We start from the raw sequence: 72,089 nt of genomic DNA on the forward strand, positions 1-72,089 counted from the left end.
ATGAAGATGACTGGTAATAATTAAATTTTTATTTTTATTTTTTGCCAAAATTATAAATCATATAATTCTGGATTCATATTTAGGGGGTGTTTGGATGAGGCAAAATCATGGTTTGCAGAATAGCTTCTAGAGAATAGATTTTAAAAGAATAGATTTTCTGGAAAAGTGATTCTGATAAAGTGAGAGTGTTTGGATAATTATTGTCAGAAGTGCTTTTTGATATGTAGAAATTACTAAAAAGGACATAAGTTTAAATGATAATTGCATATAATATATATTTCATAATATATGTTTATTTGAAGTAATAAATTTATTAATAATATATATTTTGGCAACATAATAAATATGGCATAAATAATATAAATAATAAGAAATTAGTGTGTGTATATTAATAAAATAAATAAATATGTTTTTAGAAAAATGATTTATTTTGCCAAATAATTGTACCCCTTGAGCTGAATGAGTACCCCCCGTGCTTTCCCTCCATGAGCTGACCGTTGAGTCCCTCCTCAGAAGCTACGCCCCGCCTGCTTATCTGGAACCAAGGTTTTGTTGGGCAAAACCTTGGTTTTAAAAAAAATGGGGGTGTTTGGCAAATTTTTTGCCAAACCAACCCTTAATTTAGCATCGTATTAATATACAAGATTTTTTTGCCCATGACTCACCCATCCATTATGTCATTTATCAGGGATTCGACCGCAAATACAGGGTGTTCGGTATAATTAACTTTGATATACAAAAAGATGTTGGGATATTATTTTTTTAAAAAATGTAAAATGCTCTTTAATATTTTTTTTAAAATTTTTAAAAAAAGGGGTTGCTGGTACGAAGATGCAATGATGCATAGAAAGCTGCAAGAAATAGTCAGAATCTGACCAGAAGCCAATTTGCAGGAATGCAAAGCTGGAGGCCACGTATCTGCATGAGTGACCCTTCTTATTGCCCGGTTATTCATTTTCACGGTTATTGTTTATTTTATTTAAACAAAATAAAGGGATAAAAAAAGCCAGGCCTTTTTTATAATGCCGTTTTGTCGGGTGTTTTAATACCTCTGAGCAGAATTCCAAATCTTGATTTTTCCCACAGTGAAGAACTAACATTCAACCCCTTGGCTTATAAGAAGGCTTTTTTTTTTTTAAGTATAAATATTCTCTTATTAAAAATAATCTTATCTAAAACTTCGTCACATACAAAATGTGATAACCTCTTCCAGAAAGCTTCGAGACCGATATGATATCAGACTGTTAAATTGGGCCCTGACCTCCTCAAGAAATATATCAGACTTGAGAGGCAATCCTCCTTCTTGGGCCCTGGCCATCTTAAGGACATTTTTCGGCAGGATATTTAGGCCCATGAAATCAAGATATCCTTAATCCTAGTTGAAGGCCCAAAAGGCCGAGAAATACTCTGTTTTTAGGTGAAATATTCTTTATAACTATTCCATCAGTAAAAAGTTACGATGAAAATAACTGTGTGTTTTGAACAATATAAGAAATGGTCGTGAGAATAGATATAGAGCTTAAATTTTTTCAAAAACATAGTAGTATGATCTATTGAAAAATATTTTTATTGAACATTTAATATAAATATATATAGTAAATCAACATTTTTCTTCTCGTGAAAATTAATTTGAGTAATTTTTAAAAAATAAATTTTTTTATTTGAGTTTCAAAAATTTAACCTATTTTTAAAATATATTTTTGTTGAAGTTTCACTAATGAGCACGGTGTGCTTATTGTTGTAATGAAATTTGAACAATTCAAAATTTAATCTGAACTATGGAGACTTAAAAGTTTTGATCCGCAATTTTTTGGTGATATATTTATTTTTTTAAAAAAATATTAGTTATAAAATTATCTATATTTCCAATATCTGTATCTATTAAATTAAAAAATTATTTAAAGCAAAAAAATTCAAATTAAATCTAGACAATCTAAAATCAGTCTAAATGGTCAAAACTAAGATAAAGACTTCATACTTACGTTTTTGATAAGCATGGAATGTGCTCGCATGGAAAAGATCAATATAACTTTTGATTAACAAGATTCAAATCTTAAAGAAAAGTGCTCGTACGTATAATAACCGGAATCCGGTTTGCAGAGAAGCAAACAAACTGGAGGCCATACACAAATGAGACCCTTTTATTTCAAGATCACTCGTTTATTTCCACACCGCTACTCATAAACACAAAGCCAGGCTAGCTAGGGTGGCTTTGTCTCCGACATTATCATAGATACTTGTAGTTAAAAAACCTGGTTCATCATCAAGTCCTAGATCATTAGTCTGCTGTATTATTAATTATCAGCATCATGTATAGGAGCTGCATGACTCGTAGCAGAAGCCAGTTATGTCAGAACAGCGACACTGTGGAGGAAAGGACCTCGTACAAAGGCACTTGTCACAAGCCGAGTGGCAGTCTTCCCCTACGTCAAGGCACTGACATTGAGGAGGAATCGATCTTGTGCAGATACAGGAATCGCAGCACCCAGACGATGATGAAGATTTCGACCTAGACAACGACGACATCATCATTGGACTGGTGAGGAAGGAGGTTGCGTCGTTTAAACGATAAGGATGAGCGAAATTTGAAGTGAAAGTAATTATTAGGAAAGCCAACACAGTCACCTTCTTCACCATCACCGTCTTGTTCAGCTCCATTATCTTTATCTTTCTCTTTCCCTTTGTTTAATTTCTCTGTGTAAGTTGAGAAGTTGAGCCAGTAGCTAGCTTGGCTAATTAAGTTCCAGAGAGAGTCATTTATATGACAAGGTTTGATCTTTGAAGGGTGTAATCTAGCTAGCAAGGTGTCTTGCATGCAAAATATGAAGGCCGAAGCAGCTTCCACGATTACTTTCTCCAGGTTTCGAGGTTTCCACTTTTCATGTTTAAAATTGTGTACAACCCTATGACTTCTAACATGAAATTAAAATCCACATCTATTAATACTAATTTATGTTCTTTTTGGTACCAAGTATTGAAAATAAAGGGTAGGGACTGAGAATGTCATTGAGAAAAATTATTAAAAAAGTATTTAATATAAATAATTGTTTATTATATAAAAGTAGGCAAATCTATGGAGGTGAGATTATGGAATACTATCTCCCCTATGGTACTCCCCAATCCCATATACACGAGTTTTTCCAATCTCATATAACAAGTAATATAATTTCTTGTGCAAAACATTATTTGAATAGATTTTCCTAATTCTTATCACAATTTCTACCCCTACTTTTCAATATTTCGTACCGAATGACACCCAAATCTCTTTTCTAGAGGACAAGATTATTGTTACATGCTTGTTTAACAAACCCTCATAATCACTTGAAATAAGCTAATAACCTGCATATGCGAATAAAACAATTTTAACTAATTTGTGTCTTAAAAATTTCCCCGTCTTCTTACTTTTTAAGCATATAGCAGTGATGGAGGAATAAAATAATAAGCGCATGTGAAGGGCGATAATATGAGCGTTACGTTACATTAACGAGGTTGAAGCAAGGAATAAAGAAGAACTTTTGGGAAGACGAGATCCCCTCGTGAGTCTATTTTAATTTTGTGGACTGTGTTTCTCAATAAAACACACGGATCAACTCTGTTATTTTTATTTATATAGGACTGAAATATATCCATGCCATAATCTGATTTTACAAATTCTTAAAAAATGGAGAATATTAATTCTTTTGGAACACGACACATACCCACTAAATATACACTACACCTTAAAACTAATTAAAAGTTGTCAACAAAAATTATGATCTAGTTAATAAGAATTGGACATGCAACTCATAAAGTTGTGATTTAAATCCCGTTGTTAATGTAAATATTTTGTTAGTGGGCAATTTATAAACACATAGACAAATGCTCTTTGAGTTAGAGACATATACAGATCCTTGAGTCTCAAATCCCAGCTCCTTCAAAAAAATTTCTTATGAAAAAGGGAACTAATTAAACGCTAACTTTTATTCTTTAAAATATAAAAGTATCCATATTTAATAATTTAATATATGTCAAAATAACATATATGAAAAATTATTGAGTGCCGACACTAGCTGGTCCCTCCTCTTCCACGATAGAACTTCAGTTATCTTATTTGTGTACTACGTTGAAGCCAAAGATTCAATAATCCAAAGTTCCTTTTTGGGCATGTTGAAAGTAAAGTTAGTTATTAGTCTTCAGAAAAAAGCAATATCAAAGTTACTTTTTTTTTTAACTGATTATTAACAGTAAAACATATAAATACAACAATAACGAACACACAAAATGAATATAATGAATAACTATAGCCAATATAATTTGGATGAAAAAAAAAAAACTATAGCCAATATCATATGACCTCTTCCATAGCTTTTTCACTCAGGGACAAAGATTTGCGAGGTGCATCAGCTTTATATCTTTTCTTATCAATCCCGAACTTTTCCTTTCTTTTTTCTTCTTTGCTATATGGACCTTTCCTTTTCTGTTACGTCAGCAAAGAATATTACATAAAAGTTTGAATGAATTATTATCAAAACTTGGCAATAAAATAAGAGAAGAATTTTACTTACTTAGTGTTCTCTCAATTATATTTGAGTACCTGAGGGACAGACAAATTCAAAATTCCGACTTACCAAGTGAGAGCTTGAAATTTTAAATCTCACACTAAGTGTCATGCAGAATTCTTTTGTTTTTTCCAAGACCAACTATGTCCTCATTTAGAAGTGGAGACTAATCTTTCCCAGAGCATATATGGAGGGCAAATAGTAAATTCCTCCTGATTCAATTAGGTTCGACCCATATACAAAGTATTGAGATGCTGCAATCTGATATAGATTGTTATCCCAGTGGTGGGAGACAGACATATGCGTCATGGAAGGCAAACGACATTGAATAGTCATCCAAGGGCTAAGGTCTAATGTCTGATGAAGTAACTGTGAGAGGTTTTAGATTAATGGACCAATGTTAGTGTAAAGAAGATGATCTGCTATAAGATTATGTGTCTCAGAGTTTCATCACTCCTTTTTACTAGCTTTTTCCTCTCTGAAGAAGCACCAATATTATTGTGAGGCTTATATCCAAAAAACACACGCACTTGCATATGGGGGGGGGAGAGAGAGAGAATAGAAAAGAAAAAGAATCGCAATGGTGGGTGCTCTATTTTCATGGTGGAACTTAATTAGAGTACGTATACGCAAAGAAAAAGAGTGTTTATTGATTTTCTAGGCAAAGCACAAAAAAGTTAATAAACCCCACAAAAAAAAGCAAGTTCAGGTCCACCATTGAGTAGAACTCTCGCCATGTGCATATTATTGATGAGGCGATGAAAATTACAGAGATTCCACAATCACATAATATAATATTATATAAAGTGAAGATTCCAGGAAACCTATATAATTGATGAGGGCGTCGGAGATTGCAGGAGTATTCTAGATCATCAGTGGTAGCCCTCGTGTTGCTGGTGAGCACTTTAGTTCGTATAAACTATTATACAATTGGAAGAAGGAGCTAAACCGAGAAATGTCCAATTAATTATGCATCTTTTGAAATATTGAAATATTGTGCTAGTGTGGCAAACAAACAAACAAACAAACAAATGGAAGTTTTGTGTTAATTAAGCACGAGACCTTTACTCTGTCAATGTTTAAAGTAATTTCATTATAGTGACACAGGGAATATACAAATCAATGTATAAAAAATCATCCCATAACATATAATCCTCCAACCATTCATATGGTTGCTTTCAAAAGAATAACAAAAAATAGAGTCAAATATCTTTTTGACCTTTGTCTTTTATAGCAAAAAGGTTATTACTGTTCTCGTTATGCTTCTAATATATTACTCAGCTTAGCCTTCGATCCTAAGATCCCAGAACACTTCACATAAATTAATGAATTTAATTCAAAGTAGTTAATATTTTTAAAATTTGAAATTACTCTCAATTTTATTTGAAAGGATTGGGGCAGATATGGATTCTGCTGAAGTGCTCAGATTATCTAAAGTGAATGCGAATCACAAATAGGACTCAAATTATGATTCACAGCAAGTCACACTAAAGAGGAATCCACCAGAATTTTAAAAAAAAAAAGGTATAACCCAAATTATTCATTAGTTAGAAGATGTTGTTTAATTAGTTTAAAAAATTGTTTAGTAGGCCAAGAAATATCAAAATAAATTATATTTAAAAAAATGAAATCAATGGTATTTTAGATGTCTTATATATATACTAGAGATAGTGAAAAAGATACTTGTAATGATGACATTGAGAAGTATCGTAGAAAAATAAAAAACGTTAGGCGTGATTCGTGAACATAGTTTATTGCCCATTAGTGATCTGTGGGATATAAAGTTAACGAGCATTAGGAACATTATGATATTAATTAATACAGTATTTGTTTACATTGTTTTTGAAGTGTGCATCACGTCTGCTAGTTGCAAACTAAACAAAATGGTTCATCGAGATCAATTATAGAAAAACACACGTGTGTGGCATTAAACAGAGAGTAATTTGATAATATTAAATGTATATATGAAGCCTCTTCTTAGTTAGTGCAATTATAACGGTCGAAGTGAAGGAGCACTTATTCCATACGAATACCTTTGCAGATGCTCAATTATACAAAAATAACTGATTACGCATATTAATCATCTTTTTTTTTTTATCTTAGTGACTTCATTCACTAGATATCAATGAACCTCGCTCAATTAATTAATTATCAATAACAGGAAAATATTCTTCTAAAAGATATATTATTTAATTTATCATTAATGATTAAGACACACACACACACACACACACACACACACACAAAACTCTAAGTCATCACTTTTTTCATTAATCTAGGGGTGTCTCATGATAAATGCCAATTAGTATGCGTCTGATGCGTGTGTGGATAATTTAATCTCATTGCCATATTAAGACACACACACACACACACACACCCTTCTTAATATAGCACAATGATGTTTAAGAGTAAATTAAATCTTCTATAATATTCTTTCCTAATTAATTGTCAGAGTTGATGTGAGGAAAAATGAAAAAAAGTCTTACGTCAAATAAACTTCAGTTAAAAAGATATACAAGTGAAATGACACCTAAATTTACGACTTCTTTTAAATAAGCTAATAGCTACCATCTCTAAAAGAGAAGCCGAACTAAAAGTGAAGGCATAAAGATGAATAGACGAAATTAAAAAGGAGAGTCTATATCTATACATATGCTGGGTAAGTCCTTAATATCAAATTATTGAAGTTTACAATCACATATGTAAACTTAGGATAAGTTTTTTTGCTTTAATTAATGATCTCATGGGTTAAATAAATTTTGCTTATAAATAAATATGCTGAGCCTCCGATCCATTTAAAAAAAATCAAAGTATATAACTCTTACAAAGTGAAAGGATCACTTGTATACTTACAAATAACTTTTTCCCTTCCAACTAATAATGACCTTGTGGTTTGAATTTTACTTACAAATAAATATACCAAGCCTCTGCTAATAAGCCTTCATAAAATATCAAAATTATATTCTTATTCAATTGAGGAAGATTCATAAACTCATGATTTTAAGGTTTAGGGTATATATAATCCGATGCAAGTGAAATGACCGTAAACTTTCCAACTTTCATGGTTAGATGCTCAACATCCTATCTTCCTCTCTCCTAGACAGAACCCGAATTTAAAAGTGAAGGCATAAAGATGAATGAAGGGAACTAGTTTCAATACTCATTACTTTGATGAGTACTCTAAGCTCATTAGATCTAGACCATCTATATCTGATTTGAACGGTCCGAATTTAAAATCTTTAATTAATTATTTTTTAAATAAAAAACTATTTTTGAAGGAATGATAATTAAGAAATTATCTCTATTTTAGATTCTATACATATTAAAATAATTTTTTTGAATAAATAAAAAAAATCAAATGCAGAGCATCCAAATGAGATATGAATATTTTATATTTAATGAGCTTAAAGTGCTCATCAAAGTGATGAGTACTGAAACTAGTTCCGTGAATGAAGGGAGAAAAAAGGAGCGTGCTGGTGAAAGTTAAAGAAAAAAGAAAAAAAGAAGAAAAAGAAAATAGAGATGTGATACCGGATCTAACCACTAATACATGAGCCCACCAATAGAGATGGGCACGAACTTTGTTTATAAATAGATATGCTAAGCCTCCATAAACACAACATCAAAGCTTACATTCATATTCAAGTGGTCCAAATTAGAATCTCTAAGGAAATCAACACAGAAGCAGCACAGCACAGTACAGACATAGCTAGCTAGCCCTTGAACAATAGCGTACAAGGGAACGAGAAAAGGAGCAAGAAATCTAAATCAAAGCCGTCGTCATGGAATGGAAGAAATATTATTTGGATTTGATGTTGGTGCCTTTAGGAATTGTGATAACCATTGGTTATCATGTTTGGTTATGGCACAAGGTTCGTACCAGTCCCTTCACCACCACCATCGGCATCAACGCTCATGGCCAACGCTTCTGGGTTCCAGCCATGATGAAGGTACATAAAGATATACATATATAATCCATCTTATTCATTCAAATCTGTTAAATATTAGATCTTGATCGGTCTCAATTATTCCTAGTTAATTTGTTCTCTTATTAAGCTTCCGCAATCCCAGACTAGCAGCAGGTGTTTCTGTTTATAATAAAAATATGATGGCCAGCGTATACTTCTACTTTAAACTGCACTATCTTCTATGTATGCTTGTTGACTCCTGATTCTAGCTCACCAAATATTTTGATCTTAAATAGTTGTGTTGTTTAGGTGTTTGTTATGAAGATTTTCATTATATATGTTACTGAGATAAAAAGCTCATAACAACAAATAACTAAGATTCCTTGTCCTTGATCTGGTTTGTGAACTCTAACATAGATTGGTATATATCAGACGGCATATAAAATCGACTTAGGGTGTTCCTTATTCACAATTTCACACTTCAATTTTTCGGTTCCGTTTCCCTGCACTTCACTAGGTATATGCGTTTTATCTCGGCAGTGTTTAGTTACAGTGAGAATGATTGATTTGTATCCACTTTGATTTCTTTATATGCAGTAATCTATTTGTTACGCGGAATCTAAAATCAATTTCTTGTTGTGTTTTGAGAATTTATACCTCAAGAGTAGTTTATGCTTCAAAATATTAACATCAGCATATGAGGGAAAAAGTTAAAGCAAGCACAGTCAGGAGGGTTCTCAAACGCGCACACACATGTATATAGGGAATGGTTCAGATTTTGCTTTACGGTGTTGGTATACTTAGTATAGAATCCATATCGAAATGATTCAAATGAAAATCATACAGAAATGAATATCCAAAAAAAGAATTTACTGTGGAGTTGAGTAGTTAATAATTAGATTCATCAGTCCTGAAAAAGGAAAGTTACAGCAAGGAATATCCGACATAGCAGAATCTCAATATACAATTGGCTGGCCTAAAGGTTTTGGGTTTTTTATTTTTTCGAACACTGAGAAAAGATTAAAAGAAGTGCCTTTTAATGAGTTGATATGTGATGTTATATCATCATTTTTCGAGTCAAAAGTGGGTTATCATGCATGATTCCACTTCCTCTTGTTTTTGTTGTCTTTTGTTCATTATTATATCTCTTAAAAAATCTCTTCCTGATCACCTTGTCCATAAAATTTAGAATAGAATAAAATAAAATAAAAGTCTCTATGTTCGTGAACGTCACGATTCTTCTTTCTTCACTCTTTTGAAGATTCCATGTTCATCTCCATCTTTAATTTAGAGCCATCTATCTATTCTATTAGCTTCTGGCTGGTGCTTTAGACAACAACTAATTAATCCATAATAAGTTAATTATTTTATCCATTCACGTGGGCTAAATTTATAAACCATATTAGAAAAAGAAAAACATATAGGAACAAGGATAAGGAAAAAAACATAATCAGTAATGGGAGATTTAGAATCTTTAGTTCTTATTATTTGTGTTTACATTTATATTTTAAATGAAGAAAAATTATGAACTGATGAAAAGTACGAAAATAAAATAATACTGAATTTTTTAACGCAAAAATGTATTTTAATTTCACAAAAATGGTTTCCTTTTTGTTTGATAAAGGACATGGACAAGAAGAACATCATAGTAGTGCAAACCCTACGTAACCTGATAATGGCATCAACTCTCATGGCCACCACATCGATCCTCCTCTCCGCCGGCCTGGGCGCCGTCATAAGCAGCACCTACGGCGTAAAGAAGCCTCTCAACGACGTCGTTTACGGGGCACACGGCGAGTTCATGTTGTCGCTAAAGTACGTGACAATACTCACCATCTTCCTCTTCTCATTCTTCTGTCACACTCTGTCCATTAGGTTTCTGAACCAGATCTGCGTCCTGGTGGCCATCCCACAAGATCTAAATTCCATGATGACTCCACAGTACTTAACAGAGCTTCTGGAGAGAGGAGTGATATTAAACACTGCGGGGAATAGGCTTTTTTACTCAGCACTTCCACTTCTTCTTTGGATTTTTGGGCCTGTTCTGGTTTTCTTGTGCTCCATGGCCATGATTCCTGTGCTTTATAACCTTGACTTTGTTTGTACTGAGGGTAACGGCGGGAAAGTGAAAGCGGACTTGAATGGAACAAGGGACGATGGCGACTATGTTTGACTGATGCCAAAGATATATGCGTTTGTACGTAAACGAGAAATTCTTAATTAGACACCTTCGATTTAAATCCATTAATATGAATGGATCAATGTATAAGCACACATGTTTAGATAAGTTTGCCTATGCTATGTTTACAAGCGTGTTTGGTTTCATGTTGAATTAAATGGGATATTTTAGACTTAGTTTGGTCTGTCAAATTTTGTTAAGATTGGATTATTGATGGCTTTAAGATATTCTCCATGTTAAATATGTTAAAAGGAAAAAAAAGTTGTAGGGTTGATTAAACCAGAATAGGAAAAAAGCGGGGCTGTAGCGAAAATGGCGTCAGAATACATATTATTGATAAAGAAGTGGATGGTGTCTTGTCATAATTCCACTTTGACTCTACTTTATTTGTGGTCTGGTCTCCTTCAAAATCACTTTCTTTGTTTCATGTTTGAAAGGAACGTGTCATATATGTTTCTTCTTAGGTGGAAAATGATCTAGGCATTCCTCCCTCTTGAAGACTCCATTGTGATAATCTCCAGCCATTAAATTCCAATGAATATATGATATATCGATCGATTTATTATTTAGACTATTTATTTCCTCAAATTCTTAATATAAGAACTACTTAATTAAGCATTTCCATTCGAAGACATGATTTTTAAATAGCTTATTATTATCAGCTCAAAAAAAAAAGCTTATTTATTAATAATGCTATCGAAACCATTTACCTCAAATTAAAGAAATCAAGGCCATTGATGAGAGAGCTAATTGGCGAGATACGCACACTACTGAGAAAGGAACTGCCCGTGTCGGCGGTGGTCGACTTGGTGATCAAGTTCTGTTCGCCGCCGTTCATCAGCGCCACCGCCATCATGGTGCTCGGATTGACCACAGCATAAATTATAGATAACAGCATTATTTTTTTTTGACCAGGATAAATAACAGCATTATTAATTATCATTGTTCACATCATTCACATGGTGCGTGCATGCCAAGTATTATAATACTTAAAATATAAAATATAAAATTTATGTAACAAGGGACATAAATACATAAATTTAATAATAGTTGGTTAAATTACTTTATTTAGAAAATGGTGATCATTTGTTCGGTAGGAAGTGAATACACACACATATATATTGATAAGTGATAGATATAATACTCCTCCTGTCCTTAATATAAAACTCATTTAATTAATTTGATTAGATTAAGGAAATTAAGTAAGTTAGTTATAAGAAAAGTGATACATTTTTCCTAAAATACCATAATCATATTTCTTAATGCTTCCTCTCCCTCTTCTACTTGATTATGGGTGAGAGAGTATATATAAGGGTAATTTGAGAAAATTGATAAATATAAGAAATGAGTCTTATATTTAAGACCAAAACCAATTCAAGAATTGAGTCCTATATTAAAGATAGGAAGAGTATTATTAAGGATTCTGGCCGGAAGGTTTAGCATAAGAAGAGGAACATTTGTGAAAGCAGAAGGGGGTGGTATCATAGCAACGAGTCAACGACAGCGAGGAGGATATATAAGAAGGCAGAAGCAACGCTCACAAGCAGAGTGGCAAGTTTCTCCCCAGTCGTTGCGCTCACATTGAGGTGGGTCGGACTCAGTGCAGGCACAGTCGTTGCAGCAGGCTGCGGCGGCGGAGTTGATTGAGTAGTTCTGCTTCACCATTTGAGCCTCCGCAGCTGCAGTGAAGGCCGCCACCATCAGGAACAGAATCGCCACTCCTACGGCTTTTACCATTGTTGTCGTCTACTCTCTCTCTCTCTCTCTCTCTCTCTGTGTTTTTCTGTGCTCGAGCGGTGAGGAGACTGAGGACCCTGTGAGGGCCAGCTTTTTATAAACTGTGAGAAATTAAAAAAAAATTTTTTGAGTGAATGTTAGAAATTAAATTTTAGTTGGAATCATGAAGAAGCCTCTCAACGACGCCGTTTACGGAGCCCACGGCGAGTTAATGGTGTGGCTGAAGTACGTGACGGTTGCCCCCATCTTTATAAGTAAAACCCATAATAGTGTCATTAAACAATGCTAGTATTGCGTATTAAATATTGCGATAGATTGATAATTACTCCTCCGGTCCTTAATATAGGACCCAATTCTTGAGTTGGTTTTGGTCCTAAATATAAGACCCATTTATCATATTTATCAATTTTCTCTAAATTACCCCTATGGATGCTCCCTCAACCATAATTAAGTAGAAGAGGGAGTGGGGGTATTAAGAAAGATGATCATGGTGTTTTAGGAAAAATGTATCATTTTTCTTATAATTAACTAACTTACCTAACTTCCTTAATCTAATCAAATTGATTAAATGGGTCTTATATTAAGGACCGGAGGAGTATTAATTTGGTACCAGCGGCTGTTTCGATTCGCCATGGGTCACACTAACCCAAACCCAGGTCCAGCCGTTGGTTGGAAGTGTTAGTTTGATGGCCCGTCGGGTCCGTTTAAATTCACTGATAATTATGTCTGAATATTCTCTGATAAAATATTAAAACAAGAAACTAATTTTTGAATAAATAACAATCAACGACAACCAGATAGCTAGCTAAATAATAGATCCAAAAGACTTTTTAAAGATGTCCACTGTATGCATGGGTAGTTTTCTGATAAATTGTACAACTTTAATCTAACGCCATTTATATTTTATTGGAAATTTATTATTAATATTTCTTATTTTATTGGGTATAATTTTTTTATTTAACAGAAACCATAATAATAAATAATAATTCCAAAAATATCTATATATATTTTTAAACAAAAAAATAATATAAACTATTTTAATTAAATGTAGAAGAATCAAATTAAATTATAAAAATAAGCGCTACGCTAGCTTAAATAAGACTAGCTTTTTATAATTACATTTTTTTGGCAACCTTTTCATAATTATATTTTAGTGCATACCTCTTCAAATTTAGGAAGGAGTGTGGTTCATTTTATAAGTTTCAATTTGATTTTAATTTGTTCTAATATTTAACACATTTTTTTATTTTACTCTTAATAATTTATTCTCTCTTATTCCCAACACATTTTCTTTCATTTTTTTTCATTTATTACAAAACCATATTTAAAATAAGAGTATATTTCTAACCTACTTATTATTTTTAATTAATTTTAACTAATAGTTTATTATTCGTAAATTATTAGTTATTTGAATAGTAATTTGTAATAAGCACACGGGGAGTACAGAATATAAATATAATGTGTGACGCCACCTGTTTGAACTTTGTTCCTTCGTCATAAACTATGCGCAACTATATATACAATACCACTGGACCTCCGGCGATCTCAAAACTTCAAACACGCGAACATAGTCTACCTAGAGAGAAGATGGGTTTGAAGAAGAAGGCGACGGTAAAGGTAAGTTTGGTTCTGTTCCTGATGGCGGCCTTGTCTGCAACCGTACTGGGGGCTCGCCGGGTGGATCCAGACACTTTGCCGGCTGAGACGGTGACCGTTAATGGCGGACCCAACAACCACATAAAGTTCAACACCACTGCTTGCTGCAACCACTGTGCCTGCTGGAGGTCGATCCCACCTCGATGCCATTGCAGAGACTCCGCAGAAACTTGCCACTCTGTTTGTAAGAACTGTGCCTGCACTGCCTCCATTCCTCCACGCTGTCGTTGCCTTGATACTACCGGATTCTGCTATACCCCTTGCTAGATGCGTTATAAATTAATAAAATCAAGGTGTTGAATATACATTTACCCTATTTATACAATTTATCACTTATGATGAAGAACCGTATGCATAACTATCATCTTATAAAATACATAATACAGTCTAACGTGAAAATATAAGAATAACTGCCATTAAAAAAAAAAAAAACTAGTTCACATGGGTGAGATCGATATGAAGAGTTCAAAATCTTTTAATGTATAAAAAATTTATCAAAATAAAATAATAATTTTTAGACTCTCTAAATCATACTTCCTCTGGTCTTTATTATAAGTTTCAAATAAATAATTTATACACAATGAAAACTCAGTTAAAATTAGTTAAAAGTAATAAATAGATTAGAAATATATATTTTTATTTTAAAATATGTTTTTTGTAATAAATAAAAAATGACGAAAGAAAGTGTACGGAAAAATATGATTAGAAAGAGTATGGCAAATGAGAGAGTAAATAAAAATGTAGTTTAAAAAAGTATTAAATGTTAAAAAAAACCGTATTAAATGTCAAAAGAAACCCTTATTGAGACTTATGAAATAGACTATATACGCTTCCTAAATTAAAAATTTATAAATATGACGGGATGAAGTATTTATTAAACAGTATAAATAGAACATATGCACGTGAGATGAGGCAAGAGTGGAGAATAATACATGAGATAAGTTTAAGTAAGTTGCATTTTGGGAGCTTATAAGGGTTAGAATATATCTTAAGATTAAAAAATAATGCTTAGAAAAGATACTTACAAATGGTTCACCAAGACAATACTCCCATTGGAAGTTTTGAACTCGTAATTTTATAAGGTGAGTTCAATTCTCATTCACGGAATCAATATTAGAGGTATTGGGAAGCACCCAAAAGTACTTCTCAGAAATATTTTTCTACAAAACAAGGTAAACTCCTCTATATATTTACTTTGTATACCATAAAAACACTTTTAAAACCATGGTTTGATTTCCATCCAAACACCCCCTTAATGTATGAAGTAATACGTTTTATGATTAAGAGTAAAATATATTGTTACCCTTATGGTTACTTAAAACGCGCAAATATGTAAAGTGAGATACAGATAATAATAGTGGTGGAATAAATACGTGCGTCTCCCAGTAACCCATGCGCAAATATAATAAAGTGAGATACTGATAATGGGGTGGGTTTATTGTATGAATTGAGATTGGGATTTGAGAGAGTGGTTTAATCCGGATAAGGGCCAACAAGTATACAAAAAGCCGTATCCCCACTAAAATTAAATCTACTCATTACATATAATGAGTATTTGAGCATTATCATTGAAGATTTTCTTAACTCCTACTCGAACTGCAATATATATATGGGGTAAATCATAATTAAGATAATATAATTTAATTAAAATATATAAAAATATTTATGTAATTTAAAAATAATAGTTAAATCTTAATTAATTAATTCACAAGTAAATAAACTATTTATAAATAACTCTGTACATGATCCAACAAAATATATTTACTGGATTATAAAAATAATGGATTGTTATTTTTTTAACTCAAAAAATTGTCATCTTAAATTCATGAGTGAAGACAAAATACATATATATATAGATATATATATATTTATAAAAATCCAACTCCATTAACCCATCGAAGACTCTTAGTAGTATTAAATTAATCAGAAAACTGGTTATCAGTTGACAAACCGGCACAATGAGATTGAATTTTAATACTACTATAATATTCCTCGATGGGGCTTATAAATAGCCCCCATTACCTCCTCACCACCTCACAATTGCAAAACTCAAACACACAGAGAGAGAAGATGGGTTTGAACAAGAAAGCGATGATGGTAAAGGTAGGTGTGGTTCTGTCCCTGATGGCCGTCATCATTGAGACCGTGGAGGCTCGCCGTGAGTTCAGTCCAAAGGCGTTGCTGCCCCAGGCGGCGGACGATAATGGCGGAGCCAACTACTACATCAAGTCGACCGCCGCCACTGCTTGCTGCAACAGTTGTCCCTGTACAAAGTCAATCCCACCTCAATGCCATTGCAGAGACGTCGGACAATCTTGCCACTCTGCCTGTAACCTCTGCCCCTGCACTCGCTCTATTCCTCCTAAGTGTCACTGCCTTGATACTACCAATTTCTGCTATCCCCCTTGCTCGTAGAGAGATCCATCCCCTGCTCTGTCAAATGAAGCCCCGACGATCCATGGCGCGTAATTTTATGTGAATCTGAACCCTGTCTGATGAAATAACAAAAACAATAAGATTTATTGTGCCTACTAGCTTGCTTCCAGATTGCTGTTTCAATTTGCAGATTGGTTTGCGTGTAGTGTTCAAGGTGTTGCTAAAGTACGTGACAATACTCACCATCTTCCTCTTTTCATTCTTATGTCACACAGTGTCCATTAGGTTTCTGAACCAGGTCTGCGTCCTGTTGGCCACCCCACAAGATCTAAAGCCCATGATCACTCCACAGTACGTACTTCGCTGAGCTTCTGGAGAAAGGAACCATGCATATCAAACACAGTGGGGAATAGAATTTTGTACTCAGCATCGCTTCCTCTTCTTCTTTGGATTTTTGGGCCTGTTCTGGTTTTCTTGTGCTCTATATGGCTATGATGATTCCTGTGCTTTATAACCTTGATTTTGTTTGTTCTGGGAGTAACGGGAGAGTACTGAAAGTGGACTTGAATAATGGAACAAGGGACGATGGCAACTACGTTTGACTAATGTCAAACAAGTTAAAATTTGTTTGGTCTGTCAAATTTTGTTAGATTGGATTGATGGCTCAATATTTTAATTTCTATATGTTACAGATGTTAAAAGGAACAAAATAGGAGGTTGATTAAACTAGAATAATAGAAGAAAATGGGGACTTTTAACAAAAACAGCGTTAGCATACATATTATGATAAAGAAGTGGATAGTCTATCTTATCAGATATAATTCCACTTTGATTCTGCTTTATTTGTGATCTGGTCTCCTTCGAGATCAATCACTTTCGTTACCCTTTCACTAAAGAATAGAAGAAAAGATAATTTCTTTCATGTTTGAAATGAACGTGTCACCATCTAACGTAAAGTAAATCAAATTAATGTTTTATCGTAAGTGGGATGATGATGATTTAATTTATACTTTTCTCCCCCTTGAAGATTCTATTGTTCATCTCCAGCCATTATGTCCTGATCAGCATAGGCGATATAGCTACTTCTTTAGACTATTATATCCTTTTCTAATCTATAAAACTAATTACGTAATCTTTTTCTGTATATAGCGCCAAGTTACAAAACCACTTGTTTATATTAGAGAAACCGAGAGACTAATAAACATATAAGAAATTAATTAGCTATTTTCTATACTTGGTTTTTTTCTTGGGTCAAATTAACTTGGTTAAATCTATGTAATTGAATTTCATTGATAATCCTAGTAATACAATCCCTGCGCATCTTGTGATGAGATCATGATGAAGAGTCTCAACGACGCCGTTTGGGGAGCCCACAGCTAAGCCCCACCCAAGTCCAGCAGCGCGTTGGAGGTGTTCGCTGATAAACTCCTACCTCCTATTTTTAATATAAAATCCTGTTTGACTTTTAGTTTGGTCCTAAATATAAAATCTCAATTTATTTTGTCTCTCATATTTACTCAATTTTTTTCAAGATAGTCCTTCTAATAATTATAGTTCTAGTTAATACACTTGATTAATAAGGATATTTTAGGAAAGACAACACCTATTTAAGACAAATAACTAACTCAACTTATTTTCTTAATCTCCTCAAATTAGTCAACTGGCTCTTATAATTAGGATCGGAGGTAGTACTGTATTTATTAAAAAAAACTATATATTTTAATTAACAAACAGATGATAATAAACTGCTGCTTATTTATTTTATTTAGAATAATTATACTACAAATTAGATTTTATATTTAAAATTGAAGATAATATTTTAATTTGATTTAAACGAATCAAAATAATAAAAATAGGGAAAATTACACTTAGGTCCCATAAAAGACAATTAATTTCAAAAAAGTTCTTGGAAATCCCGAAATGATTCCTAAGTCCCTAGGGACCTGTGTGTAATTAATTGTAATTTTGAAATTACCTATTTATCCCTATTAATTTGAACCCAATGTAATTCATTTACAACCTCAACATTGGTTGTTGACAACCCAAAGAGAGGTGGTTAACAATCTCGGCAATGCCCCTGACATCCTACAGAGTGAGTTGTCAGAGTACTGTCGAGGTTGTCAACCACTTCTTCTCGGGTTGTCAATAGCCATTGTGGAGGTTGTAAATGAATTGCTGTAATAAAATTAATGGGATAAATAAGTAATTTCACAATTATAATTAATTACACACAGGTTCCTGGGATTTCAGAACCATTTCGGGATTTCTAGGGACTTTTTTAAAATTAATTATTTTCTATGAGACCTGAATGTAATTTTCCCATAAAAATAAGCGCTGCACCAGCTTCCAAGGAGCGAGGATAAAGGTCCCTTCTTCATCTAACTCAAAATCCCAATCACACGTCCTCTTTTGCGTGCTCGTCAGCGTTGGGCATAAAATTAGTAAATTAATTAATTAATAATTAATAATAAGGTTAAATTTAATCTTTGTTTTTATGCTTGCAAAGTGGCAAAGCCTAGGCTTGAACAAAACAGAGAGAGAAAGACTCCAACTAGAAGAGGTTAGGCGCCCCGTCATCCACTTCTTATCCAAAAGGATGCTTGGCCTGCAGATTTCAGGAATCTCCTTCTGCGAAATAAGCTCAGTTAACTATGAAATTACACAAGTTTGTATTTTATTACTTTAATTTTATAAAGTGTCCTTAAGCCTTGTATTCTTAATGCTGTTAAAAAAATAGTTCAAGTAAAATATACTACCTCCTATTTTTAACATAAAATCTTGTTTGATTTTTATTTTGATCCTAAATATAAGACTTTAATTCACTTTTTTTCTCATATTTATGCTTTTTTTTCCAAAAAATTCATTCTAATAATGATAATTCTAACTAATATACTTGATTAGTAAAGATAGTTTAGAAAAACAACATCTATTCATCATAAATAACTAACTTAATTTTTTTTAATCTTCTTAAATTAATTAACTAACTCTTATAGTTAGGACCAGAGGTATATATATATATATATATATATATATATATAAGCAAGACAATAATTTCCAGACTCTTCATCGCATGCTTCCGCTTTTATTTATAAATTTTAAATTTGAAAAAAAAAGTGTGGTTTAAGTTTTAATTTATTTTGTTTTAACATTTAATATATTTTTTAATGTTGCTTTAATTATTTTTATAATATTTTTCACACATTCTTTTTATTTATTTATTTATTGTAAAGATATATTTAAAAATAAAAATATTTTTTAATTTATTTATTATTTATTTTATGAGACGGTAAAAACGAAACATGTACGGACGTGACCACGTGAAAGCCGAGAAGAATACATGTCAGTGTTGTGAACTGTGAGGCACAGTCAAATAAATGTGTGGTCGCATCTCTTTTGACCCGTTCCTCTCTCGTAAACCACGTGCAAGTACAATAATTAACATGCTGGCATTGGGACGTGTCATTATAATTGTCCCGTTGATTAATTCATCAGGGCAATCAACAACACCTCACAAGCAAAACTCAAAACACAGAATGAAAGAGAGAATATGAGTTTGAAGGAGAAAGCGATGAGGAGGCTCGTGGGTTGGATCCAAGCTCGTTGCTGGCTGAGATGGCGGAGGATAATGGCGGCCGGAGCTAACTACTACATAAAGTCGACCACCAGCGCTTGCCGCAACAGCAAGTCAATGCCATTGCAGCGACGTACGTCGGAGAAACTTGCCACTCTGCTTCTAAACTCTGTGCCTGCACTCGCTCCATTCCTCCAGCGTCGTTGCCTTGATACCACCAACTTCTGCGATCCTCCTTGCTCTTAAGACAGACCCATATATATCCCCATAATCAAATTAATGTCAATCATACCCTATCAGAATTAAGAGCATGCAAATTTCCAGGAAAACAATTAATAATAAATGAAGAAGGGGTGTAATTGAAAAATTGTAGACTCTACATGTTTACCCTATCTATGGTGCCTATTTAATTTACATTAACAGAGAAGAAGTAATTTTTAACTATACAAAATAAATATTTTAGAAGAGCTTCAAAATCACTTATTTTAAATTCAAACGGATGACGTGGGCTTGTTGGGAGCTATTTATATTAACTATTTATATAAATTAAGATAAAATTTCAAAAAAAAAATTATTTTATTTGATTTTAATCAAATATAAACATTTTAATTTTAAATATTTTAATTATTAGTACTTCGGAGGAGTATTATTTACAAGTTGTTGTCACGGTCCATCGTGGCATTGAAAATTCCACAGGGGCTGAAGGACCTATCTGGGTACGTCGCAGCTCACGTGAGCGTCGCCTCACGTGGAAATTGAGAGAATAAAGCACTGATCAGCAATGAGTGGTGGGGTGGGAAAAAGTTGTTACGTGGTCTCCTCTCTCTCTGCCATTCTGTTATTCTGTTTCTCTCCCTCTGGACCCGTGTGGTTACCCTCTCTTCTTCTTTAGTATTTTTCTGCTATTTGGTTACTGAATTTCATACTGTAACTGGATGATTGAGATGTATTTACTATCCATGAATTAATGCAGCTTGTCATTCAGTAAGCTATTTGCGTAACTGTTATTTGATCCGTAACATTTTGGTGCTCTCGTTGAGAGGATGGCAGAGGCAACCAGATTCAAGGAACTCCAAGCCGACGTGAAAGGCATGAACGAACATATGAAACAGACGGAATCATTATTGAATTCGAAGATTGAACAAATGGAAGCGAATTCGAACGTGAAGTTTGATAAAATGGATGCGAGATTAGAACGCATCGAGGCAGCTATAGAAACACTAGTGCGAGCGCCTGATGCGAGATTCGAGAGGTTTGAGGCAGCTTATATCAGCTTGAGCAAGGATTTAGAAGCCCAACAAAAGACTACCGAGAAGCTGGTTCAGCAAGTGGCATCCACCAATGCGTCGCATGAGTCGCATTCGGGGGCCTACGGCAGCCATAGTCAAACATTTTTCTCTAAACAGATTAAGGTCGATTTTCCAAAGTTTGACGGGAATGATCCAGAGAATTGGGTTTTTAGAGCTGAACAATACTTTGCTTATTATGAAACGCCGGATCCTCATCGCTTGGTACTGGCAGCGATTAACATGGAAGGAGACGTCATTCCCTGGTTCCAGATGCTACAGAAATCGAAAACGATTTTCAACTGGGCTTCATTAGTCAGAGCTGTGGAGCAGGAATTTGGGCCCTCATTACTGGAGCAGCCCAGGTCCAAACTATTCAAACTGACACAGGCCAACACGGTGGAGGAATATTGCCGACAATTCATGACTCTAGCGAACCGCACAGAAGGAATATCAGATGAAGCTCTCGTCGACTGTTTCATCGGCGGTCTGAAAGCTGAAATCTGTAGAGAGGTAATAGCACGCAGGCCAACTTCTTTGCATAGGGCAATGGAAATCACCAAGCTATTCGATGCACCTGATGCGGGCTCTACGGTGGGGAAGAGTAAATCTGTAGTCAATCCCTCTGGAGCTGGGTTGAAGCTCACCAACTCTACTGGAAATAGAGGCTCTTTACCGCCGCTGCTGCCAACCCCGAATATTAAACCGTTGACCACGGTGAAGAAAATGACGCCTGCCGAGATGATAGTCCACAGGGAGAAAGGCTTGTGTTATACCTGTGATGCGAAGTTCTCTCCGGGGCACAAATGCAATATATGCTTATTGAGTGTGATGAGGACACTGTCGACCAGAAGCAGGAATCAGTGAGGGTCGAAGAGGAGGAAGGCGACGATGGGGAACCACTTTCGATCCATCATCTTTCACTACACGCGTATCGGGGGTCTCCAGGTAAGGCTACTATCCGATTCACTGGAATAATTGGGGGAACCGAGGTACAAATTCTACTTGATGGTCGTAGCTCTGATAGCTTTATTCATCCTCAAATCGCCAAATTTTTGAAACTGCCTGTCGAACCGGTTAGAAACATAAGAGTCATGGTTGGGGATGGTAATGCAATGAAAAGTGAGGGAATCATCCGAAAAGTAGCTGTGCAAGTATAAGGATACCTCCTAGAGTTTCCTGCCTTTGTATTAGCAATAGCAGGCTCAGATATAGTAATCGGTGCTTCATGGTTGGCAACCTTGGGCCCCCACGTGTCTAATTATACAATTGGGAACGCGTACATCAAATTCTACCACAATGATGATTTTATCACTTTAAGGGGGATACGGTCCCCAATAATGCAAAATGCCGAATACCATCAGATGCATCTATTGGTGCAAACAGATGCAGTGCTTGAATGTTATCTCTTACAGAATTTTACAGAAATTGAAACACCATGTGATGAGTCCGATAACGACACTGTCACAGCAGAAATGCAGTCAATATTGGATAAGTACCAAGAAATTTTTGAGAAACCAAATGGCTTACCCCCGCAGCGGGAACGGGACCACAGGATCATATTGAAAGAGGGTACAGGACCGATTAAAGTGAGGCCTTACCGTTACCCATATAGTCAAAAGGCTGAAATTGAAAAGATGGTTGCTGAGTTATTAGAGGAGGGTTTTATCCAGCCCAGTCTAAGTCCTTTTTCTGCTCCGGTTATATTGGTCAAAAAGAAGGATGGGACGTGGCGCTTCTGTGTTGACTACAGGGCACTTAATGCAGTAACAGTCAAAGACTCTTTCCCCATGCCTACTGTTGAGGAATTACTTGATGAGTTAGGCGGTTCAAGGTTCTATACTAAATTAGACCTCCGCTCAGGATACCACCAAGTATTGATGCATCCTGATGACAAAGAGAAAACAGCTTTCCGGACCCACCAAGGGTTATATGAATGGACAGTAATGCCCTTTGGGTTGTCTAATGCCCCTGCAACTTTTCAAGCATTAATGAATCTGGTATTTCGTCCATTTTTGAGAAAGTTTGTACTAATTTTTTTTGATGACATACTTATCTATAGTGCAGACTGGCAGCAACATCTAGAGCATGTGGACAAGGTGTTGGGATTGATGATAACCCACAGACTATTTGCTAAACTCTCAAAATGTTCATTTGGCCGTACCAAAGTGGAGTATTTGGGTCACATCATATCTGCTCAAGGAGTTGGAATGGACCCTCGAAAGGTGCAAGCAGTGTTGGAATGGCCTACACCACACAATGTGCAACAACTACGGGGTTTCTTGGGGCTTTCTGGTTACTACAGAAGATTTGTGAAACATTATGCTATGTTGGCTAGCCCCTTGACTCAATTGCTACAAAAAGATGCTTTTGAGTGGTCCCATGAAGCAGAGAAAGCGTTCCAGCAGCTGAAAACAGCTTTAACCAGTGCCCCTCTACTAGTCCTACCTGATTTCAAGAAGACTTTCGTGGTAGAGACAGATGCTTCAGGTAAAGGCATTGGCGCTGTCCTTAGCCAAGAAGGACACCCTATAGCTTATTTCTCAAAGCAAATCTCAGCCCGTATGCAGGCTCAGTCAGCTTATGTGGGAGAGCTGTATGCGATAACACAGGCCGTCGCCAAATTCAGACACTACTTATTTGGTCACCACTTCATTATACGAACTAATCAAGAAAGTTTAAAGCACATGAAGGGGCAGGTTATTCAAACACCAGAACAGGAAGCCTACTTGCCTAAGTTGATGGGTTATGATTTTTCCATTGAGTATAAACCTGGTAAGACCAACCTTGCTGCTGATGCTTTGTCCAGAGTCACACATATGGCTCTCGTACAGGTCCAATCCACTTTGATGGCTGAAATATTAACTGTTGTCCGTACGTCGACCTCCTTACAAGATGAACTACGACGATGTGAGGAGAATCCTCTACTCAACCGGATTATTCTGTCAAGGATGGTTGTTTGTTCTGGCGTGGGCGCTTGGTTCTTCCTACAGACTGTCCAGATCTGATCCACCGTTTATTATTGGAATTTCATGCTTCGGTTATAGGGGGACATGCAGGAGCTTTTCGCACTTTCCAGCGATTGGCCACCTGGTTTTACTAGCCTAACATGCGACGAGAGGTTGCTCAATTTGTTAAGAATTGTTTGGTTTGCCAACAAGTGAAGCAGTTGCAGACCAGTCCTGCTGGTTTATTAGAACCTCTCCCAATTCCTCATGCTATATGGGAGGATATCGCCATGGATTTCATTACTTCCTTGCCTGTGGTCAAAGGGTTTCGGTGATCTTTGTGATAGTGGACCGTCTCTCTAAATATGCTCATTTTGTACCATTAAAGGCGGCTTTGACAAGCCATCAAGTGGCAGAAGCTTTCATCCAAAACGTAGTTAAGTTGCATGGATTCCCCAAGACTATAGTTTTGGACAGAGATAAGGTTTTTGTTAGCAGCTTCTGGAAGCAGTTATTTAAGTTACATGGGACTCAGTTGTGTATGAGTTCATCTTACCATCCACAAACAGATGGACAATCCGAGGCCCTCAATAAATGCCTTGAGATGTTCCTACGGTGCTTTGTATTCGACTGCCCCAAGTTGTGGCTAGACTATCTACCATGGGTTGAGTTCTTATATAATACTGCCTTTCATTCTGCTATAGGTATGTCTCCATTCAAGGCAGTCTACGGTCGAGACCCACCAGTGCTCCTGACAGTTGCTCATTCAGATGGTTTGCCGCCTGATTTATTCAAGCAACTACAGCAGCGGGATTGCATTATAGACCAACTCAAACAGAATCTACTCAAGGCTCAACTCCGTATGAAGAGATTCACTGATAAGAAGCGTACTGAGGTGCATTTTGAAGTTGGTGATCTGGTTTTTGTCAAATTGCAACCTTATCGTCAACATTCAGTAGCTCTGCATAAGCATCACAAGCTATCTTTACGTTACTTTGGGCCCTTTCCTGTAGAACAGAAAATAGGAACTGTGGCTTATCGCTTAACTCTACCGCCTTCTGCCCACATACACCATGTCTTTCATGTTTCCCTGCTTAAGAAGTGCGAAGGGCCTACAAACACTGCTTATATTCTGCTGCCTTTGTTGTCTGACTTGGAGGGTCCTCTTATACAACCACAGGAAATTCTGGATAGTCGCACGATTCAACGTGGTGATAAATGGGTACCTCAAGTTCTGATCCGCTGGGACACCGCCGATGATGCGTCATGGGAATATCTTGATGAATTTCATGCGCTGCACCCCTCTTTTGACCTTGGGGACAAGGTCTCTCTCCTACAGGGGGGACATGTCACGGTCCATCGTGGCATTGAAAATTCCACAGGGGCTGAAGGACCTATCCGAGTACGTTGCAGCTCACGTGAGCGTCGCCTCACGTGGAAATTGAGAGAATAAAGCACTGATCAGCAATGAGTGGTGGGGTGGGAAAAAGTTGTTACGTGGTCTCCTCTCTCTCTGCCATTCTGTTATTCTGTTTCTCTCCCTCTGGACCCGTGTGGTTACCCTCTCTTCTTCTTTAGTATTTTTCTGCTATTTGGTTACTGAATTTCATACTGTAACTGGATGATTGAGATGTATTTACTATCCATGAATTAATGCAGCTTGTCATTCAGTAAGCTATTTGCGTAACTGTTATTTGATCCGTAATAGTTGTCTTCCACAAATACATGGGAGAAGCAGTAAAAGACCAATAATAAAGATTTTTGTTTTGTCAATGGAAGTCTTCTTTTGCTCCTTCGGCAAGCTCATCAAAGCCATTTCTTAGTTTATTACTTTGTGGATGTTTAGATAGAAACCAAATTATGGTTTCAGAAGTGCTTTTACAGTTTACGAAGTAAATATGTGAAGAAATTTGTCTCGTTACGAAAAAGTACTTCTGAAACCATGGTTTAGAGGTTGCCAAACACCCTTTTTATTTGCAAGAGTCTTTAAACGGAAAGGACATATTCCTCAGGTCACATCGTTTTTTATTTTTTTAATATATAATTTAGAATTTAAGAATTTTAACAAAAATTATGCATGTGATCTCCCATCTTAGTTACTATGCTCATCTTTACGCAGAGTACGAAGAATCCGCACAATAAAAGGTATGGTTTTGCCAACTTTATCGGTTTTGGACACATCTTTCAAAATGGAATCATACCATATTCTTTATAATTTGTCGAATTTACCAAACACTGTTAGCCTTGTCTTGGATGACATGAGTCGTGGCTGTAATTTAAATGACCTGATGCTTTGGCATCCTACATATAAAACTTAGAACTTCTCAGATAAAAAAAAATATAAAACTTAGAATTTTATGTTGGATGCCTTGTGTGTCCTCGTATGTAACATGTTTAAAATTTTTGTTTCTAAATATAAGTATTATTTTTAGATTTTGTTCTCATTTAATTCTCATTAGAAGAGAAAAAAATTAAGTGATAAGAATGATTTGTAAATAATAAAAAAATTTTACGAAAATAAATTAAAAAAATGTTAATTTAATATATTTCTCAATGTGTAAGAATGAACTATAAATTACTTATAAGACTATATTAGGTCCATTCTTTTGTTCAAATTTTTCAGTAACGGCTCAAAAATCCATTAGAAGACTTTCATAAATTCATGGTTTTTTTTGAATGATTTATTTCAAAAATTGAGCCTTGAGGATATATTTCCCTTGAAGTTACTGTATTATTTTCTAGTCCCAAACAGTCATTTCCCCTAATTATTAGGGAGAATTGTAATTAGATCCCACCTAAGAGAATTAAATATAAAAAAAATCTTTTAAAATCATAAAATTATTCTGATGTTTCAAGAGATTTTTTTTTAATAAATTTTATTCGTTTAATTACCAAACTACCTTTCTTTCTTTTTTAAATTTGCATTGACAACTGAAAGAGTAGTAGTTGACAACTTAAAATGTAATAATTGACAACTATCACGACTGGTTTGGTAATTAAACAAATGAAATTTATTTAAAAAAATATTTTACCATTTCAAAGTAATTTCATGATTTTAAGAAAATTTTTTATATTTAATTTCCTTGAGCACGTTGGGGATATGAAAATGTGTGGGACGTTTTCCAGGCAGGTCATCAGTCTGGTACACCAATAATTGTACTCCACCAACTCACCCAGCAGCCTGCACCAGGTGAGTAAATTTGTCGTTTTGTCTAGGCGTAACAACGTCATTGGCCTAAAATTTTTACGTTAATTAAATTAAATTATCTTTTATACTTCACGCGTGACCCCATCTCTTTTAATTTCTTCCTTCTCTTTTGTCAACCACACATGGACTAAAACACTCCTGAAATAAAAAAATTATCTTTTATACGTCACGTGAATGGTTAAAAATTTTGCGAGCCCATCTCTTTTAATTTCTTCCTCATCCTTTATCAACCACGAATGGACTAAAATGCCCTGAAGGTGGCTTACAAATAACACCCTCCCATTGTCATCGCCACTTCACAAGCAAAATCTCAAAGACACCAAGGCCCTTATAGAGAGAGAGAGAGAGAGAGAGAGAGAGAGAGGATGATGACGACGAAGAAGATGGTGGGAGTGGTTGTGCTGCTGCTGATGGCCTTGGCTGCAACTGGGGAGGGGCGCTTCGATGGGAATACCTTGCTGGCGGAGATGTTCAAGGAGAGTGGGGAACCAAACTACTACATGAAGTCAACCACCACGGCCTGCTGCGACATGTGCATCTGCACAAGGTCCATCCCTCCTCAGTGCCATTGCACCGACATCGGAGAAAGTTGCCACTCTGCTTGCAAGTCCTGTCTCTGCACTCGCTCCCATCCTCCCCAGTGTCGCTGTGTTGACACCACCAACTTCTGCTACGACAAATGTTCCTCTTCTGCTAATGCTGTAATCAATTAAAGCCTAGGCATCACTGGCTGCGTTCTACACTCGATCTGCTGCTTTGTTTCTATGGACGTGAATCCCCCTATCTTATGAAATAAAGCACCTTATGCCTTTGCTTCCAATTTGCCTTTTGGCAAACTGGTTGTGTGTTTTGCTACTGTGAATTGTCTTGCTTTCCTCTCAAGTATGACCCGTGTTTACATTTGAGGGGACTTTTTCAAAGAACGAACTAAGGGCGTTTTGTTGATTTATTATCCTAACATGATTTCACTTTCGAGCTAAAGTCACATCACTTGGCCTTTAATAAAATTCTCCGTCTCAATAATGAAAGGGAAGGGAAAGTAGCATCAATTGCGAGGAGGACCCACGGAAAGGGAAGGCTTCTTTGGCTCTAACAATTAGGATTTATTTAATCACTTAGAGTAACTTTTTAATTATAATTTATAAAATATAAAATAAGTAACAAAATGCTTAATAGAACAAAAAGGGGTGTGAAATGAAAAAATGTGTTTAAATGACGAGGAAAAATGTCTGTTATGCCAATGAATAAAAATAATATAGTTTTGTTGAGCAATGATGACAACACCATATCGTTCTCTCTCTTTCTACATCTTCTTCGGAGATAACATCTTCTTCATCATGGGCAAAGATAAAACACTCCTAGTTCATAAAAATATTAACTTTGGAAAAAATAAAATCAAAGCATGTCTCGTAATAATAAAAAATTGTATAATTTGAAAAAGCTCAACCATTTTATAATATATACTCTACATTTTTAAACTTGTGATGAGCTACCATGAAAGCTGCACCTGCTCCATGTTAAAAAAAAATATTATCTTGAAACAAAAGATTAAGTTAGTTAACGGAAGATGACATAAAAAATAAAAAATTGTGATATTCTAATTCAAGCAGCTAATGGGTCAAAATTTGTGAGAAGGAAGTGATGCCTAATCCAGTATTTTGTAAATATAGTTAAATGAAGAAAATGCTCTTGTATCAAAAAATTTATTAACAAGTTGTGAATTAGCAATAAGAATATTGAACAGCAAATGACAAGAAATATACTAGTAATAACAAGTTATTTATTAATAAGTTATGAACTGACAATGACAAAAGTTGAACAATCAATAATAAGAAATATATTAATAATGACAAGTTTAATAGTTTTTTTTAAAATATGATACAAGGACATTTTAGTTATTTGATTATATTTGCGAAATACCAGATCAGGTATCACCAAGGAAAAAAAACCGGACTGGACCGGCCGGTTCGACCGGAAAACCGGTGAACCGGTCTGCAGTCTGGTCCGGTTCAGTAGCTAAACCAGGGGCCAATCAAACCGGTAAAAAACCGGTTGAACCGGTCATAACCGGTATAAAACCGGGTAATCCCGGTTGATTGGGTTACCCGGTTCTCTTTTTTTTTTTATCTGCCAAAACCCCAAAATGACGTCGTTTTAATTAAAAAAAATTCCTTCTTCCTTTCCTAATTTCCTTTCCCGTCGACTTCCCCCCATTTCCCTACCCCGAGTCTGATTCCTCGTTCATCTGGCTCGCACAGCAGCTCACCTCGCTCCCAAAAACCAAAATCGGCTCCTCCAAAATACCTGCTCCCTAGCGTCACCGACGGCACGACGGTCTCTGGCAGAGATCCTTGTTCGGTAGAGCTCCAAAATCACAGTCATCACAAGTCTGATCTCCGGTCTCCCTCAACCTCATCGCAAGTTTGATCTTCAGTCTCCTTGAACCGTTTGAGCTCGCAAGTCTAAGGGTCTGAGCTCCAAAATGGCAGTCATCGCAAGTCATTACAAGTCGCCGCAAGTCTGAGCTCCAAAATCGCAGTCATTGCATGATGTTAGATACTTCCGTTTTAGGTTGGCCGAACAGAGGTTGAAATTTATGCAAGTTTGAGTTTCAAATTCTTTGCTCTGTTTCGTTACTGGCCGAACAGGGAAATAAGTCGCTGGTTTAGGATGATTACGGGTTGTGTTTATGGAGTGAGCTTGTTGGATTGCATGTTGTTTATTTTTCTTAGTGCGGTATACTGATGCTAGCCAAGAGTAACCGAAGTTGGGAACTGTAATTTTGGCTTTCTGTTGCATTGGTGTTGGGTGGGCTGGTTTTAGAAACAGGATACACGTAAATAAATATATAAGCTTGATTGGTGCTTATTTTGCCTTCTGTGATTAGCAAGGCTGGTTCTAAAAATGTGTTTTGAATCTAGAAAATTTCTATATTTGTTGTATATGAGCATTTGGAGCGTTTGGGCTTTATATATGCGTAGATATATATTTGAATATATATGTTTGGTTCATGGGACTCGAATTCATGGAGATAAGAGGGAAGAACTGAACTAATATATTATATTGAGTTTAACTTGGGGGTCTCGAATTTGAATATATATGTTTGGTTCATGGGACTCGAATTCATGGAGACAAGAGGGAAGAACTGAACTAATATATTATATTGAGTTTAACTTGGGGGTCTTGAATGTTGAACGATTAAATTAATTGATTAGATCTACATTCTTGAAGGGATCGGAGAAGCTTGGAGTTGATGAATTGAAAGGAGGGTCTTTGATAATTTAAATTTTTAAGTTATATACGATTTTAAGTTTAAAGGATAAGCTTGAATTGATATTTTAAAATTGGGAATAATTTCCAGATTATGAAAGGTAGAGGAGTTGATTTAAATTTATTGTTGAAATGTGCTTGAGGCTACCAACCAATGGATAGGAATTTTAAATGATTAGAGGATATGTTGGCATAGCTTAAAGTTTGTATAAGGAGATTATAAGGCTATGGGAGAATGTATGCATGTGTAGGAGGTTGAGTGCTAACGGAATTGAAAGTCTGGAAGTTTTAATATGGAAGTAAATCCGAAAGCTATTTTAGAACCTACAAGAAGCATAGTTTGAATTAATGTGGAGGATTAAAAATGTACTTGCTTGGTACTATTAAACATTTAAACTACTTTGCTGGTAAAAAAAAAACATTTAAACTACTTTTGTAGCTTCTCATTTTTTTAGTGATTATTATTTATAAATTTTGTTTTATTTTAATATTGTGAATTAAATTATATTATTTTAATATAACCGGTCCGACCCCGGTTCGACCTCGGTTCGACCAGTAACCCTTGACCCACTATCTCGACCGGTTTAATGTCCGGTCCGATTTTTTGTTCCTTGGGTATCACTTCCTCTCATGAGATTTTGATCTATTAAGTGCTTGAATTGAAATATTGTAATTTTCAATTTTTTTTATTTTTTGGTGTCATTTTTCCTCAAGTTAAACCGTGTATTTTAAAAATAAGAAAATATAGTATTTACCAAATTCATTATGATTGAATTTCAAAAGCTAAAATATAAACAATTATGTATGAGTAGCAGACACATAATCACAGACCAAACTAAAATATAATCACATGTTTCGCTTAAGTTTTCTCATTAACAACTAAATCACATGGTCCTTCTAATCTCAATCATCCTTCTTGAAAATCAATTTTAACTTCTACTACTGTTAAATTCATTCGCTCTGACACTGGCCTGAATTTAATATGACTTCGTTTTATAACTCTAAACGGGATTTTACATCAAACTCCCTGGTTTACTAATCCTGAACAAAACAGTGCCGGAGAACGAAAACATGTTCTTACATTGTCTGCTTATGGTTCTAATTTGATCATCTAGATCGTCCTCTTGGCTTTCCTAATGATAGGATGCCAAAGGTTTTATTTTGTTAGATTTGCACAATAACCAAATTTTCATCTCTCGCCATGTAATGTTCTGTGAATCAATTTTGCCTTCTTCCTCCTCAATTCCTCATCTCATAATACCGATCCTTCTTCCATTTCTGATCCCCTTTCTCTTCTTCAGATTTTCCTTTTTCGTGATTTTTCTGAATCCATTCATGCTTCATCTTCTCCTCTTTCTTCTGCACCTTCTTCTCCAAATCAGGCTTATTTTGATTTTTCTCCCCCCAGCCATTTCTGCTGATATTTCTATTTCTTCTGCCGTTCTCCATTCCTTCATCTTCTCCTCCTCTCGGAACATCTTCTTGCCCCTGTCATCACCCTTTTTACTTGCATGACTACCATTGTTTCTTACAAACTTCAGCTCCATCCTATTCCTCTTCTTCAAGTATTCGCTATCCTTTATCTTCTGTTTTATGTCTTATGATCGTTTCGTTTGTCTCCTTCACATAAACGCTTCGTTCTTTCTATTACTACTTCCCCTGAACCTGGGACTCATAATGGAGCTTTTAAACATGATATCTGGAAACAAGCCCTGACTGATGAATCCGTACTCTGGAACAAATTCAGACTTGGGTCTTGACCGAATTACCCCCGGGAGGCGTGCAATTCGGTGTAAATGGGTGTTTAGGAAGAAATACGTATAAGGCCAGTTGAGCCCTTGATCGTTGTAAGGGGAGATTAGTACGTTGTTAAGGACTACAAACAAACTATTGCTTGATACTGTCTCCCCTGTTTCTAAGGCGAATATTGTCCGTTTATTATTAGCTCTTTGCTTCCACTAGTAACTGGTTTTTGGAGTAGCTTGATGTTCATAATGCATTCCTGCATGGGATTTAGACGAGGAAGTTGATCTACTTGACTTTTCCTTTTGCTTCTCCCTAATCCAATCTCGCATGTAAACTTCACTAGTTACAAAATGGTTTAAAGTAGGCCAGCAAATAATGGTTCTAAGTTCTCCACTGCTCTAGTTTCTTGTTGTCATGTTCAATCCAAATCTGATTATTCCTTGTTTGTACACAATTGTGGTGCTTCTTCTACTGCCCTACTGGTGTATGTGGAATATGTGATCTTACGAGGCAATGATATGAATGAAATCAAAGGTATCAAGGGTTTTCTTGATATATGGCTCTTCCAATATCAAATTCTGTTTGGTACGAAGCATTAAAAATAAGGAATAAGAATTAAAATTAGGATCTAACAAACCTATTAAAAGAGTGTTTAATACGAGAGATTACTTGTTACATAGGATTAAACAAATCCGTATATGTGAATTGGAAACACCATGAGAAGAAATGATATTTTTTAATCCCACCTTTATGGGTTTATCTAATTTTGTATAACAAATAATTACTATTTGGGTTTTTTAATAAGTTCTTTGTTGTATCAAGGCCTCTCCTGGCATATAAAGGTCTCTTTTTGCCCCCTCAATTAGATATGAAACTCAAGGCATTTAGTGACTCTGATGGGGCTGCTTGACCTGACTCTTGCTATTCCTTTACTGAATTCTGCATCTTTTTGTGCTCAGTACTGATTAGTAATCTATGAAACGACCTACTGCTTGTTGATCTTCTTCTAAAGCAGGATACAGAGCTTTGGCCGAAACTACCCACGAAATACAATGGCTTATGTATTTGTCACAGGATCTTCATGTTCCTCACCCTGCATCTGCTCTTTTATTCTATGACAATCAATCTGTTATGAACATTACTGCCAACCCCACTTTTCATGATGGTCTCATTCGTTTGCTTCCTCTAAGGTTTTCTGCCAAGCTCCTCCACATCCTTATCAGAACCCTTAGTCCTGCTCTCTTTCTCATACTCCAAATGTCCAAGCATAAATGTACAGTCACGTGCACAATAGTTATTTAGTTAGCCAAGTTATGATTAGTTGTAGCTAGCTGGTTTAGATATACCTTTTGTACATCTACAGATGTAATATCATTCATAGGAGCAGGAGTATACTTCATGGGGAGGGTGCAGGTGGGACGCATGCGCGTTGCCACGCGAGGAAGATGAATTAATATCAGTCTACAATTGTTAGATGTGTGTATAAGTGTGAGTAAATGTTCAACCGTACCTCTTTTAATTCAAGTTTCTTCCTGAAGGTTTTCGGGCATACCTGGAGTCTGCAATAAAGTCAGGTTGCCATGCGGAGATCCGATCACGGTGACGGAGTCGGATTTGGGAAACACAGCAAATACACTGAAGTAAGGGAAGATGAGGAAGAGTGAACTAAGAGAGGAGAAAGGGAGTCTGGAGCACGAAAAAAAAGGATTCCACGTTATGGCCCTTTTTCTCTGGAAAAAACCGTTTTTTAACTCCTCTTTTTTTAAATAAAAAACCGTCTCCTCCCGCCTGCAACCGTTCCCTCCTTTTTGCATATTATGTAAAACGGCTAAAATTACAAGTAGGGACTCATATATTTTATAATTTACACCAGGACCCCTAATGATAAATGGGCTTGGGTCCAATCCACCAAGGGTGGACTGGCCCATTTTCTTACACTTCCCCACCTACTTTATGAAATGGCTTATAAATACACACACAGAGAGAGATAGAAGATAGGTTTGAAGAAGAGAAGAAGATGGTGAAGGCGGTAGGAGTGGTGGTGCTGTTTCTGATGATGGCATTCACTGCTGCAACTGTGGAGGGTCGTCACTTCAATCCAAACACCTTGCTGGCCCAAATGGTGGAGAAGCACAATGGTGAAGAAGCCAACTACTTGATCAAGTCCACCACCGATGCCTGCTGCAACGACTGTACCTGCACTAAGTCCCACCCACCTCAATGTCAATGCAATGACTGGAGAGAAACTTGCCACTCTGCTTGTAAAAACTGCATCTGCCTTCGCATATATCCTCCACGATGTCGTTGCGTTGATATCACCTCCTTCTGCTATGACAAATGTTCCTCTTCTGCTAAACCTACCAACTAGAATCAATAATAATGTTGTAGTCTTTTGCGTGTGTGTAAAGCGAAGCCTAAATATATGTGTGTGTAGCTACCTCAGGCTTTGTTTCTATGTACGACGTGAAGTCTAGCTATCTTATTCAATAAAATATTGTGTGTCTTGCGTGCTCGTGGTTTGCTTTGTGCGTGCTCGTGGTTTGCTTTGTGCGCACTCTTTGCCTGCAAGCTCATGATAATCTTTGTGTTTCCAATTGCTTGATTTGCATCAAGAAAACTTAGCTGATTGCAAATAGATCTTTTGGTTTTCGACAGAGTCCTGGTCTCCTGGTGTGGATTATTATCAAGATTCAATCGTCTAGTGTATATCTGACGCAGTGGCAGATCGGTTGTAAATAGATCACTCTGCTCGATGTACTCATTGAACAACTCAGTAATTCAATTGTCCCTCTCGCATTTCCTCTATTGAGCATAATATAATATTACTTCTGGTTCTAATTATAAGACCTCGTTTATAATTTATAAATAATATTTTATAATTAAGACAGGAGGTAGCATAAAAGTAAAAGACTCCGCTTTATAACTACTCTTTTAGCTCTGTTTATAATAATTCTCTTCTTTCAACATGTTTAATTGAAATTTAAAAAAAAACACCCATTAAATCTGCCTTAAAATTGAACAAATTTTCCATTACTCCTATTTAGTTTACTTTATACCTTAAGAGAACAAAGTCTACATAATAATAATAAATAAATAATGAAATTATACATTTATATGAAAAATTTAACATTGTGACATATAAATAGAAGGAAAAAAAAATCTTCTTTTTTCACCTTATAAATAGGATTAAAAGAGTAATTTGCAGAGTCAATAAAATTAGTTTAGTTACTTATTTATTACAAGTGTATGTTGGTTCTCGAATTACGTTTTTAATCATTTGTGTTAGAATTACCTCTAAATAAATCTCCTTAATATATGTAATTAATATAAATAATTTAAAAAAATTATAAGTTTAAAAAATAGAGTAGATTGATATCTTATATATTTAGAATTAAAATAAACTTCCAACAAACTTCTGCGCTTGCACTTAGAAACAGAGGAAGTAATAAAACAATCTCATAAGCATGCACGTTGCCAGCGAGAAAAATAAGTAAATTACTGTCACTTGTTGGGTGATGCCTCTTCTAATTTCTTCCTACGGAACAAATTATTACCATTTACTAAATACGGTAATTTGACTAACTACTATCAAATTATGAACGGCGAACAAAAACTATATCACTGATCGGCATACTGTGGCCAATGATAATAATGTTGTAATCTAATTATGTAAGCAAAGCCTATAGCTAAGTAATCTCTCCGGCCGACGATACTCGTTTATTATCCCTCATCTCTCTCCTCTCTCTTATATTTAATAGGAGTAAAAGTGAAAAAATCATATTAATTATTCTGTTCTCACAATATGTCTTTTATTTTGGATCACAATTTCTTTTGACTAACTTCCTATATTATACTCTTCCAGTCCTAAATATAAGACATTTATACACACTAGTATAAGAGTCTTATATTTAGGACCGGAGGAGTATTATGGATTGGAGGGAGTATCCTTCAAGCTTAGTTTCTATGAGTCAACGCTATCGTCTAATGATTTGGAAGGTCATAATCTTTCTTCCATCAAGACTTCCATGTCTTTTTTTCTTTTGTTTTTTTTTTTTACGTGTTATGCTTTTAACTTGGCTTGCTCTTTAAATTATCTTATTTAGTTAAGAGAGAATTACAATCAGGTCCCAAAGAAAAAACTATATTACCTTATTAACAAACAAAGAATAAGCAATGACAAATTTTAAAATAGAGGATGACAATCGGTTCAGGCTGGTCACTTGTCACTAGGACTTTTAAGTAATTAAATTTTTTTGGGACTTCTTAGTAATTCTCCCTTTGGTTAAACATTATTGTTACTCCCTCCGTCCCAACGTATTAACAATCATAAATTTTTGACGCAAGAATTAAAAAACAATTTAATCAGTAATGCAATTTTACTGAATGTAAAAGTTAAGGAGTTTTTTTTTTTAATATGAAGTTAATAAAATGATAAAATTTGAACTCTCTGGGCACTTTAACATCCTATTGAATGCCAAAATAAATAAATAAAATCAAGCAAAAATATAGGAATTAGTCTGAAAATAATGAAAATGAGCCACCAGTGACGGTGTTAGAGTAGAAGAGACTCAATTACCTTTAAGTAAAATTAATGGCTCAAACCTCATGAATGGAGATAATCACATAAATTGGGAGAAGCTCCCAACAAACTGAGCTGATGTCCGTATTTGAATTTGATTAGTATAGTAACGGACATAGTATATTTTTATTAGTATATCTAGAGACATTTAGTATACTGCATAAAATTTAAAATTAATCAGACACGCCGTTTGAATTCTTATAGATAAATTATATACTACCTCCGTTTCTTAATATAAGAGCTAGCTGACTAATTTGAGTAGATTAAGAAAGTTTGTTAAGTTAGTTATTTATAATAAATATGAGTTGAATTTTCTAGAATACATCTGTCAATCATGTTTATCAGTCAGAACTACCAATTGATAAAATATTTAACATGTGTAACTACTATAAAGATTACTTTAGAAAATTGGATAAATATGAAAGACAGCGGATTGGGGTTTTATATTTAGGACCAAATTGAAAGTTAAACTAGCTCTTATATTAAATACCAGAGGTAGTATATAATTTTACATATTTATATTTAGATATTCGTTAATTGATATAATTCTCGGCATGCATAATGTGATATTATATATATATCCCTAAAATATATTCCTTCGTTACTAAATATAACACCTATTTTTGAGAGTATTATATAATCATGCTATAAATAACCAAGGCTCCATGCTTACCTCTCAAGCCCAGCAATTCACAAACGCACAAGATACTTAGAGAGATAAAGACAGAGAGAGGAGATGGGTTTGAACAAGAAAGCGATGGTGAAAGCGGGTGTGGTGCTGTTTTTGATGGCCTTCACGGCCACCGTTGTGGAGGGTCGCTTCAATCCGAGCACCATGCTGGAGGAGGCGCTCATGAACGGCAGCGAACAAAATTTCATGACCAAGTCGACCACCACCGCCTGCTGCGACAACTGCATCTGCACAAAGTCGATCCCTCGAATATGCCAATGCAGAGACATCGGAGAAAATTGCCACTGTGTTTGTAATTTCTGTGTCTGCACTCTTAGTTATCCTCCACAGTGCCGATGCCTTGACACCACCACCTTCTGCTACGATAATGCTCCTCTACCGCCGCCGCTGCTAAAACTTCCCACTGATCACCAATATGCTTTCATCAATCATAACAATGTTGCTATCTTAATGCAAGGAAAGCCTTTAGCTACCACGTCGGGCCTTGTCTCTGTGTGTGTATGTGAACCCTGCATCTTGTTCATTAAATAAAATATCTTGTGCCTTGCGTGCACACACACACACATATATATATTACCTTGTCCTAATTATAAGAGTTAGTTGAATAATTTGAGGAGATTAAAGAAATAAGTTAAGTTAGTTACTTGTAATAAATATGTGTTGTCTTTCTGAAGATATATGTTGGCTAGAACCATCATTATTAGAAGGACTACCTTGGAAAAAATACATAAATATTAGAGACAAAGTGGATTAAGATTTTATATTTAGAACCAAAATAAAAATCAAACGAGATCTTATATTGAAGACCGGAAGTAGTAGTTTGCATTATATGCAAACTCTTTGCGCGTAAACTCATGTTTTGGTGAGATGTCAAGATCTCAATGTACCACCTGGTTCGAAGGTCAAATGGTTTGTTTATTCCGTGATGTTAGTGTTAATATTGATATTAGCACGTTTGTGTTATATAAGAAGTTTCATTAATAATTTGTGTGTTAAACAATTAGTTAAGTAAATTTGCTCATTGCAAAGCCAGCCTAAATTTGGTGTACGTGGATGGATATATGAGTAAGAAACTAAATCACAAGAGCTAAATGATCAGTCGGAGCTAAATTATTGGAGATTTTCTTGAAGATTCAATTAATGACAGTAAAAAGGAATTTAATGCCTTAGCTTCTTGTCGTTCGGAATTCAATTTTTTTCCCTGTTAATTGTCACGATTACGTAATATATACAATTTATCGATTGTGAGGATGAACTATACTGTACGAGATATCTAATCAGCTAGGACCCCTTTTTAAGTTTTTCCTACTTTCAATGTAAGTGACATGTTTATATTATATTAATCGATTCATAAGCATCACATACATGATGAATTAATCACTTCATCAGATGTTTTCAGAAAGTACTATATTAAAAGTTAGGGTAATCCTCTATATTTAAGTTAGAAACCATTTGTCTTTCTTGCATCATATAGTACAGAAGCTGGTGGCAAAAGGGGGAAAAAGTTACAGAAGAGTGTAGTGTATTAGTTAATATATGAATCAAGTAAAACATGTTGGGTTTGCCAGCTTTGTTGTCCCCCGGTGAAATATTTTGAAGAAAACAGTAATAAATAAAAATAACCAAGAAAAATATGAAAATAAAATGATAAAATTTGGACCTCAACACACACACACACACACACACACACACACACACACACACATCTCGACATGCAGCCATGATAGATGGAACGCATGCGCGTAGCCACGACAGAAGGATAATAAATTAATATAGGTTCGCTTGACTATTGAGAGCAGCACAAGTTAGTTAATTAATTAAAGTAATAAATTAGAATCGTTTTTTTCATTTTTGCTCCGAATAAACAATGTCATTAGATACTTTTAAGTCCGAAACCCATCCTTATTCTCAGAAACTAAACATCCCACATGAGATATGGATTTGGGTGATGCTTCAAACTCGAAAAACAAAGGCCTTGCCTTTGTGGGTACATGAAGGAGCCTAACCATCCCATCATTTACCAGGCAAAGATACTCGAAATTATCTTTGGATTGTCAGAAAGTTGAAAGCCCCACACACTTGTCTCATCTCGTAACTTTTTCAACACGTTTATTTTCATCTAAAATATAACGATATAAACATTTTGTCCTTAAAATCTCGACCTTTGGTTAGGATGTCCTGTTATCCACATTGTCCTCATCCATGTTTGACATGAAACTCAAACACACAATATCTACTGTACATAAGGCATCTAATTAACACAGCGAAGAGATAGGTCTGAGGCCTTAACTACTCTCGTAGATTACTGAAGGCCCCACTTTCAATCACGTGGTACCATAAATCTCTCATACTGGCTTATAAAATGAGACTTCCTCTGTGCTCGTCTCTTCACACATATCAAAACCCAAACACACAGAGCCCCTTAGAGATAGAGAGAGAGAGAGAGAGAGAGAATAGGTCTGAACAAGAAGGCGATGATGATGAAGGTGGGTCTGGTTCTGTTCCTGATGGCCTTCACTGCAACTGTGGAGGCTCGCTTCGATGCGAACACCTTCCTGGCTCAGATGTTCAAGGAGAATGGGGAGCCAAACTACTACCTGAAGTCGACCACCACGGCCTGCTGCGACAAGTGCATCTGCACAAGGTCCATCCCTCCTCAGTGCCATTGCAACGACATCGGAGAAAGTTGCCACTCTGCTTGTAAGACCTGTCTCTGCACTCGCTCCTATCCTCCCCAGTGTCGCTGTGTTGACACCACCAACTTCTGCTATCCTCCTTGCTGCTTTTCTGCTAAGCCTCAGATTGCTGCAAATTGATTCTGATCAGTTAATGGTGTAATGTTCTGTGAACAACAAAGCCAATTATATGCTACTTTATTAGGCTTTGCATCTATTTCTGTGTACATGAATGTGAACCTTCCCTTATAAAATAAACTATCTTGTGCCTCGCATGCATGCTTCCTGTTTGCTTTTTTGCAAACTGGTTAATTACTAGCGAGCACTTGATATTCTTCTATGATATTGTTTTGGTGATTTTCTTTTTCTTTTTTTTTTGGAGACCTCAGTGTGATTTTTTCAAACTAATATCGGGGGATCCGTAAATTTAACAGGCTTTAATTTTTAAAAGGCCTTGAAATTAAAAGACCCAGAGACGTGAGAGATTCAGTGAAGAAGCGAAAGAACCATTGTTAACGTAAATAGAAACTCATTGTGAACAGATGGCCAAGGGTGATTATTAATAGTCTCCGCCATAAAATGATGAATCAATCACAAAGGCTCTAGTGTGCTTGCTTCAAGTTCATTTATCCAGAACTCAACCTCTCAACTCTTCGTGTTGCTCTCCCATAATCAATTAAGCGAAAGAAGTATTCACGTACTCTTTCACACGAGCAAATTATTCGCTGAGGACCACTTCTTTAAGCTGTTTGTTTTTGGTTCCCCCAGGTGCATCAATGGCCAGTTTGTTTAAAATTTTTTGAAAAAAAAAAAGCCAGTGATTTTAAATGGAAGGAGTAAGGGGGAGTTGAGGAGTAACTTCGATTACTCCTCCTTCGTTGGGTTTAATTTGTAGACGTCCAGATTAGTTGAGGCAGAGTGGCTCATTAGGCCACTTGAGGATTCCTCTGAAATAAAAAAACTAACTAATTTGTCTTGACATTTTTCTCCGAAATTTCAATACTTCTATTCTCTTTTCAAAATATTCAGAGATATTTTTAAATAATAAAAAATTGATTAATGTCTAAATTGTATTTAAAAAAACAACTGAAAAATTGAGCATCAGACAAAGGCGAGGGCCGTTCAATTTTTGGACTCACCCATCTATTATTCGCAGCTGATGTGATATTGACATAGTTGATCACGTGCTTCAGTCAATATAACGGAAATTAATTGCGTACTACTTATTAACTGAACTTTTCTTAAACAAACTTTACAAATATTTGCATACATGAAAAGATTAATTAAGAATATAATAATTATATATAATATAAAATTTTTACTGATTCCATATAATATGACCCGCTTCAGAATATAATTATGAGCATGAGCCAACCTAATTTTACAATAGTTGATAAGGAAGCAAGGACTTCCAAAGGCATTCTTTGGAAAATTAGTAATACTACCTCTGATGCTAATTATAAAATCTCATTATAGTTATACAAATGAGGTGTTATAATTAATATTAGAGGCAGTATTATAATTATGTAAAATTAACCAAGATTTGAATCTCATAAAAAGAGATATATACGTTTAATACTGGACAATACTTCAAATTAAAGAAGATGGTGAACGACAATGGCGAACCCAACTACGTCATCAAGCTCATCACGACACCCACTGCTACCATATCGGAGAAACTACAGTGAACAAGAGGTCGAATCTTATTACAAAACTGATTTTCGCATAACAATATAAATCATTTGACCTTAAAATCAACCTTTCGTTCTGATTTCCTGTTATCCACATTGTCCTCATCTACGTTTTGCATAAAAGTGACCCACGGAAAAATAATTAATAAATTAATATTTTGCGAAGAAGTAATGAAAAAAATGAAGGTGAGGTATATCCATTAAAAGATAAAATTCATATATCTTAAAACAAAGCATTAAAAACAAATCTGTTCATCATAATAATTCTCACCTTTTATTTAAAAAATTAGAAATTTTCTCCCTGATAAATCAGCTCTCTCTTGCGAGGCTCTTGTTTAGCTTTGTGGACCATGGTTTTGAATCACGTGGTGCTATAATATCCCTCAAATTGGCTTATAAAATAAGGCTCTCTCTCTGCTCGTCTCTTCATGCACATCAAGACTCAAACACAGAAATCCCTTAGAGCGAGAAGATGGGTTTGAACAAGAAGGCGATGATGACGAAGGTGGCCTGTGTGGTTCTTTTTCTGGTGGCCTTCCCTGCAACCGTGGAGGCTGGTCGCTTCGACGCAGACACCTTCCTGTCTCAGATGTTTAAGAACAATGGCGAGCCTAACTACGTCATCAAGTCGACCACCACGGCCTGCTGCAACGCCTGTCTCTGCAACAAGAGGAACCCACCTCAGTGCCACTGCCAAGACGTCGGAAAAACATGCCACTCGGCTTGCAAATTCTGCATCTGTGCTTTGATTTATCCTCGTCAGTGTCACTGCCTTGATACCACCACCTTCTGCTATCCTCCTTGCTCCTCTTCTGCTAAGCCTCAGATGATAGTAGCAAACTGATTCTGATCATTAATGGTGTCCAGGCCTATTAATAATCTACTACTTTTATTAGGCTTTGCTTCTATCTATTTCTATTTACGTGAATGTGAACCTTCCCTTATAAAATAAGCCATCTCGTGCCTTGTAAGCATGCTTCCTGTTTGCTTTTTGCAAACCGGTTTATTACTAGCAAGCACTTGACATTCTTCTATCATTATTTTCCATCTCTTTGCATCATTATACCTTTTGACTTTGGTTTGCCATTTAGTTTAATTTGTTTTAAATTTAATATTAAATATTTGAAGGGAAAGTAAAAAGGAAAATCATTATAACGTCCCAGAAAAGAAATGTAACGATACTAAAACTTGTTATTGCTTGTTGTTTACTTATATATTGTGGAATTTTTTGGTGATTATATATTTCTTTTTTCAGATCTTATAGTAATTTTCCTAAAGTAATATCAAGGGATCCGTAAATTTAACAGGAGTTTAATTTTTCAAAACTGCTTGAGAAGGCCCAAAGACATGAGAGAGTGAGTGAAACACGAAAGTACCATTGTTAACGTAACTAGAAATCCACAGTGAACAGATGGCCAAGTCCTATGATTAATTGTCTCGGCCATAAAATGATATGAATCAATCACAAAGGCTTTACTTGCTTCAAATTCACTTATACCCTGAAGTCAACATCTCAACTCCTCTTGTTTCTCTCCCATAATCAATTAAGCAGAAGAAGTATTCATGTACTCTTTTACATGGGCAAATTATTCAGTAAGGACCACTTCTTTAAGCTTCTTTAAGTTGGGAGAAGGAAGGGGGAGTTGGAGAGAGTGAAGGGGAGTTGAGGAGTAACTTTGAGGTGAATAATGTATTTTTAGGTTGTTTTCATAACTCCTCTTTCATTTGTTTAATTCATATTAGTTAGTGGGAAGTAGAGGGGTGTTTCAACTCATCTTCCCCTCCATTTCTCTTCGCCTCCCATCTCAGCCATAAGATTGCAACTTGAAGAGTCTAGATTTTATATTTTATAAAATTATGATTAGTGTTAATTTTTTAATGAATAAACAAATACAATTAAACTACTAAATTTAAGTCATGATAATATAAAATGATAATAAATGGAAGGAGCAAGGGGGAGTTGAGGAGTAACTTCGATTACTCCTCCTTCGTTGGGTTTAATTTGTAGACGTCCAGATTAGTTGAGGCAGAGTGGCTCATTAGGCCACTTGAGGATCCCTCTGAAATCAAAAAACTAATTTGTCTTGACATTTTTCTCCGAAATTTCAATACTTCTATTCTCTTTTCAAAATATTCAGAGATATTTTTAAATAATAAAAAATTGATTAATGTCTAAATTGTATTTAAAAAAACAACTGAAAAATGGAGCATCAGACAAAGGGGCGGGCCGTTCAATTTTTGGACTCACCCATCTATTATTCGCAGCTGATGTGATATTGACATAGTTGATCACGTGCTTCAGTCAATATAACGGAAATTAATTGCGTACTACTTATTAACTGAACTTTTCTTAAACAAACTTTACAAATATTTGCATACATGAAAAGATTAATTAAGAATATAATATAAAATTTTTACTGATTCCATATAATATGACCCGCTTCAGAATATAATCATGAGCATGAACCAACCTAATTTTACAACAGTTGATAAGGAAGCAAGGACTTCCAAAGGCATTCTTTGGAAAATTAGTAATACTACCTCTGATGCTAATTATAAAATCTCGTTATAGTTATACAAATAAGGTGTTATAATTAAGATTAGAGGCAGTATTATAATTATATAAAATTAACCAAGATTTGAATCTCATAAAAAGAGATATATACGTTTAATACTGGACAATACTTCAAATTAAAGAAGATGATGAACGACAATGGCGAACCCAACTACGTCATCAAGCTCATCACGACACCCACTGCTATCATATCGGAGAAACTACAGTGAACAAGAGGTCGAATCTTATTACAAAACTGATTTTCGCATAACAATATAAATCCTTTGACCTTAAAATCAACCTTTCGTTCTGATTTCCTGTTATCCACATTGTCCTCATCTACGTTTTGCATAAAAGTGACCCACGGAAAAATAATTAATAAATTAATATTTTGCGAAGAAGTAATGAAAAAAATGAAGGTGAGGTATATCCATTAAAAGATAAAATTCATATATCTTAAAACAAAGCATTAAAAACAAATCTGTTCATCATAATAATTCTCACCTTTAATTTAAAAAATTAGAAATTTTCTCCCTGATAAATCAGCTCTCTCTTGCGAGGCTCTTGTTTAGCTTTGTGGACCATGGTTTTGAATCACGTGGTGCTATAATATCCCTCAAATTGGCTTATAAAATAAGGCTCTCTCTCTGCTCGTCTCTTCATGCACATCAAGACTCAAACACAGAAATCCCTTAGAGCGAGAAGATGGGTTTGAACAAGAAGGCGATGATGACGAAGGTGGCCTGTGTGGTTCTTTTTCTGGTGGCCTTCCCTGCAACCGTGGAGGCTGGTCGCTTCGACGCAGACACCTTCCTGTCTCAGATGTTTAAGAACAATGGCGAGCCCAACTACGTCATCAAGTCGACCACCACGGCCTGCTGCAACGCCTGTCTCTGCAGCAAGAGGAACCCACCTCAGTGCCACTGCCAAGACGTCGGAAAAAGTTGCCACTCGGCTTGCCAGTTCTGCATCTGTGCTTTGATTTATCCTCGTCAGTGTCACTGCCTTGATACCACCACCTTCTGCTATCCTCCTTGCTCCTCTTCTGCTAAGCCTCAGATGATAGTAGCAAACTGATTCTGATCATTAATGGTGTCCAGGCCTATTAATAATCTACTACTTTTATTAGGCTTTGCTTCTATCTATTTCTATTTACGTGAATGTGAACCTTCCCTTATAAAATAAGCCATCTCGTGCCTTGTAAGCATGCTTCCTGTTTGCTTTTTGCAAACCGGTTTATTACTAGCAAGCACTTGACATTCTTCTATCATTATTTTCCATCTCTTTGCATCATTATACCTTTTGACTTTGGTTTGCCATTTAGTTTAACTTGTTTTAAATTTAATATTAAATATTTGAAGGGAAAGTAATAAGGAAAATCATTATAACGTCCCAGAAAAGAAATGTAACGACACTAAAACTTGTTATTGCTTGTTGTTTACTTATATGTTGTGGAATTTTTTGGTGATTATATATTTCTTTTTTCAGATCTTATAGTAATTTTCCTAAAGTAATATCAAGGGATCCGTAAATTTAACAGGAGTTTAATTTTTCAAAACTGCTTGAGAAGGCCCAAAGACATGAGAGAGTGAGTGAAACACGAAAGTACCATTGTTAACGTAACTAGAAATCCACAGTGAACAGATGGCCAAGTCCTATGATTAATTGTCTCGGCCATAAAATGATATGAATCAATCACAAAGGCTTTACTTGCTTCAAATTCACTTATACCCTGAAGTCAACATCTCAACTCCTCTTGTTTCTCTCCCATAATCAATTAAGCAGAAGAAGTATTCATGTACTCTTTTACATGGGCAAATTATTCAGTAAGGACCACTTCTTTAAGCTTCTTTAAGTTGGGAGAAGGAAGGGGGAGTTGGAGAGAGTGAAGGGGAGTTGAGGAGTAACTTTGAGGTGAATAATGTATTTTTAGGTTGTTTTCATAACTCCTCTTTCATTTGTTTAATTCATAGAAGTCTAGATTAGTTAGTGGGAAGTAGAGGGGTGTTTGAACTCATCTTCCCCTCCATTTCTCTTCACCTCCCATCTCAGCCGTAAGATTGCAACTTGAACAGTCTAGATTTAATATTTTATAAAATTATGATTAGTGTTAATTTTTTAATGAATAAATAAATACAATTAAACTACTAAATTTAAGTCATGATAATATAAAATGATAATAAAAATTATTTTATGTAATATGAAATTTAGATCATTCAAATTATAATCTTAATGATTGAGATGGGATGTGTATGGAAATGAAAGAGAAGAGAGGTGAAGAGTCTCACCTGGTAGAGTGGCTCATTAGAGGAGGGTAACAAGATCCTGCCATTATTAGTAGGTGAGATTGAACTTACATCATGGTGAAATATAAGTTGCATCTTCGCTAACTGAACCATTTTGCAGGCCCCTTGTAGATTTCTCTTAAACCAGAAGACAAAGGCGTGTATTTTCTCTTGACATTTTTTGGGAAATTTTAATACCTCTATTGTATTTTCAAAATATTCACAGATATTTTTAAATAATAAAAAATTGAGTAATGTCTAAATTCTATTGAAAAACCAGAAATATTGAGCCCCAGATACAGGCGTGGGGCGTTCAAGTCAGCCATGCCTATCCCCACTTGATGGATACATAATATAGGACGTACCACATACGGCAATAAAGATTCTTCACCATAAATATAATCGAATCAATTTTCGGAGTCACATAGTGACATTGACGCAATTGATCACGTGCTTCAATCAATATATCCACGAAAAAATTTGCATACTACTTATTACTCAACTCTTTATGAAAAAAAAATTTAGAAATATTTGCATGCATAAAAAACTAAATTAAGAATATAAAAATCATCTCTAATAACGCGGGCGCGCGCGCACACATATATATGTATATATAATGACCTCCAAAGGCATTCTTTTGGCATCTCAAAGAATTGGTGATATTATAATTATGAAAAGCTAACCAATGGAAGTTGTATCTATAATGACTAGTGCTATTTTTCAGACAAAATTACGTAGGTATGTCGTTTTTCTTTTAGAACATTCACAAATATTTTTCAAAAATTAAAAGAATTTATACAATTTTCAGAAAATTCAAAATCGGGTCTGTTTAATTAATTAAGCATTTTAGATGAGATTTTTTAAATTTTTAAAATAGATGAAAATTTTCTTTAATTTAATAAAATTCAAATGAAAGATGAGTGAATTAGTTTTTATCTTATGGGCACCCCCACCTGGTATTTATTCTTTTTTATCTACACTCTTGGAGAAACATATATTATTTTTAAATCCCAATAACAAAATGTAATTTTTGAATTTTGATAATCTAAAGCACAAATTAGTTGTGTTCAATAATTCCTTCATTTCGTAAAACTTTATGTGAAAATGTTGTTGAAATATATTAAAATTCGTTTATTAAAAAACAAAACAAACTTCTAAAATGGATATCCAAAATGAGACGAAGATAAATGAGCAATTAAATCTCAAGCACAAAATGAGGTATCACGAAGCTGCACTTGCTTCCAAAAGTCACCTATCCAAATCTCAAAATCAAATCTCAACCGTCCATGTTGTTTTCCATTTCCCTTGCTTTTGTTTTCCTTTTCCTTCACATGTGTATTTCTAATGAATGAAATCATTTCTACACAGCACCACACTCTTTTCTCCAAAAAAAAAAAAAAAACTTATCACTCTTGATACTTTCTCCCTTTATTATAATTGCAAACTTCGGTTATAAACAAAATAATAACTCACTCAAAATTTTCTTGAGGCATTACCCAATAATTCCTTCGTTTTATTGAAGCATATTCAAACCTGCTAATGGCCGGTGGAGAACGAAGTGTTTCAAAGATAATGAAAATTAGAATTATAAAAACTAATTTAAATGAAATTAAATTAAGTGAGAGATGAAGCTAAAACTAAAGAAGTAGAAAAACAGAAGATAATAAACTGATATTTCAAAATTCAAACTCAATAAAAACATTAGGATAACCCTCAAGATGCCCCTATAAATAGCCCTGGCTTTCTTATGGCCTCTCCACAAAGCAAAAAGGAAAGAAGAGTTAAGAACAGATGGCCGTGATGAAGCTTGCTCTGGTGCTGTTCCTAATGGCCTTCACAGCCACGGCAGTGTCACGTCGCCGTGATCCAAACACTGTGCTGGCTCAGGCAATGATGAACGGCGGTGAGGCCAATTACATGGTGAAATCCACCACAGGTGCCTGCTGCAACAACTGCACCTGCACAAAATCAGACCCACCCCAATGCAGATGCAATGATGTTGGAACTACCTGCCACTCTGCTTGTAAGAATTGCATCTGCCTACTCATCTGGCCTCCCTCTTGCAGTTGCTATGACGTCACCACTTTCTGCTACGACCCTTGTCCTTCCTCCTCCAATTAATGCTAGTCATGCCTCTTCTCATCATCAATAATAATTAAGATGATAATTATGGTGTTGTAATCTTATATCTATGTGATTTCTGTGTACGTACGTATGTGAAACTATATATCTTAAATAAATGAAGTATCGTGTGTGCCTTGCGTGCTTTGCAGTTTGTTCTTTGCAAACTCCTTTGCTTGCAGGCTCATATGATCTGTACGTGTTCCTTGGTGATCCAAACACTCTAATTTTCCGTTCTTGGGATTTCATTCATGTCACATTTGTTATAATTAACTAATTTATTTGATTTTTATTAATTAAGTCTAATTAATTAAGTAGTTCTTATATTAAAGAATGAAGGGAGGATTTGATGACCTGGTACATTAGGAACAAATTGTTGTATATATCATTTAGTGGTGCTGTTTGTGAATCTATATTAAGCCTTGTTTGCTCCAGTGTGGACTAAAATTTCGCACAACACAATGAGAAATGAACATGACATGTATAAACCTTCTACAAACATTTAATGAAAATGGGCAACCAGCAAGACCATGTACATAGTTTATAAATAATGCAATGTATTAAAAATTTTATATGATATATATAATTTTTTTTAATGAGGTTGCTAGAATTTTACTTCGAAATGGAAATGGTATCCGTTTAATGGGGTTGCTAGAATTTTACTTCGGATCGAAAATGATAGGACTGGCTGTAGAGGGGGAATTGGCTAATTCCCTTTTTCAGGTTTAATGAATTTTCTCTTTTGAGCAAAACTTTCTTTTTGTTGAAAGGTCTGGAAACCTATTTTTAACTTGTCTTAAAAATACTTCGTTGTACACTTTTGGTTGCATGGAAAATTACTCTTTCAATGAAATTTTTTTAACAGGTGCAGCTGATAGAGAGGGCTAGATTAGAAAGATATTATAAATTTGAAGGATAAAATGAATTAAAATTATCTGTTTGCAAACTCGAATAATAGAGAAAAATGTGTGGATGCCACAGAGCCACAGAGGTGAGATTAGCACAACCCAGCCATGAATTGTTATCTGGCATCGTCGTAGTCACGTGGACCACGTCTATGAATATTTCATCAATATACGGACAAAACACACATGTAGCATATGAATTGTTACCTGGCCCGTGCAATCTTTTACAAAAGACAATTTCATAAAAATGCATAAATAAAATTATATATTTTAAAAATATGGGTCAAGTTTCTTATAATGGATATAAAGAACTTAATGTAGATATTGTTCTTTTAAATGCTACTTTAAATTAACTTTTAAAATGACATATAAATTGAAACAATTATTTCAAAAAGACTTATGCTGTGAAAGAGGGATGTAGCATTTTGGAATGGATTAAGATTATATAAAAATGATTAATTCATTATTAAAATTCTAACATGACAATTGCTGCGAAAGCCAGTAATTTTTTAATTAAGCACGTTGTTCGCGTTGGGGCAAAAGCATAACACATGGTCCTCCTTCACCAAAAAAAAAAAGCATAACACATGGAAGGACGAGATTCGGAGATAAAAAGAGTTGGGGCCCGGAAATCGTAACCAAGGGTTGAGATTTTGAATTAGTTAATGAATTTTGGAAGCAAGCGCAGCATTCGCAGTGACACAAAACGACGCTCTTGTTTCTGCAGCCGGTGGACAAGATCAGATCTGCTTGTATCCAAGCTCTTAAATTCAAAGAATGTCACTTATTGATCGTAAAACGGGTTAATGGAGCAGAATTGATGTAAAATAAAAAAACTGAAAAGAAAGGGGGGGGAGGAAAGCAAACTAATCCGTGAATTGATGAGTTAGAGTGGCAAACTCAACTCATGTTACTGCCTTCGACCCTAATTATAAGACCTCATTTGTAATCTACTAATGAGGTCTTATAATTAAGACAGGAAGTAATATAATATTTACTGTAATTGCAATTAGGTTCTAATGAAGGGATTTAATTATGTTAAAGTCCATTAACAAGTGAAGAATAAGTAATGAGAAGTTTCAGAGTAGAAAATACACAAAACGACGCTCTTGTTTCTTTGGCCGGTGGACAAGAACAGATCTGCTTGTATCCAAGCTTTTAAGTTCAAAGAATGTCACTTATTGATTGTAAAGCGGGTTAATGGTACAGAGTTGATGTAAAATAAAAAAACTGAAAAGAAAGGGTGGGGAAAAGAAAACTAATCCGTGAATTGATGAGTTAGAGTGTCAAACTCAACTCATGTTACTGCTTTCGGCCCTAATTATAAGACCTCATTTGTAATCTACAAATGAGGTCTTATAATTAAGACCGGAGGTAATATAATATTTACTGTAATTACAATCAGGTTCTAATGAAGGGATTTAATTATATTAAAGTCCATTAACAAGTGAAGAATAAGTAATGAGAAGTTTTAGAGTAAAAAATAACACAAAACAACGCTCTTGTTGCTGGGGCCCGCACACATAGTTGGTGTATAAGATCAGATCTGCTCATATCTAACTGTTTAAGTTCAAAGAGTGTCACTTGTTGATCATAAAGCGGGTTAATGGTACAGAATTGATGTAAAATATAAAAAAACGAAAAGAAAAGGAGAAAAAGGCAAACTAATATGTGAATTGATGGGTTAGAGTGCCAAACTCAACTCATATTACTACCTTCAACCCTAATTATAAGATCTCATTTGTAGTCTAGAAATTAGGTCTTATAATTAAGACCTGAGATAACATACTATTTGCTGTAATTACAATCAAGTTCTAATGGAGGGATTTAATTATCTTAAAGTCCATTGATAAGTAAAAATAAGTAATGAGAAGTTCCAAAGTAGGAAATGACACAAAATGACACTCTTGTTTCTGGGGCCCGCACACATAGCCGGTGCATAAGATCAGATATGCTTGTATCTAAACTTCTAAGTTCAAACAATGTCACTTATTGATGGTAAAGCGGGTTAATGGTACAAAATTGATGTAAAATAAAAAAAATAAAAAACAGAAAAGAACAGGGGAAAAAAGCAAACTAATCCGTAAATTGATGATTGTGGCAAACTCAACTCATATTTCTGCCTTCCATTCTAATTACAAGACCCCATTTATAGTCTATAAATGAGGTCTTATAATTAAGATCAAAGGTAATATAATATTTGCTGTAATTACAATCAGGTTCTAATGAAGGGATTTAATTATCTTAAAGTCCATTAACAAGTGAAGAGTAAGCAATGATAAGTTTCAGAATAGAAAATGACAACCGGTTTAGGTTGGTCACTTGTCATAGGAATTTCTTAGTAATTAAATTTTTTCTTTCGTACTTCTCGTTAATTCTCCATTTATTTAAACATTTTTGTTGCTCCCTCCATCCCACCGTATTAACAATCACAAAGTTTTGACGCAAGAATTAAAAAACAATTTAATCAGTAATGCAATTTTACTGAATGTAAAAGTTAAGGAGTTTGTTTTTTAAGGAGTTTTTTTTTATAAAGTTATTAAAATGATAAAATTTGGACGCTCCATATCGCTCCATTTAGATAGATGGGATGGGAGGCATGGTTGGCAAAAAACAAAAAACAGAAGACAAAAGAAAAAAGCAAAAAGGATAGATGGGAGGCATGCACGTCGCCACGTTGGAAGGATAATTAAATTAATGTTACCCTTGTGAGGGGCACTGAACTACGTACCAAGAACTGGCACCTCTGGTGGCACTTTAATATCCTATTGAATGCCAAAATAAATAAATAAATAAATAAATAAATAAATAATAAGCAAAAATAAAAGAATTAGGCTGAAAATAATGAAAATTAGCCACCAGTGACAGTGTTAGAGTAGAAGAGACTCAGTGACCTTAAGTAAAATTAATGGTTCAAACCTCACGAATGGAGATAATCACATAAATTGGGAGAAGCTCCCAACCAATTGAGCTGATGTCCGTATTTGAATTTGATTAGTATAGTAACGGACATAGTATTTTTATTAGTATATCTAGAGACATTTAGTATGGTGCATAAAATTTAAAATTAATCAGACACACTGTTAATCAGATTACTGAAGGCCCCACTTTCAATCACATCGTACCATAAATCTCTCATACTGGCTTGTAAAATGAGACTTCCTCTGTGCTCGTCTCTTGACGCATATCAAAACTCAAACACAAAGAGCTCCTTAGAGAGAGAGAGAAAGAGAGAAAATAGGTCTGAACAAGAAGGCGATGATGATGAAGGTGGGTCTGGTTCTGTTCCTGATGGCCTTCACTGCAACTGTGGAGGCTCGCTTCGATGCGAACACCTTCCTGGCTCAGATGTTCAAGGAGAATGGGGAGCCAAACTACTACATGAAGTCGACCACCACGGCCTGCTGCGACAAGTGCATCTGCACAAGGTCGATCCCTCCTCAGTGCCATTGCAACGACATCGGAGAAAGTTGCCACTCTGCTTGTAAGACCTGTCTCTGCACTCGCTCCTATCCTCCCCAGTGTCGCTGTGTTGACACCACCAACTTCTGCTATCCTCCATGCTGCTTTTCTGCTAAGCCAGAGATTGCTGCAAATTGATTCTGATCAGTTAATGGTGTAATGTTCTGTGAACAACAAAGCCTATTATATGCTACTTTATTAGGCTTTTCATCTATTTCTATGTACATGAATGTGAACCTTCCCTTATAAAATAAACTATCTTGTGCCTCGCATGCATGCTTCCTGTTTGCTTTTTTGCAAACTGGTTAATTACTAGCGAGCACTTGATATTCTTCTATGATATTGTTTTGGTGATTTTCTTTTTCTTTTTTTTTTTGGAGACCTCAGTGTGATTTTTTCAAACTAATATCGGGGGATCCGTAAATTTAACAGGCTTTAATTTTTAAAAGGCCTTGAAATTAAAAGACCCAGAGACGTGAGAGATTCAGTGAAGAAGCAAAAGAACCATTGTTAACGTAAATAGAAACTCATTGTGAACAGATGGCCAAGGGTGATGATTAATAGTCTCCGCCATAAAATGATGAATCAATCACAAAGGCTCTAGTGTGCTTGCTTCAAGTTCACTTATCCAGAACTCAACCTCTCAACTCTTCGTGTTGCTCTCCCATAATCAATTAAGCGAAAGAAATATTCATGTACTCTTTCACACGAGCAAATTATTCGCTGAGGACCACTTCTTTAAGCTGTTTGTTTTTGGTTCCCCCAGGTGCATTAATGGCCAGTTTGTTTAAAATATTTTTTTTTTAAAAAAAGCCAGTGATTTTAACTGGAAGGAGTAAGGGGAAGTTGAGGAGTAACTTCGATTACGCCTCCTTCGTTGGGTTTAATTTGTGGAGGTCCAGATTAGTTGAGGCAGAGTGGCTCATTAGGCCACTTGAGGATTCCTCTGAAATCAAAAGACTAACTAATTTGTCTTGACATTTTTCTGCGAAATTTCAATACTTCTATTCTCTTTTCAAAATATTCATAGATATTTTTAAATAATAAAAAATTGATTAATGCCTAAATTGTATTTTAAAAAAAACAACTGAAAAATTGAGCATCAGACAAAGGCGCGGGCCGTTCAGTTTTTGGACTCACCTATCTATTATTCCCACGTGCTGTGATATTGACATAGTTGATCGCGTGCTTCAGTCAATATAACGGAAATTAATTGCGTACTACTTATTAATTGACTTTTTCTCAGAAAAAGCTTTACAAATATTTGCATACATGAAAAGATTAATTAAGAATATAATAATTATATATAATATAAAAATTTTACTGAATCCATATAATGTGACCCGCTTCAGAACATAATCATGAGCATGAGCCAACCTAATTTTACGACAGTTGATAAGGAAGCAAGGACTTCCAAAGGCATTCTTTGGAGAATTAGTAATATTACCTTTTATGCTAATTATAAGATCTCGTTATAGTTATACAAATAAGGTGTTATAATTAAGACCGGAGGCAGTATTATAATTATGTAAAATTAACCAAGATTTGAATCTCATAAAAAGAGATATATATGTTTAATACTGGACAATACTTCAAATTAAAGAAGATGATGAACGACAATGGGGAACCCAACTACGTCATCAAGCTCATCACCACACCCACTGCTACCATATCGGAGAAACTACAGTGAACAAGAGGTTGAATCTTATTACAAAACTGATTTTCGCATAACAATATAAATCCTTTGACCTTAAAATCAACCTTTCGTTCTGATTTCCTGTTATCCACATTGTCCTCATCCATGGTTGACATGAAACTGAGCCCCGTGCAAAACTCAAACGCACAATATCTACTGTTCGTAAGGCACCTGACACAGCGACGAGAGATAGGTGTCAACTACTCTCGTACATTATTGACTTTATATGAATGCGAACCTTCCCTTATAAAATAAACCATCCCGTGCCTTGTAATCATGCTTCCTGTTTGCTCTTTGCAAACTGGTTTATTACTAGCAAGCACTTGACATTCTTCTACCATTATTTTCCATCTCTTGGCATTATTTTTGACTTTGGTTTGCCATTTGGTTTAACTTGTTTTAAATTTAATATTAAATATTTGAAGGGAAAGTAATAAGGAAGATCATTATAACGTCCCAAAAAAGAGATACTAAAACTTGTTATTGCTTGTTTACTTATATGTTGTGGAGTTTTTTGGTAATTATATATTTCTTTTTTCAGATCTTATAGTGATTTTCCTAAAGTAATATCAAGGGATCCTTAAATTTAACGGGACTTTAATTTTTCAAAACGCCTTGAAAAGGCCCAAAGACATGAGAGATTGAGTGGGGGGAAAAAAAAGTACCATTGTTAACGTAACCAGAAATCCACAGTGAACAGATTGCCAAGTGTTATGATTAATTTTCTCCGCCATAAAGGGTACATTTGGATCACCGTTTGGAGGAGAAAAAATACTTGGGAACATGTGAAACGGCGGTTTGAAGCTTTGTTGAAGTAAACATGTTGTTTGGATTGCTGTTGAGTGCAAATGAACTTATGCTATGAATTGACTTTTTTTCCAACGCTCCAGAAAGTGACTTTTGCCTTCTGCAACGCAATTGATGGGGTCCACATAGGTGAATAACAAAATGTTTTTACTTTTTTGCCCTAGAGAGAAAATGCTTTTATATAATATTTAATAGATTAATTTAAGAAATTTAAAAAGCTAAATAAATTATTTAATTATATTTTATATTACATGATTTCTTAAAAATACTTATATGTATTATTAGATTACATATTAGTTTATAAGTCAAGCAAATTAATTTGAAGAAAAATAAATATAAATATTTCAAAATATTTTATTTAAATTTCCTAATCTTCTCAAATTAATTATATGTATTTAATTATATTCTATGTATGTTCAAAATTTTCTTACCAACAAATATTTTTATTTTACAATTATAATTTTAATTATTTTTTTAACAATTATCATACTAATATCATATAATATAAAACATTAATATTCAATAAAGTTCATGTCCTTTTCAGTCATTTTACATCTAAACTTACTTTTTTATTAATCATCCAAACAATTTTTAACTTTTTCAACTAACTTTTTATGAACACCTATCCAAACATAAATTGCATTACACTAACTGACTTTTACTCTGACTTCAGTTAGAAAAGTCAGTTAGACTAGAAGTCAATTTTACCCAACGCCAATCCAAACACACCCAAAATGATATGAATCGATCACAAAGGCTCCACTTGCTTCAAATTCACTTATACCCTGAACTCAACATCTCAACTCCTCTTGTTGCTCTCCCATAATCAATTAAGCAGCAGAAGTATTCATGTACTCTTTCACAGGGGCAAATTATTCAGTAAGGACCACTTCTTTAAGCTTCTTTAAGTTGGAAGAACTAAGGGGGAGTTGGAAGGAGTGAAGGGGAATTGAGGAGTAACTTTGAGGTGAATAATGCATTTTTAGGTTGTTTTCATAACTCCTCTTTCGTTGGTTTAATTCATAAAAGTCTAGATTAGCTGAGGTCCAGTGGGTAGAGGGGTGTTTCAACTCATCTTCCCCTCCATTTCTCTTCACCTCCCATCTCAGCCATAAGATTGCAATTTGAACAGTCTAGATTTTATATTTTATAAAATTATGAATACTGTTAATTTTTTAATAAATAAATAAATAAAATTAAACTACTAAATTTAAGTCATGATAATATAAAACTGGTGTAGTACTATTTTTCAAAGACAAAATTACATACATTTCTCATTTTTCTCTTAGAACATTCACAAATATTTTTCAAAAATTAAAAGAAATTATACAATTTTAGGAAAATTCAAAATCGGGTCTGTTTAATTAATTTAACATTTTAGAAGAGTGAATTAGTTTTTATCTTATGGGCACCTCCACCTGGTTATTTATTCTGTTTTATCTACACTCTTAGAGAAACATATATTATTTTTCAATCCTAACAAAATGTAATTTTTGAATTTTGATAATCTAAAGCATAAATTACTTGTGTTCAATAATTCCTTCATTTCGTAAAACTTTATGTAAAAATGTTGTCGAAATATATTAAAATTCGTTTATTAAAAACAAAACAAAATTCTAAAATGGATATCCGGAATGAGAAGAAGATAAATGAGCAATTATATCAACAACCACAAAATGAGGTATCACGAAGCTGCACTTGCTTCCAAAAGTCACTTATCCAAGTCTCAAAATCAAATCTCAACCGTCGATCTTGTTTTCCATTTCCCTTGATTTTGTTTTCCTTTTCCTTCACGTGTGTATTTCTAATGAATGAAATCCATTTCTACACACAGCACCACACTCTTTTCTTTAAGGAAAAAAAATATCAATCTTGATATTCTCTCCCTTTATTATTATTGCACACTTGAGTTATAAACATAATAATAACTCACCCAAAATTTTCTCCTGGCATTACCCAATGAAAATTAGAATTAAAAAAACTAATTTAAATGAAGTTAAATTAAGCTAAGTGAGAGATGAATGTGACTTGATATGGAAAATGATAAGATGCCTTTCATTAATGATAAATGGGTATATATACACAAGAGTCCGGAGAGATATACAACTGAATGCCTAACCGAAATATAATGAGAAATAACTTAACAGAAATTACACAATACTTGACACCCCCCGCAAGCTTGACCATGTATATTTTTCATGCCAAGCTTGGAAATGAGCTCATGAAAATGTGTGGAATGAAGAGGCTTGGTGAAAACATTAGCAAGTTGGTCAGATGATTTAACAGGTAACAAATGAATGACTTTGGCTTGTACTTTTTCTCAAACTAGGTGGCAGTCCAGCTCTGTGTTTTGTGCATTCATGAAATGTGGGATTAGCTGCTATTTGAAGGGCAGATTGATTATCACCATACAAGGCAGCAGGATTAAGGTGAGAAACATCAAAGTCATTCAGCAAATAAAGTAGCCACTGAAGTTCACAAGTTGTGGAGGCTAAGGCACGGTACTCAGCTTCTGATGATGATCGTGATACTGTAGCTTGCTTTTTAGCTTTCCATGAAATCAAGGAAGGACCAAGAAAGATGGCAAACCCCGTGACTGAACGTCTAGAGTCGACACTGCCAACCCAATCTGAATCATTGAAGGCTTTGAGCTGTAAATCAGAGACAGAAGAGAAGAATAAACCAGCACCAAGTGATGACTTAATGTACCGTAGAACCCTATGAGCTGCTTGCATATGAGTGTCTTGTGGAGCAGACATGAATTGACTAAGTTGTTTAGTGACAAAGCTTAAATCTAGTCTGGTAGTGGTCAGATATTGCAACCTACCGATCAGTTTTCTATAGAGCTGTGGATTATCAATTAGAGAACCTTTGTCCTTTGAAAGCTTTAGGTGAGGATCCATGGGTGTAGAAGCTAGTTTACACCCTAGATAACCAGTGTCATCAAGGAGTTCTAAGGCAAACTTTCGCTGAGAGAGGAAGATGCCTTCTTTTGAACGTGCTAGTTCAAGACCAAGAAAATACTGAAGTTCACCTAGATCCTTGATAGTGAAGGCTTTATCAAGAAGGTGTTTAATTCTAGTTATCTCAGAGATGTCATTGCCTGCTAATACAACATCATCTACATACACCAAGATGACAGTAAAAGATGCAGAAGAAACAGCTTTGAAAAATAAGGAATGATCAGAAACAGATTGCCCATTGCTGCTAGCCTGCTTTAGGCCATATAGAGACTTCTGTAATTTGCAGACCATATTAGGCTGAGGAGATGAAAAACCCTTAGGAAGCTCCATATAAACTTCCTCATGAAGATCACCATGTAAGAAAGCATTATTAACATCCAGCTGATGTAAAAACCAGTTTTTGGCAGCAGTAATAGAAAGTAAAAGTCTGAGAGTAGTCATTTTAGCTACAGGTGAGAAAGTGTCAAAATAGTCAAGACCCTCAGTTTGAGTATAACCTTTAGCTACTAAACGAGCTTTATATCGATTAATGTCACCATTGGCTTTGAACTTGGTTTTAAACACCCACTTACAACCAATAGGTTTCTTGCCGGGTGGTAAAGGTGTAAGTGTCCAGGTTTGATTTTGTTCAAGAGCATGGATTTCTGCATTCATTGCTTCCCTCCACTCAGAATGTTTCACAGCTTGATGATAGGTTTTAGGGTCAGGAATAGTAGAAACAGCTAAGACAAAATTTTTGTAAGTTGAAGAAAGAGTAAAATAAGATAAAACAAAAGACAAAGGATAACGAGAAGTGCAGTTACCTGATGATTGGTCAGTGGAAGAAAGTAGGGCACAATGATAGTCATGCAGATATGTGGGAGGGTGATGAGGTCAGGTTGAGCGTCTAAAGGGCTGTGAGACGGAATGGTGAGCAGAATGGGAATAAGAAGCAACAGGAGAAGAGTTACACTGAGATGACAAATCAGGTTGAGAAACAGAAACAAGTGAAGAAGTGTGTGGCTGGGAAGGTGTAGGAGGGATAGGATCATCATCAAGGAGTGAAGATGGAGGTTGAATAGTGGGAATTGAAGAGAAATTAGTTATGGTAGGATCAGTTTTGAATGGAAAGACAAGCTCATAAAAGATGACATCTCGTGAAAGAAAATTTTGATGATTATGCAAATCAAGTAAGATAAAAGCTTTAGACCCAGTGGGGAAACCAAGAAAAACACATTTCCTTGCTCTTGGATCAAATTTAGAACGATGAGTGGGAGAAGTAGAGGCAAAACAAAGAGAACCAAAAACTTTAAAATGAGAGTAAGAAGGAGAATGATTAAAAAGTTTGTCAAATGGTGTGTGATTGTGGAGAATAGGAGAAGGAAGACGATTGATAATATAAGTGCCATGCATGACAGCAAAAGGCCAATAAGAAGTAGGAAGCTGAGATTGAAAAATTAAAGCTCTAGAAACATTTAGTATGTGTTGGTGTTTACGTTCCCCAATTCCATTTTGTTGTGATGTATTAACACAAGAGGTTTGGTGTATGACACCCTTTGATTTGAAAAAGTCAGTCATGAGAAATTCTACACCATTGTCAGATCTTAGGATTTTAATAGATGTAGAAAATTGAGTTTCAGCAAGAGCAAAAAAAATTGTAATGTGTTTTGGTTTCAGACTTATTTTTCATGAAGAAGATCCAAGTGTAGCGAGAAAAGTCATCAACTATAGTGAGAAAATATTTGTAACCTTCAATAGAGGGAATAGAAAAGGGACCCCATATATCAGCATGAATCATATCAAAAATTTTATTACTTGAGCTTGTGCTTACAGGAAAAGCAAGACGTTTTTGCTTAGCATAATGGCAAGTATCACAAGGAAGGGGTTAAGGGATACAAGGAATTTCAGAAAAAGATTTATGTAATACAGAAAAAATAGAATGAGAGATGTGACCCAAACAGAGATGCCATAGGGTGACCTGAATCAGAGGAAGTAGCAGCAACATAAACTTGGGAGGTGGAGTGAGGTAGTGACATATCTACATCAAGAATGTATAGCCCTTCGAGTAGTTTAGCTGAATCAATCATCAGAAAAGGATTGAGTAAGAGTATCTGGCACCAAGAACGAGAAAACATAAGAAAGCAATTGAGACTCAAAGTTAGACAAGAAACAGAAATGATATTAAAGGAAAAATTTGGAAGGAATAGGACATTAGTAAGAACCAGATTATGAGATATACTAACTATGCTAGAAATGGTAGAGATAGCGTGAGAACCTATGGGTAAGCTAACTTTAACAGGAGGAATTGAATGGTAAGAAGAAAACAGAGCTAAAGAACTACAAACATGATCAGTGGCACCTGAATCAATGATCTAAGTAACAAGAGTAGTTGTAGAAATAGAATTACATTTACCTGAAGATGGTAGAGAAGAAGAGGTGATGTGATTCACTGAAGAAGATGTTTGAGGCAAGGCAAGAAGAGTAAGGAGGCGTTGATATTGTTCAGATGAGGGTTGAGGAAGAACAGAGGCTGTGGAAATAGCTGTTGGTGAAGGAGTAGGGAGCATAGGAGGCTTTGCAATAAAATTTTCTTGAACTCCACCAGATTCTAGAACAGAAAGGTTATTCACCACAATAGAAGACTGAAACTTAAAGCCAGGAGGAAATCCATGTTTCCTATAACAAGTCTCTTCAGTGTGTCAGGGTTTCCCACAGTATGAACATTGTTTAGGTGGACCAGTGTGTGGGTTGGCAGAGCGAGGTGGACCTTTAGTCAACAAAACTGTAGGAGCAGAAGGAACAAAGAGATGAAGTTCCCGTTCTTGTTACAGAACAAGAGAGAAAACACAGTTAATAGGCGGAAGCGGATCAAGAAGCATGATCTGAGACTTTAGAGAGGTATACTGCTCGTTCAACCCACGCAAGAAACAAATTACATAGTCCTTTTCTATATAAGCTTGAGCACTATCGGTTGATCCACAAGAGCATGCTTTAATCGGACGAATGTTTGAAAGCTCGTCCCAGAGAATTTTCAACTGAGTATAATACTCACTAACAGTCAAAGAACCTTGTTGTAAACTATAAATTTCTTCCTGAATTTTGGCAATGCGGAAGATATTAGATTGGGAATACCTTGATTGAAGATCTTTCCAAATCTTTGAAGCACTATCAAGCCAGAGAATACTCTTTGCGATTGTTGGAGTAAGAGACTTGGTGAGCCAGCCTTGCATAAGATTGTTGCACCGCTCCCATGCCGAAAAAAGTTGATCAGTGGATGAGGGACGGGAAAGAGTTCCGTCAATAAATTGGAGTTTATTTTTGGATAATAGGGCCATTCGCATGGCACGAGACCACCCATGGTAGTTTGACAAGAACGAGAGCAGGATTCTCGTTGGGATGAATATAGTACGGGCTAGACTGATCAATGGAGGATTTGGAGGATGCAGAAGATGCCATGGGAGAAGCTTAGAAGATATCGAAGAAAGAAGGAAAGAAGGGAGCGGAGAAAACGAGGACCAGAAAAGTAAAGTGACGAGAGAGAGAAAAAAAGAACGCTGAAAAGTAAAAAAGGTCTGGATGCCATGTGACTTGATATGGAAAATGATAAGATGCCTTTCATTAATGATAAATGGGTATATATACACAAGAGTCCGGAGAGATATACAACTGAATGCCTAACCGAAATATAATGAGAAATAACTTAACAGAAATTACACAATACTTGACAATGAAGCTAAAATTAAAGAACTAGAAAAATAAAAGATAATAAACTGATGTTTCAAAATTCAAACTCAATAAAAGCAATAGGATAACCCTCAGGTTGCCCCTATAAATAACCCTGGCTTTCTTATGGCCTTTCCACAAAGCAAAAAGGAAAGAAGAGTTAAGAACAGATGGCTGTGATAAAGCTTGCCCTAGTGCTGTTCCTGATGGCCTTCACGGCCACAGCGGTGTCAAGTCACCGCGATCCGAACACTGTGCTGGCTTGGGCAATGATGAATGGTGGTGAGGCCCATTACATAGTGAAATCCACCACAGGTGCCTACTGCAACAACTGCATCTGCACAAAATCATACCCACCTTAATGTAGATGCAATGATGTTGGAATTACTTGCCACTCAGCTTGTAAGAGTTGCATCTGCCTACTCACCTGGCCTCCCTCTTGCAGTTGCTATGATGTCACCACTTTCTGCTACAACCCTTGTCCTAATTCCTCCTCCAATTAATACTAGCCATGCCTCTTCTCATCATCAATAATAATTACTATGATAATTATGGTGTTGTAATCTTATATCTATGTGATTTCTGTGTACGTACGTATGTGAAACTATATATCTTAAATAAATGAAGTATCGTGTGTGCCTTGCATGCTTTGCATTTTGTTCTTTGCAAACTCCTTTGCTTGCAGGCTCATATGATCTGTGCGTGTTCCTTGGTGATCCAAACACTCTAATTTTCTGTTCTTGGGATTTCATTCATGTCACATTTGTTATAATTAACTAATTTATTTGATTTTATTAATTAAGTCTAATTAATTAAGTAGTTCTTATATTAAAAAATGAAGGGAAGATTTGATGGCCTGGTACATTAGGAACAAATTGTTGTATATATCATTTAGGGGTGCTGTTTGTGAATCTATATTAAGCCTTGTTTGCTCCAGTGTGGACTAAAATTTCGCACAACACAGTGAGAAATGAACATGACATGTATAAACCTTCTGTAAACATTTAATGAAAATGGGCAACCAGCAAGACCTGCTTTTAGTGTTTATGTATTAAGATGAGAATTATTCTAGATGAGAAAATGAAACAAATTTAATGTCAATAATTAGGATTTAAAAATTGGTATTTTTAATTTAAGAAGCAACTGTATTGTTCTTCTTTTTGTATATATAATAAACTTTATTGTTCTTTAAAACAAATGGCAACCAGAATTCTATGTAGAAGGAGTTAATATTCTGCTAATATAATAATGTGAATTAAAGAAGCAGACTTGTTCTTGGTGCATTGCACACTGCAAATATCATTTGGGGACCAGTTAAACATCAACTTCAGCTAGCCAGGACCAATTTGTTCTTTGGTAAGACTTCATTTAAAAATATAAATTTAAAATAAATAAGTTTGATGAGTAATTATCTCAACCACAAAAACGATCTATCGTCAGTTAAGCTGCACTTTCTTCCAAATTCACTTATCCAACAAAACCCAAAATTTCTATACTCTTCCTGTTGTTTTCCTCACAATCAAATTAAAGCATATTGTAAGTTTAACATATAAATGTAAACATGAATATATTCAAAAAAAAAAAAAACAATCTGATATCTTATCAACGAACCCACTCTATTAGGCTTTTTTTTTTTTTTTGCCATCGGCTTTGAACCAGGCCTAAAATTTTTATATCGTAATAACAATTTATAATTCGCAATTAAAAAAAATTTATAACTAACTAAATAATGGATTCGAACCATATTTCTAAGATGTTCAATATTGACTAATCTAACGAACGATTTTAATTACTTCGGATTTTTTACCCTTTAAATTTATTTTTACTAAATTTTTTATATGTTATTTTTATAGTAACTAAATTCTACTATCGAAAGTATAATGGAAAATAATAATTTTATAAATATCAATTCGGAAAAAAATGAAACTAAAAAACAGTAGAAAATATAAACCATTTAAATCAAATTTAAACACATCAAAGTAAAAAGATATATGGAAAAGAATTAATCGCTCTTATATCCTTAAAGTATTTGTTTCAGATTAAGATATGCATGCATATTTTTTTTATTCATGATTTAATCATAAAATTAAATTATACAGTTTTCTTAATAATTTTTTACATTTAATAATTTAATATTTAAAATATATTTTTTCTTATTTTCATTATATTTTAACTTTATTCTCTCTCTATATATATATTTAAAAAAAAATCTTTCTTAATTTCAGTCATTCTTGTCCTTTTGTGCAGTTATGAATCACGTTGGCACACTATAATGACTCCATTTAAAATAATTTATAAGTAGTTTTTCAATCATGATTTATAGAATACAAAATAAATGTGTGAGAAAAATTTTATCTCGACTTATGTAAAATATACTTATGAGTGATTTTTATAACCATGCCAAATAGGCAAAATATCCCTCAAATTGTATTGTCTTACTAAATAAAGCTTGATCTATCTCTTCGCACAACCCTAAGTTGAAGAAGTATTTGGGTAGAAATTAAACAATAATTTTATGATATATAAAATAAATATTTGAGAAGACGATTTATATAAAAATATTTTTTAAAAAACTGCTTTTTGGGCATCCTCCCAAACGCAGAAGGCCCCATATGCAAAACTCACACAATATCTACTGTACGTAAGGCATTTAACGCATCGAAGAGAGACCAAGGTGCCAGCTACTCGTACGTACATTATTGAAGGCTCCGTCTTTACTCTGTGGACCCTACCTCATCGGTATAGTTTTCAATCCCGTGCTGCTATAATATCCCTCTTACTGGCCTATAAAACAAGGCTTCCTCTGTGCTCGTCTCTTCACGCATCAAAACTTAAAACACACAAAGCCCCTTAGAGAGAGAGAGAGAGAGAAGATGGGTTTCGGCAAGACGGCGATGATGATGAAGGTGGGTGTGGTTCTGTTTTTGATGGCCTTCACTATTGCAGCTGTGGAGGCTCGCTTCGATGCCAACACCTTCCTGGCTGAGATGTTCAAGGACAACGGCGAACCCAATTACTTGATCAAGTCCACCACCACGGCCTGCTGCAACAACTGTTGCTGCACAAAGTCGAACCCACCTCAGTGCCAATGCAACGACATCGGAGAAACCTGCCACTCTGCCTGCAAGTCCTGCATCTGCGCTCTCAGTGATCCTCCACAGTGTCATTGCCTTGACATCACCACCTTCTGCTATCCTCCTTGCTCATCCTCTTCTGCTTAATTCTGTAATATACAAATAATGTTATGTGAGCCAATTCCTACTTTTATTAGTAGGCTTGGCTCCTATCTATATATGTATGCGAGTGTGAACCTTCCCTACTAATAAAATAAGCTATCTTGTGCCTTGCTTGCTTCCAGCTTGCTTTCTGCAAGCTGCAGGGTACTGGTAAGGACTTGATATTCTTCCATCACTTTGAATGGACAGTAATATCCGGAGACCCAATATTTAAGGGACTTTAACTTTCAAAACATGTTCTGGTCATTTCTAAGCATCTTCCCTTCTGGTTTTACCTAAGACTGGTGCTTAGGAAACATTATTTGGGTATAAGCTAAACACTCTAGTTTTTTTTTTCCTTTTGGATTTCACCATTCGCTTTTCACTAAAAGAAAGAAACAAAATAAATGGTCTTGTGTTTAGATACGAGCAGATCTGGTCCTGTCCACGGGCTATATGTTTGCGCGCCCCAGAAACTCGGGCGTCCTTTTGTGTCACTGCGAACGCTGTGGGCTTGCTTCCAAAATTCATTAATTCATTAATCAATTCAAAATCTCAACCCTTGGTTATGATTTCCGGGTCCCAAGTCTTTTTATCACTAAACCTCGGCCTTCCATGTGTCATGCTTTTGCACCCACGTGAACAACGTGCTTAATTAAAAAATAAGTGGCTTTGAAATAATTGTTTCAATTTATATGTCATTTTAAAAGTTACTGTAATTTTAAAGTAGCATTTAAATGAAAGGACCATATCTACGTTATGTCCTTTATATCCATTATAAGAAACTTGACTCATATTTTTAAAATATATTTTAATCGTCTTTATTAAGTTAGTCTTTATCAATATTTTACATAACACAATTTCGTATAAATGCATAAATAAAATTATGTATTTTAACTATAAAATTGATAATTTGAGAAATTAGTGTAGTTCGAAGTGTATTGTATTCTACCTAGCTAAGCGATACTTAATAGTACTTTAGCCATCATTACTTATGTATTCACTTTCTTCTTCGTAGTAAAAGAAATTTCAATCATGCAGGACTTTGTCTGGACATTATTTAATCTGGACCCCTTCTTATCATTTTCTTCTTGCAATTAATAGGGGATCAGATGCATCTTTCTTCGAGTTAGTTCTATTTTTGGTAACCTTCATTGGCAATTTGGTTTTTTTTTCAATTTAGTTTATTTGTTTATCTTTTCTATTATTTATTTATACGGTTTTTTGGGCCAACTTTATCCCCACCATTTTCATCATATCTTAATTTATAGCAATTAACAAGTTTTTATAAAGTTGAAACCCAAAATCTTGCCAAAATAAATAAAATTGTAGCTAATCATAATCACCATCAGCCTTATGAAACAGGCAATCTTCAGACAATTTCTTACCTTTTCGCATGAGTGCTTGGTATGTATTAATGTTGGACTCTATTCAAGTATTACTAGCAAGCTTTCATCTTTGTTTAAGCTATTGGTGATTGGATTGAGCGAAAGAGACTCAATTTTATTTAAGCAGAATGTAACATAATAGTGCAGGATATTAAATAGTTATACTATAAGGAATAATAATAAGGGAAATGAATGGGAGGAAAAGACAGGTAAAATTTTAATGAGCTCGATTTAAAAAATTGACAAAGTGGGGGTTAAAATTTTTTAATTAATTTTTATTTATTAGTCTTTTATACTATTTTTTCTTTTTATTAAAATTTTAAAACCTCACTTCTCTAATTTTTTAAATGGAACTCATTAAAATTTTTCTTTCCCTCCCCTTCCCTCCATTTCCCTCATACCAAATAGTATCTTAGTCTTTTTACTAGTGCAACTACGTACATATATCCACCTTGTATATTGCATATAGAGCTTGAAAAATAATTAGCTACATTAGTCATAACTCAGAAACATAATGTCCTGAAATAATTATTTTATATTATATATAATATATTGCAAATTATATATATTATTTTGATTTGGTAATACTTGGCATGCATCACGTGATATTAATTATGCATGTATCCCTCAAATGTTGCTATATATAACTGCTCACCCCTTCACAAGCACCCATATATACATACACATTATAAGAGAGAACGAAAGGGATTGATGAGGATGAAGATAACGGTGAAAGTGGGTGTGGTGATGTTCCTGATGGTGTTCACGGCGGCGGCCACCACGGAGGCTCGGTTCATTCCCAGCACCTTGCTTGCGGAGGCGCTGATGAAGGGCGGCGGCGAACAAAAACTGATGACGACCAAGTCGACGACGACGGCCTGTTTGCGACGAGTGCGTGTGCACAGAGTCGAACCCTCCGCTATGCCAATGCCTAGACTTTAAAAAATAAACTTGCCACTCTGCTTGCAAGTTCTGCGGTTGCGCTCTCACTTATCCTCCACAGTGCCGATGCTTTGACACCACAACTTCTGCTACGATAAATACTCCTCTTCTGCTCACTGATCCATGATCACCATGTTTTCATCAATCATAGTTCGTAATAATATCATATTGTTGTTATCTTAATGTAAGCAAAGCCGATATACACCTACCTGTACTTCAGGCTTTGTTTCCGTGTGTGTTTGTTCATCAAATAATGTATCATGTGCCTTGCATGAATGTCGAGTTTCGTTATTGCCTGCAGGCCCATGGTCTTTGGAAATTTCATGTTTATGTCCAATATAATACTATGTCCGATGCTTGATATAACAATTAGTTAACTAATTTGAATAAATTTTAAAAAATAGTTAAGTCAGTTATTTATAATAAATAGATATTATTTTTCTTAAAATATTCTTATTAATCAAGTGTATTGGTTAGAACTACTATTATTACAATGACTATCTTATGAAAAAATAAATAAATATGAGAGACAAAATGAATTAGAATTTTATATTTAGAATCAAAATAAAAATCAAATAACTTTTTATATTAACGACTACTACTTGATATCTACACCTATTTGTAATCGGATATGTGAATTATTTTTGTGATTATCTTTCCCCCTTTTTTAGGGCCAGCTTTAACTAACTAGTGTGTGTATACCCAATGCATCGGACACCGATTGATTAATGGTGTCATTGGGGGGGCGTCTGGACCGTTTATTTCACTAATTAGCTTTATTAAAAAAAAGAAATTTCATGATTTGTATATAAAATACTCCTCCATTCTTAAATATAAAATTTATTTTGTAATATAATTTACATTAAAAATTAACTCTTATATTTAGAACCGAAAAAGTAGAATAACTTGGGATCAATTGTGTGTGTGTGTGTGTGTGTTGAGAGGGAGTCGGTCCCCTGGTACGCCAGCATCTGAATTGCGCGTGGTCTGTCATTATCCTTCTCTAAGATCCATAGCACCTAGAGGTCAAAGAACGAGCTGATTCTTGATGGGCTTGGGTTTTGTTACTTTAGTTAAAGTAGTTAAGAATTACTCCTCTAATCTATTTATAAATTATTTTTAATATGATTCATACAAATTAAGAAAATTTTTAAATTTTATTAATTCTTATTTAAAATTTAACAATTTTTTAACTTTATTCTTATTTAATATATATTATATCTCATATAATTAAAATCAACAATAATAAATGAAGGGTAAAATTATACACTTATATAAAAAGTTTCTCTCAGTGTCTTATAAGTAGAATAAAAATGTTTTCTCTCTGCCCTATAAATATAACTGGAAAAATATTTATTATGACTTCTCGAAGGAGTGTACATGTATTGATGGTTTATTCATTTTGTCTATATTAGAACTCACATGGATCATGTGCAATTAGTCCCCTCGTAAATGTTCAATAATCACTGTCTGCTACCATTTCGTGAGTGAATTAAAATTAGTTAGAAGTAATAAATATATAAAAAATTATTTTTAAATACATTTTATTTATAAAATAATGAGTGAGAGAAAGAAAGAGTAGAAAAAATGTATTAAATTTTTAGACCAACACAAAATGTGGGCCACATTATGCAAGAGAATATTGCTTATACTATGTACAAGCCTATAGAGTATTTGATAGTCTGGAAAAAAAAAAAGTATTGTTCATTTCCTCAATATAAAAGCTATACAACTAATTTGAAAAATTAAAAAAATTAATTAAATTTGTTATTGGTGATAATAAATGCGTGTTGACTTACAACATGTTGTATGGTAATAAATAAATTACTTAAAAATTAATATAAAAGAATGAGTGAGGATTGATAAATCAAAGAACAATAAACTAATGGTCAAATTATAAATTTATATGATAAAATTAACTTTGTTTCTTTTAAGTAATTTTGAAAATTTTAAAAAACCTTTTCATTTTAAATTAATTTTAAGTAATTTTATTAATTTAGTTAAAGTAGTTAAGAATTACTTCTCCAATCCTAAATATAAATTGTACTATAAATTAAGTCTTATATTTAAAACGGGAGAATATTCATTATGACTTCTCCGAAGGATTGTGCATGCATTGATGAGTTATTCATTTTTTGTTTGTGTCAAAACTCACATGGATCGTGTGCAATTAGTCACCTCGTAAATGATCAATAATCACTGTCTGCCACTACTTCACAACTTTATGAGCAGATCAAAGTGCGAGCTAAAATTAATTAAAATAAAAAATATATAAAAAATATAATTTTTTAAATATATTCTATTTATAAAAATAAATGAGAAAGATATATAACTAACTGAGAATAAAAATAGAAAAAAATGCATCAAATTTTTAGACAAATACAAAATGTTGGCAACATCATGTAAAAGAATATTGCTTATACTATACAGAAGTCTCGAGAGAGTATTTGATAGTCCCCCAAAAAATCTTTAATATAAGAGCCATATAATTAACAAAAAAAATAATTAAATTAATTATTGATAAAAATATGTTTTGACTTCTTTATATTACTCTCTTTAATTATGTGGGTTGGAACTATTATTTGGTGGGAACATCTTATAATTAATAGGGATATTTTAAAAATAATTATAAATTTAAGAAATAAAATAAATTAGAATTTTATATTTAGGATCAAATTTAATTTTTAACTAGTTCTTGTATTAAATATAAGAGAGAATATATACACACACAATTTATGAATTATGAATTATTACAGGTGGAGTCAACGTTCGGCGATGCACGCGGTCTCCCATCAAACACAAATCAACTGTGTTTAATAATGCTAATAATAAACCAACCATATATGCCCGATTTATTGTCTTTGGAGTTATCGTCAGCGCCACTTTTATTTCCTTATTTCTTTAGGTTTGAAATACTACCTCGGTTTTTAATAGAAGATTTTATTTACTTTTATTTTAATTCTAATTATAAGACCTCAATTCACTTTGCTTTTTATATTTGTACATTTTTTCCAAGGTAATCCTCTAATAATGAAAATTCTAGCTAATAAATTTGATCAACAAGGATATTATAGGAAAGACAATACATATTTATTACAATAACTAATCTAACTTATTTTTTAATCTCTTTAAATTAGTCAACTAGTTCTTATAATTAACACCGAAAGTAGTAAAAGAAATGACTGGCATCAAAGACAAAATTACATGGATTTTTCGTAGAATATTAAAAATTTTAATATGAATATATTAAAACGCATAAGATTTTGCTGGTCAAAAAAAAAAAAACGCATAACATTTCAGGAGAGAGTACGTAAAAGACAAGAGCATGTGAAAGCCGATCCTCCCTTCTGTTCAAAACAGCCTCTTCTGTATCCAGCAATAATGCAGTCTTAGACAATATATTTGAGGTCAAAGTTATAGCTTGGTCTGAATACTCTTAAAACCCCTCTTCTTTTTTTTCTTTTCAAAATCTCATATCTATTATTAGATCAAATAATAGACAGTTCAGATTTAATATTTTGAAAAAAAGATATCCATCTTCCCTCTCCTATTTATTTAATATTACAATAATAGTTTTATAAAGTATAAAATCTAAACCATCATTATTTGATCCAACGGTAAAGATAGAATTCTGATAAGAAAATGAAAAATAAAGATTATGAGAATATTCGCTGCCGTTATGGCACAAGAAAGCACGCCAATTTTATTGAAGTGAAATTATCTTAATTTTGTAAATTTGACAACTAATTGAATTATAAATAGGCCTCCCCTTCTCCGGGTTCTCTGGTTCTGTTCCTGATGGCTTTCTCCGCAGCTGTTCCTGAATTACATGTTTAACATCGCAAGACGTTGCCACTGATCATTTTGCAAGTCCCATACTCTCCTTGACGATGTTCTGCTATCCTCCTTGCTCCTCTTCTGCTCAAGGCTTTATAATACACACACACACACACTTTTATATGACCCAATTCCTACTTTTATTAGTAGGCT

The 72,089-nt window shown here is 34.7% G+C and overlaps 5 protein-coding genes across 6 annotated transcripts; 4 read left to right on the forward strand and 1 right to left on the reverse strand.

The window, feature by feature from the left end:
• Positions 1-2,307: 2,307 nt before the first annotated feature.
• On the reverse strand, positions 2,308-2,658 carry LOC114715791 (Bowman-Birk type proteinase inhibitor-like). Its single transcript, XM_028900684.1, has one exon. The coding sequence runs from the start codon at positions 2,656-2,658 to the stop codon at positions 2,308-2,310; it is 351 nt and encodes a 116-aa protein (XP_028756517.1).
• A 5,502-nt stretch (positions 2,659-8,160) lies between these two features.
• Positions 8,161-10,852, forward strand: LOC114715789 (uncharacterized). Its single transcript, XM_028900680.1, has 2 exons — positions 8,161-8,488; positions 10,071-10,852. Exons 1-2 carry the CDS (start codon positions 8,321-8,323, stop codon positions 10,617-10,619), a joined length of 717 nt encoding a protein of 238 aa, XP_028756513.1. The 5' UTR covers positions 8,161-8,320; the 3' UTR covers positions 10,620-10,852.
• A 5,161-nt stretch (positions 10,853-16,013) lies between these two features.
• On the forward strand, positions 16,014-40,711 carry LOC114715787 (seed trypsin/chymotrypsin inhibitor TI5-72-like). The gene is made up of 2 exons (XM_028900679.1): positions 16,014-16,105; positions 40,167-40,711. Exons 1-2 carry the CDS (start codon positions 16,014-16,016, stop codon positions 40,507-40,509), a joined length of 435 nt encoding a protein of 144 aa, XP_028756512.1. The 3' UTR covers positions 40,510-40,711.
• Positions 40,712-42,491: 1,780 nt separating this feature from the next.
• Positions 42,492-53,726, forward strand: LOC114715790 (Bowman-Birk type proteinase inhibitor-like). 2 transcript variants are annotated; one of them, XM_028900681.1, is made up of 2 exons: positions 42,492-42,548; positions 53,182-53,726. In XM_028900681.1, the coding sequence occupies exons 1-2, from the start codon at positions 42,532-42,534 to the stop codon at positions 53,522-53,524; spliced, it is 360 nt and encodes a 119-aa protein (XP_028756514.1). In that variant the 5' UTR covers positions 42,492-42,531; the 3' UTR covers positions 53,525-53,726. The 2 variants fall into 2 exon arrangements, with proteins under 2 accessions (XP_028756514.1, XP_028756516.1); XM_028900683.1 differs by lacking the exon at positions 42,492-42,548 and adding an exon at positions 45,282-45,346 and having other exon boundaries at positions 53,193-53,726.
• An 11,686-nt stretch (positions 53,727-65,412) lies between these two features.
• Positions 65,413-65,911, forward strand: LOC114715792 (Bowman-Birk type wound-induced trypsin inhibitor-like). The gene has a single exon (XM_028900685.1). The coding sequence runs from the start codon at positions 65,428-65,430 to the stop codon at positions 65,773-65,775; it is 348 nt and encodes a 115-aa protein (XP_028756518.1). The 5' UTR covers positions 65,413-65,427; the 3' UTR covers positions 65,776-65,911.
• Positions 65,912-72,089: the final 6,178 nt, after the last annotated feature.

The sequence above is a fragment of the Neltuma alba genome, unplaced genomic scaffold (assembly GCF_004799145.2).
Source record: "Neltuma alba isolate B1F8T4 unplaced genomic scaffold, ASM479914v2 tig00011613_pilon, whole genome shotgun sequence".
Lineage (NCBI taxonomy): Eukaryota > Viridiplantae > Streptophyta > Magnoliopsida > Fabales > Fabaceae > Neltuma > Neltuma alba.

Excerpts from the sequence above, each read along its gene's own strand:
- LOC114715792 (XM_028900685.1), top strand. The coding sequence starts at position 65,428 with ATGGGTTTCGGCAAGACGGCGATGATGATGAAGGTGGGTGTGGTTCTG.
- LOC114715787 (XM_028900679.1), top strand. The coding sequence starts at position 16,014 with ATGGGGCTTATAAATAGCCCCCATTACCTCCTCACCACCTCACAATTG. Across the intron at positions 16,106-40,166 it reads AAGATGGGTTTGAACAAGAA|GATGATGATGAAGGTGGGTC; the intron begins AGCGATGATGGT and ends GAACAAGAAGGC.
- LOC114715789 (XM_028900680.1), top strand. The coding sequence starts at position 8,321 with ATGGAATGGAAGAAATATTATTTGGATTTGATGTTGGTGCCTTTAGGA. Across the intron at positions 8,489-10,070 it reads GGGTTCCAGCCATGATGAAG|GACATGGACAAGAAGAACAT; the intron begins GTACATAAAGAT and ends TGTTTGATAAAG.
- LOC114715791 (XM_028900684.1), bottom strand. The coding sequence starts at position 2,658 with ATGGAGCTGAACAAGACGGTGATGGTGAAGAAGGTGACTGTGTTGGCT.